Source organism: Vigna umbellata, chromosome 2, assembly GCF_029865625.1.
Source record: "Vigna umbellata cultivar VRB3 chromosome 2, Vumbellata_1.0, whole genome shotgun sequence".
Classification (NCBI taxonomy): domain Eukaryota; kingdom Viridiplantae; phylum Streptophyta; class Magnoliopsida; order Fabales; family Fabaceae; genus Vigna; species Vigna umbellata.
The window spans coordinates 32,163,993-32,235,678 of record NC_142166.1 but is presented as its reverse complement, the minus strand read 5'-3'; the positions used below and the strand labels follow the sequence as shown (position 1 = coordinate 32,235,678).

General features: G+C 38.7%; 4 protein-coding genes across 4 annotated transcripts in view; 3 read left to right on the top strand and 1 right to left on the bottom strand.

Annotated features, from left to right (window-relative positions):
* Window positions 1-1,238: 1,238 nt before the first annotated feature.
* LOC124819608 (respiratory burst oxidase homolog protein C-like) lies at window positions 1,239-6,839 on the top strand. Its single transcript, XM_047291159.2, has 12 exons — window positions 1,239-2,010; window positions 2,374-2,536; window positions 2,837-2,885; window positions 3,016-3,129; window positions 3,249-3,671; window positions 3,786-4,169; window positions 4,328-4,423; window positions 4,555-4,670; window positions 4,779-4,881; window positions 5,078-5,151; window positions 5,863-6,386; window positions 6,469-6,839. Exons 1-12 carry the CDS (start codon window positions 1,398-1,400, stop codon window positions 6,576-6,578), a joined length of 2,769 nt encoding a protein of 922 aa, XP_047147115.1. The 5' UTR covers window positions 1,239-1,397; the 3' UTR covers window positions 6,579-6,839.
* An 18,597-nt stretch (window positions 6,840-25,436) lies between these two features.
* LOC148203816 (uncharacterized) lies at window positions 25,437-42,865 on the top strand. The gene is made up of 4 exons (XM_088107768.1): window positions 25,437-25,630; window positions 40,207-40,987; window positions 41,069-41,557; window positions 41,750-42,865. The coding sequence occupies exons 1-4, from the start codon at window positions 25,437-25,439 to the stop codon at window positions 42,863-42,865; spliced, it is 2,580 nt and encodes an 859-aa protein (XP_087963894.1).
* An 876-nt stretch (window positions 42,866-43,741) lies between these two features.
* On the top strand, window positions 43,742-50,184 carry LOC148203815 (uncharacterized). The gene is made up of 4 exons (XM_088107767.1): window positions 43,742-44,357; window positions 47,348-48,306; window positions 48,388-48,876; window positions 49,069-50,184. Exons 1-4 carry the CDS (start codon window positions 43,742-43,744, stop codon window positions 50,182-50,184), a joined length of 3,180 nt encoding a protein of 1,059 aa, XP_087963893.1.
* A 16,023-nt stretch (window positions 50,185-66,207) lies between these two features.
* Window positions 66,208-71,686, bottom strand: part of LOC148203814 (uncharacterized) — a 12,496-nt gene continuing 7,017 nt past the window's right edge. Inside the window, exons 2-4 of the mRNA XM_088107766.1 lie at window positions 71,171-71,686; window positions 70,064-71,137; window positions 66,208-69,660 (exon numbers count right to left, since the gene is read on the bottom strand). The exon at window positions 71,171-71,686 is cut by the window's right edge and continues 1,349 nt beyond it. Coding sequence (XP_087963892.1) covers window positions 66,292-69,660; window positions 70,064-71,137; window positions 71,171-71,686 — 4,959 coding nt within the window. The 3' untranslated portion in view covers window positions 66,208-66,291. The remainder of the gene's footprint in view (window positions 69,661-70,063; window positions 71,138-71,170) is intronic.

Below are 71,686 nucleotides of genomic sequence, written 5' to 3'. Positions count from 1 at the left end.
TTCATTCAATTATGCATATGTTTTTCGAATAATTTTAAATATTTCCTTTCCTATGTTGTCCAAATTTTACTATATTTGAAAAATATATAAACACACAGCATACTTCTTAATGTTCTTCTATCCATTAAAAAAAACTTAGTTGAAATACAATACGGTACTACCAAATAAATGTGCTCTTATACATACATTATTAAAATAAAATTAAATAAGAATAGATATAAAGTATTTGTTACACAACAACTTGGTCGGTGAATCTGTCAGGTCTAATATTATTTCAATGTTAATTGCAATTTTTTTTAAAATAGATCATGTTTTCTCAAAGTGCAGAAGGTTCCATTCTACAGTAATTTAACAAAGTAAACTGATAATTTGTTTAATCATTTATAATGTATTTCAATAATTTAACGTTAAATTCAGTATATTAATTACTTGTTTAAGTCAATAGTTACTAATTGAAACTCAAGTTCTTTCAAATAACATTGATATCATCAACTTATTTGATATATTGTTCGATTTAGAGTTAGAATTCCTATTACAATTTTATTTTTAAAAGATTGAAAATCTCAAAAAATAATTAAATTATCAAATCTTGACTCTAAAATAATATAAAATTATAGAAAGTATTATATTTTAAAATAATTAGAGTAGAATTGGATAGTAGAAGAACAATAAGAATGACTAAAACTAATGGGCAAACAAATATTAAAAGTACCACCTTTTAACCTTGAATAAACTGCATAAAGTTGTAGAATATACTTTCATGGTTTCACTAAAATAAGCAACGAAAGTTAGAGGTAAAGACGAAATATCCAAAAAAAATTTAGTTTCTTTGGATGGGTCTATAATATATTATACAAAATTCAAAAAGTCTTTGGTTGGGTGTGAATTTTAATACGTGGGGAGGCGCAACTTGTTTAATCCTTAATTTCCTGCGACATGTCATTGTTAGTACTTTTGGAATTTTCCTTCATTGTCTTCATTCATACATCATTTCCAACAAACCAATTCAGCAAAATCTCATGTCACTTTTCACATTAACGAAGAGATTCTCGTTAATGCTTACCTTCACAAGCATGGTAATTTCCCAGCAAAATATCTTGCAAATTCACTATTTTCTTTGGGTTGGTTAAAAAGAAACGTTTTTTTTTTCTCTTTTTCCCGACAATGGTGTCTTTTAGTATTACTGTAATTAGACTAAAAATGACACGTATTAAAACACATGATTCATCTAGTTCGCTTCTGCTTTATCAAGAAAATGCAAAATATTGGAGAAACCTTATCACATGTGTGTGAAGTGTGAAGATGTGAAGAGGGAGAAGGATCTTGGGTATCTCAGACACTTGATCTAACTTGCATAAGAATCTGCATCTGGGAACCTCAGACAGAGGAAGAAGAAAATGGGAACAGGCGAGGTTGGAGGAGCTTCTGCAGATTCAAATCAGCGTGACTCTGACATAGAACTCATCAGTGGCGATAGGGTACCTCACGGTGGACCACTGAACAAAAGGGTAGGCAGAAGAAGTTCCAAGTTGAACAACGCTTCAGCCTCTAGTTCCGGCTCAGACGTTGGCCACAGCATATCCCAGGAACAAGATGAAGGAGACTACGTTGAGGTCACTATGGATATCAAAGGAGACTCTGTGGCTCTTCACAGTGTTATACCCGTTGCAGGGAACAGCGATCAGGGGGAAGATGAGAAACTGGTCTTGCTTGGTAAAGGCATGGAGAAGAAGAGGTCCTTTGGGGCTTCTGTTGTGAGAAGTGCTTCCATTCGCATACAACAAGTGTCTCAGGAGCTGAAGCGTTTGGCTTCCTCGTCCAATCAAGCTGCACCTGCGAGAGTGCACTATGACAGAACCAAATCTGCAGCTTCTCACGCTCTCAAGGGACTCAAGTTTATCAGCAAGACTGATGCGGGTGCAGGTTGGGTTGAGGTTGAAAAGCAATTTGATGCTCTCACTGCTTACACTAACGGGTACCTGCATCGCTCTCTCTTTGCCAAGTGCATAGGTATATATTTGAGTTTCAGAACATCAAACTGTGTTTTTTTGAGAAATTATTTCACGGGCCAGAACTTTCATGCTCAATACTGTGTTGGGTATCCAAGTATAATTTCAAGTCCCACGTTAAATAAAAATGAGAAAGTAGAGCTGTTTATAAAAATGAAAGACTCAGTTAATCCAGGTTTTGAGTAAAGAGTGGTGTATGATATATAGTTAGTTCAGATGTTATTGGTGGTGTTTGCCTCCTCCAGGATAGAGCCATCAGACTGTTCCATGTAACTCATATTTTAGTTAACTCTTTCTCGTAGATTGAGAAACTCAGTTCATGTCACAGAGAATAGCAGTGATCATGGACATTTGGTGATTGTAGGGATGAACAAGGAATCAGAGGCCTTTGCAGGGGAGCTATTTGATTCGCTCTCTAGGAGGAGGGGAATTCAGATTGATTCTATTAATAAGCTCCAGCTTAAGGATTTTTGGGACGAGATTTCTGACCAGAGTTTCGATTCTAGGCTCAGAACATTCTTTGACATGTAAGGCGATGTTTTGTTTTTGGTTTCATTCAAAAAAGTATAGTTGAAAAAGCCTTTAGTTTTGTTCAGTTGGGTCTGATTGTAAACTGAGCGGTTACATTAAATTTTCCCTTTCAGTTTGAAATGAAAGAAAAGAGACGGTTGTTTTTGGAAACTGAAAATGGATTTCATAAAAAAGTTTATATAGACATCGATCCAAGCATACACTTGTTCTTTGCTTTTTCTGATGTATATAAATCGTAAATGAAAGACTATGTGTTGAATGCCGAAGTGTGTTACCAAGCTTAATTTGTAATGCAGGGTTGATAAAGATGCGGATGGAAGAATCACCGAGGAAGAAATTAAAGAGGTATCGTTAGTTTTAGTCTCATCAACTATCAGAATCTTTAAAGTAGTTTTGTGGGAAACTTTTTCTGATTGGCATTTTGTTTCTATCGGAATAAGATTTTCCTTGATCTTGTGATGTATTCTGTTTTCAGATTATCTGCCTTAGTGCCACTACCAACAAACTCGCAAACATACAGAGGCAGGCAGAGGAATATGCAGCTTTGATCATGGAGGAACTTGACCCTGATGACACAGGATTCATCATGGTAATTACATATGCGTATTTCATAACCTCACAATAGGAATCAAAATATATTCACTGCTATATATGCTCATTATAGCCGCATTTATTTTGTCATATGATGATTTGTTACTGGGAAAACAGGTAAACGACCTAGAGATGCTCTTGTTGCATGGACCGACCCATTCTACAAGAGGAGATAGCAAGTACCTGAGTCAAATGTTAAGCTTAAAGCTTAAGCCCACACATGAAGAAAATCCTATTAGGAGGTGGTATACAAAAATCATGTACTTCCTGCAGGACAATTGGCAGAGAACTTGGGTATTGGTATTGTGGCTTGGAGTGATGTTAGGTTTATTTGCCTACAAATTTGTGCAGTATAGGAGAAAAGATGCATATGAGGTGATGGGGCATTGCGTATGCATGGCCAAAGGTGCTGCTGAGACACTTAAACTGAACATGGCTATTATCTTGTTACCGGTTTGCCGGAACACCATCACTTGGCTCAGGAACAAGACCAAACTTGGCATTATGGTTCCTTTTGATGACAACCTCAACTTCCACAAGGTAATGTTTACTTCTGATTGTTCATTTGAGAATTGAGAGTGACTAAAAGAGAACATATAATATAAACTATGTCCAAATGTTTGTTGGGACTTCAAAGCTCTTTTTCTTTTGCAGGTGATAGCTGTGGCAGTAGCTATTGGCGTTGGTATACACGGTATCTATCATCTTGCTTGTGACTTTCCTCGGCTTATTGATGCAAGTAGTGAAAAGTACGAGCTGATGGAACCATTTTTTGGAGATCAACCATCGAGTTATTGGTTTTTTGTCAAATCGTGGGAAGGAGTAACAGGGATTATAATGGTTGTTCTAATGGCAATAGCCTTCAGTTTAGCTACCCCTTGGTTCAGAAGAGGCAGGGTCAAGCTTCCCAAGCCACTCAATAATCTCACTGGCTTCAACGCCTTTTGGTACTCACATCATCTTTTTGTCATTGTCTATGCCCTGCTCATTGTGCACGGAATCAAACTTTACTTGACCAAAGAATGGTACAAGAAAACGGTTAGCACCTTTCTTCATTAGAGCAATGATCTTTTTACATTCTAACCGTGAAATTGAAAGTAGTTGTTACAAAAAATAATAAACTTCCTACACATAACAGTGTACAGATTCTTACTAAATCCAATTAACATCTTGGGAATACGTTATGTGTTTTGTAGACCTGGATGTATTTGGCTATTCCCATTGTTATATACTCGTTGGAAAGATTGACTAGAGCACTTAGATCAACCATAAAGCCTGTGAGAATATTAAAGGTGAGAAAGGAAGGATAAATCATTCATTACATGTTTGATGGTTACATAGTTTTGGCTAATCTATAAAGTTTGGTTCTTAAAAAGATTCACAAAATGTATGTCTCACCACATTTTCACTCCCCAATTTAAAGGTGGCTGTTTATCCTGGAAATGTGTTGGCTCTTCATATGTCAAAGCCCCAGGGATTCAGATACAAGAGTGGACAATACATGTTTCTTAATTGTGCTGCTGTGTCTCCATTTGAATGGTATGAATTTGAAGAAACATGAGCAACTATTGTCTGCTATATCTAATTTTGTATTCTAAATACCTTCACTAAGTTGTTCATGGTTAAACATTGTTTGTGGTTTCTCAGGCATCCATTTTCTATAACCTCTGCCCCTGGTGATGATTACCTTAGCGTCCATATCAGAACACTTGGTGATTGGACCCGCAGTCTCAAAGTCAAGTTCTCAGAGGTGAATTCAGGTTAATTTTTGTTGGATAGTGTTATTTGGACACAGCAAAACTGACCGTTCCTAACACTGTTACATAAAATTCTTTGTCTTTCATTGTTTCTATCGTTTATTCATTTGCAAGTTTCAAGTGTTGTTACATTTTCTTTGAAATCTGTTTTTGTGATGAGCTAGGATTGCACTTTTTTGTTTCTTTCAGTGTTGCCAGCCGCCTGACAACGGCAAGAGTGGACTTCTAAGAGCTGATAACTTGCAAGGAGATGGAAGTCCCAGGTAATTAAGCCGACACATTTCGGAGAAAAAAAAAAACTATTATGTCATATTAAACATAAATCAAACATGTCTAGAAAATAATATTAGTTTTTTTTGTATACTTCGCATGAATTAAACAAAAGAAAAAAAAAATTTACCCTGTCATGATTCTTCTTTATTTCTTGGTCAAACCAAAACAACTAATTTACCGTAAAAGAAAACTGTAAAATTTTTGTTCAAATCGCAGTAGGCGACGCAGTGGATATATAGCACGATACGCTGTTGTTCCAATTGCGTTTGAAACATTCTTGACGATACGAAGTAGTTGCTTTCGTTATTTTGTTTGGATGTCAATAAACAATTCTTGTGGCCGACAACATTGCCCTCTCCACCTTCTCACGCGCTTAGATATTTATTGTTATCCAAGTGCCTAAAGCAAATAGTTGTTAGATATAATAGTTTTGATTTTGGACTTTTCTTGGGAAAATTACTATTATTATTTAAGAAAAAAAAAAGATGACAAGGACGATTTGTGAGATTTGTTGTTCTTCCTTGTTTAAGCATGGTAAGCATATTTTTATAAGTATGAATTGATGAATGATAAAAGTGTTGATATTGTTAGGAGATGGAAATTGTGATTTTCACCTTATGAGATGGCATGGTGCAAAGGATATATTTGGGAGTTATCTTGAATTGTATAGTGACAAAGAAGTGGTTTTGGTTTTTATGTAGTGGTCTCCCTAAAGTTATGATTGATGGTCCATATGGGGCACCAGCACAAGACTACAAGCAGTATGAGGTGGTTTTGTTGGTGGGACTGGGAATAGGAGCGACCCCAATGATCAGTATTGTGAAGGACATAGTGAACAACATGAAGGCCATGGAAGAGGAAGAGGGGAGCAACATAGAGGAGGGAAGCCCACAGAAAAGAAATGGTGTGAGCAAGTTTAACACTAGGAGGGCTTACTTCTATTGGGTGACAAGGGAGCAGGGTTCTTTTGACTGGTTTAAAGGGGTGATGAATGAGGTTGCTGAAGAGGATCACAAGGGTGTGATTGAACTTCACAACTATTGCACCAGTGTGTATGAAGAGGGTGATGCTCGCTCTGCTCTCATTGCCATGTTGCAATCTCTAAATCATGCTAAGAATGGAGTGGACATTGTCTCTGGCACGCGTGTCAAATCACACTTTGCCAAACCCAATTGGCGCAGTGTCTACAAACGCATTGCACTTACTCATCCAGCGGCTCGTGTTGGTCAGTTTCTTCCTCACATTGCTTTTCTTATCATTTTATTATTATTATGTTTCTTACAAAAAGGTTCTTGTTTATGATTCAGGGGTCTTTTACTGTGGCCCACCAGCTTTAACTAAAGAGCTTGGTCAGTTAGCTGCGGATTTCTCTCGTAACACAACCACCAGATATGATTTCCATAAAGAAAATTTCTAATAATAGTGGTCATTATTCCAGATAAAAGTTTCGAATAACCGGGAATCATTACACTTTGTATAAATCGTAATTAATTACGAATCATAGTACAATGGTCAAATATGCGCGTAAGCACCACTAGCATTGCACTATTACATAAATGAAGCTTATGAGAATTATTCTTGCTTCATCATTAACTCTCTAAGGAGTAGAGGCCTAATTTTAAATGTTCAGACGCTTTTATGAGGCTTTTCAGAATATATTTTTCACGTTGACCTTTTATATGATCGAATTGGTCCATCGTGTTTCCAAGAATTAATCGATCGCTAAGTTATTAAATAGTTTCTACTAGTTCTAACAAAAATTCAAATTCACCTACTTCTACTTCATGTATTATTGTATTTCTTGTTTATATTAACGTTAAGTTTAAATAAATAATTAAGAAAAAGGGAAATTTCAACTTTCTGATACATAAAAATTACAAGTTTCACTTCTGAACTGAAAGACTGATGTAATCCTGTCCGACGTAGTCCTTGTTTAGTATTTTTACCTTTTATAGGTTAGCTTGTAAGGAGCATGTGTTACTATAAATACCCGTCTCCACCACTGTATCATTCACTTTTGAGATTAATGAGAATTGAATTTTCTGAAATCAGAAATTATTCTCTCTTGAAAGTCATAGGCTAGAGAGTCCAAAGCCTCCCTCTAGCCACCTTCCAAGCACACTCTCTCACTCTAATTTTCCATTTCCACGGTGCTTACATTTTCTCTGATCTTCCACTAAATATTACTTTGCTGCCACATCTTCAGCTTCTCGTGCGCGCCTCAGCCACGTCTCCATAGCGCACGCGTCAGCTTCTCGCATCTCGTTTCTCCATTTCACAGAAACCACAACTTCATTCACGTCTTCAACCTCAGATTTCACCTTGCATCTTTCTCAAGTCCGTCCACTCAAGAGTTCCTCTGTCACCATTCCACATTCCACTTCTATTATACATTGTTTCTGTCTTTGCAACCCTAGATCCAAGTTTTCCACCAAAGCTCATCTTCTCCGCTAGGGTTTCGTCTCACTTCCTCCTTCATTTTCATTATTCCTTCATTTTTCACCGAACAAACCTTATTTCATCCGTTCATCCTTCTTTTCCACCGTTCAATCTCCATTTATCACCGTTTAATCGGTCCAAATCGAGTCTATCCCCACTCCTAGGGTTTCATTCGTGCCTCTCGGGTTTCCACAGATTAAATCCTAGATCCTCGGGTCCCATGTGTTCAACCTCAGTTTTCCCTTTGATCTCTAACTTCTATTCCATTCCGCTGCGTCTTTACTTGTCGGAGAAGCATCGAGGAGTCTGAATCGTGCTCACACAGCTTCTATCGTCATCTTCTCGGGCGCTCGTCCATCAGTTGGCACCAGAGCTTAGGTTTCGTTCACGCTTCACGCGTCAAAGGTAAGTATCTCTGTTTCGATTCTTGTTCAGTTTGATTCGCGTCTCTGTCTTTGTTCTAGTTTTGTGTTTTGATTCTGTCTTGATCCTGAGTTTGTTCTTCCATTCTGCTGCTTGATTCATGTTCTGGTTTAACGCTGTGCGTTTAATTTCTTTCATTTTCGTGTGTTTAACTTTTGTTCGTGCATCTTCATTCAGTGAAATTTGTTTTCATGTGTTTAGGTTTCCAAATTCTGATAAAGTTTCTTGATCTGCGCTTGTTATGCTTTGAGTATTATTTTTCATCATTTTATTCGGTCCAATTGTCTTGTTTGAGTCATTTTTGTTTAAGCATCTTTTCCTGTATTGTTCTGTCATGTGAATTTACTTCTACTGTTTTCAAATCTGGTTTAAACTAGTTTATCACTGCATCTGTGTAAACTGAATGTGTGAGCACTATCTACACATTATATTGAGCTATGACAAATTCAATGAGAGCTCAAGTGCATGAGTGGTGACACCAATTTCAATGTCAGATTCTTGAGCAGTAGTTTAAATTTTGTTGTGTTCATTTGCAAGCAAGTGGTGATTTGAATCTGTGATTTAATGTCTAAGAAGAGCTAGTCCTTGATGCATACCACATAAGCAATGAAATGCTTCTGCAAAAAGCTTGGTAGCATCATTGGAAGACTCTCGTTGCACCAATTCTGCAATTGACCGATTTGCACAATTCCTTGCTTGAGTCCTTTTCTGATTTTAAATCTGTTTGGCATTTAGATCATGGCTGAACATCTTCCATCCATTTCATAGTGTTTTGTTCAACTTTATTTGCTGTTTTTTAGTCCTGTGACTTGTTCACATGTTGTTTCAACATTTCAGTCAAATTTTGGTTGGTTGAGTTGCTTATTTCGAGTGAGTTGGTAGCTGAACAATTGCAATTTTTGAAAGACTTTGTTTCTGCATCTTTAAATTGTTTAAACCAGTTTTAATTCATGCTCTAAAATTGTTGATGCAAAAGTATTATGAGTTCTAGCTGCCATACATATTTACACTCTTGAGACCACCAAGTTTTGACCATTTTCCTTCACAAGTTGCTGCATAATTTTTGTGTGCTAAATTCTGATTTCTGGAATCTTGTATCTGGACTGTAGCAACAGGTTTGACCATAAAAAAAAATTGAGAACAATCAATAAAGATAGTCATTGAACAATTTTAAAAACCAATTAGGTCAGTGCAGTCTAGTGTGTGTAATTTTTTTGAAATACCAAAATCAGAAATTGTTGTTTGAAACTGGATTTCTCTTAAACATTTCAGCAGCTTCTTGTTTGGTTTTATTTGCTTTTAAAATCTTTTCTAGAGCTATTGTTAGGTTCAGTTTGAGAGCTCACTTTCTTCAAAGCTTTGTTTATTGCTTCTCTTGGTTGATAACTCTGGTGTTGTCTATCACATGTGCAATCTATTCTGCTGATCTTAATTTGAAGCTTTTAATTGCTTTATTCATCTGATCTAGAGTTGTCTTGAGTCAGTTTCTCTGTTGTGTTGTCAGTTTCATTATCTGGTGCTTCCATTGCTTGTGGCTGTCCTGTTTTGTTCTGGTTTCTGAAATTTGAAAGAAGGTTTGTGTGCTTGGTAGCATCTTAGGTGGTGGTGGTCTGAAAGACTTTCCAGCTTTGTACTGCCAAGGGAGAATCTCCCTTCCAAACCTTTCCATTTTGAGTGCTTTAAGCTTTCAAAGAGAAGCCTGAGTGTAGTGAGTTTAGTGTGGCTAACTTGGCCTAATTCCTTGGCACTTTGAAATAGATAATTCATTGTTAATCTAACTGTTTGTGATTGTTCATTGTGCAGGGAAAAGGAGTTTGAGTGATCAAACTAGAGCAATTGTGATTGTTTTCATTTTAATATGCTCTTGCATTCATTTTAGATTATAAGTTTTTTTTACTGAAATCATTGGTATATTAATTGTTTGAATGTGAATGCTGATTTTGATTTGATAAGACCTATGGGAACTTGGTAGATGCATCAGGAATTGCAAATGCTGCTCTGAATTAGTTTTGAGCTTCTTCATTTATGCATCAACACTGTTTTAACTGCCAATTTCTGCATTGCATCATGTTAATCTTTCTCCATTGATTTGATTAGCTTGGGGTGGTTTTTAATCAGTTGGACTAAGGATTGAAATCCATATATTTGAATCTGATGAAGATTGAGTACATTGGCCTATGAGTGCATATCAGAATTTCAATGTGATGATTTGAGAGCTTAAACAACTGAGATTTATTTGTGCAGACTTCCATTCTGTTTAAATTCATTGTTTAATCTTAGCTGAATTTTCTGCATTACATCATATCATTTTTTGTCCATAGGCTTGATCAGGTTTTGATTAATTTGGAATGATTGTTTAATCAGTTTGGTTTCAGCCTTGAATTACACCCATTTGCATCTGGTTAATGTCCATTCCTATTTGTATTTGCTGGATTTGGGTTTGATTTTGTATGCAGAAATGAACTAGTGCAGGGTGTCCAATAGAAGTTGAGATTTGTTTAGAATGAGCATGAGTATAGCTTGAGCAACCAATAACAGCCATCTAAACTGAAGGGAGTTTCTTTTATCTCAAACTGCTTTTGATATCCTTAAATTGTTTTGTATGGCCTGCAATCGTTGGGATTAGAATTGTTTAATCTGCTGATTTAGTTGGAATTGATTGTGCATTATAAGTTGAGACCATTAATTGAGCAGCAGCAGAATCTTAGTGGAAAGCTTGGAAAGCTTGTGCAGCCAAGAGAAAGGGAAGTTATTACTACCCTATATCCTCTTTTGCAATCTGTTTTAACCAAGTGAATACTCATAGCAGTTTTGTGATTTGTGATTGTAGGATTATACTGGCCAGGAGATTCAAAAGCATTGATTCCAGAAGCTGTCAAGAAGCAACAAAATGGAGCAAAAGTGTAGTTGGAGCAGGCTAGCAGCTGTCTTCTGAACTAAAGGGAAGACTTTAAATTGTTGTGTATCTCTTCTTGTAATTTGTTTGCATCAGGTTCCCTAATCCACATGTTGTTATATAATATTTTGCAGGAGTGGTGAATCACATCCAAAGAGAGTGGAATCCAGAAGCTAGAAAAGGGGGTCAAAGCTCGAAATAGCAAGTGGATTGTAGCTGAACCAGGACCAGACCGTAACAGCGTGCATGTTTTGTTCCATTTGATGTGTAATAGGCTGATAGGCTATAGTTTTCTTTTAGTTTCAATTTTGTTTGTAATAGGCTCGTGTTAGCCACTGTTAGCATTAGCTTTTGTTTTGTAAAAGGACCTTTTTATAAAGTCCAAGTTCTTTGGAAGAGTCCTTGGTGCTCTTTCAAACTCTTGGCAACTTTACTTGCTTTAATTTTAGCATAGCTAGACAGGTGAGTGTGTCTTGTTAGCCAAAGCAACAAGCCTTACCATAGGAGTAGACTTTAAATATTGATTTGCTTTGTGTTTCACGTTTAGGGGTGATTTAGGCTAAAAGGGATTAAACTCTAAGCTTTATCACATTAGAGTCCGAGAGTCTAGTCTTTTAATTTGTGCTTATTTGTTTGTGATTGTTTGTGATTGTTTGTGAGTTGTGTTCTTTGATTTTAAAGGTGATTTTTGTTTAAAGGGTAACTAGTAGTAACCTAAGACATTTCTGGCAAGGTAAGACTTGGTACTTAAGCAGTCTTCATGACTCACCTCTCTTACCTGGGACTTGTCTAAGTGTGAATCTTGTATACCTTTCACACAAAGAAAACTTTTAAAAACAAAGATGTCTTCTAATAGTTCATTTAGGTCTTCTAGGTTAGATAATGTTGATGAAATGTTTAAACAAGCTAGGAATCTTCCATCCTTTGGTAAAGACATAGGTGCATTAACATACCTAGCTTGGGAAAAAGAAATTGATAAAATAAATCCTTGGTTTTATGGAGAGAGTGAATATTATGTCCTTAGCATATATCTCTCTAAGTTAAAAGAGCATGCAAGTGAGTGGTAGGATGAGAGACAATATCATGTTAGGAAAGGTAGAAAGTCCTCCATAAATAATTGGCATGATTTAAAAGCTTGCATGAGAAGAAAGTTTGTGCCTTCAAGCATTAAAAGAAACCTACAACTAATTAGGGATTATTGATGATGGAAAATTATTTCTTGAGCGTTTAAATGATCATGGGTTTCTTAGTAGAGAATTAGAATTTGGGGCAAAACTTAAAGAGCTCAAGAATAAGAAAAGAGAAAGAGAGATTGAGAGAAAGGAAGAGGAAGAAAGGAAAGAAGAAGATAAGAGAGAGAGAAAAGAAAACGAGAAAAGAGAAGAGAGAAGAAGAGAGGAATTAAGAAGAGAAGAAGAGAGAAGAAGAGAGGAATTAAGAAGAGAAGAAGAGAGAAGAAGAGAAAAGAAAAGAAGAAGAAAGAAAAGAAAAAGAGAGAAAAGAAGAAAAGCGAGAAAGGCAAGAAAGAGAGAAGAAAGAAAAGGAGAAATTGTTGCTGATGACAAATTCTATTCTTTCCAAGACTATGGAACCTAAAAGGGAAGGTTTTCAAATCTTTACTTCTTTTCCAATCATGGTTAATTCTTCAAATATTGACTTCTCTTTCAAACCAATTGTCATTATATATTCTATGAAAACATTTTCAAAATATGACAATTCAAATCTTGAGTTATTGTTATTTTTAAGAAAACAATTAACTCAAGATAAAATTGAATTTGGACTTCTAAAATTTTCAAAGATTACAAATCAAAGTATTAGAAGTTCTTATTCTCTTGTTTTTAAAGAAAATTCTTTTCTTGGATTAATATTAACCAAAGATATATTTGATGTGTATTGCAGATTCGTGTTTGATCCAGGAGGAAGAAAAGTAGATCTAAAGTAATAAGGCCACTTCATGGCTTTGCTCCCAAAACTGTGTGGAGCTTCTTCATAAGGCGATGCCAGATTTGAGGACAAATCTTTTTTTTTAAGAGGGAGGGTATGATGTAATCCTGTCCGACGTAGTCCTTGTTTAGTATTTTTACCTTTTATAGGTTAGCTTGTAAGGAGCATGGGTTACTATAAATACCCGTCTCCACCACTGTATCATTCACTTTTGAGATTAATGAGAATTGAATTTTCTGAAATCAAAAATTATTCTCTCTTGAAAGTCATAGGCTAGAGAGTCCAAAGCCTCCCTCTAGCCACCTTCCAAGCACACTCTCTCACTCCCATTTTCCATTTCCATGGTGCTTACATTTTCTCTGATCTTCCACTAAACATTACTCTGCTGCCACATCTTCAGCTTCTCGTGCGCGCCTCAGCCACGTCTCCATAGAGCACGCGTCAGCTTCTCGCATCTCGTTTCTCCATTTCACAGAAACCACAACTTCATTCTCGTCTTCAACCTCAGATTTCACCTTGCATCTTTCTCGAGTCCGTCCACTCGAGAGTTCCTCCGTCACCATTCCACATTCCACTTCTATTATACATTGTTTCTGTCTTTGCAACCCTAGATCCAGGTTTTCCACCAAAGCTCATCTTCTCCGCTAGGGTTTCGTCTCACTTCCTCCTTCATTTTCATTATTCCTTCATTTTTCACCGAACAAACCTTATTTCGTCCGTTCATCCTTCTTTTCCACCATTCAATCTCCATTTATCACCGTTTAATCGGTCCAAATCGAGTCTATCCCCACTCCTAGGGTTTCATTCGTGCCTCTCGGGTTTCCACAGATTAAATCCTAGATCCTTGGGTTCCATGTGTTCAACCTCAGTTTTCCCTTTGATCTCTAACTTCTATTCCATTCCGCTGCGTCTTTACTCGTCGGAGAAGCCTGGAGGAGTCTGAATCGTGCTCACACAGCTTCTATCGTCATCTTCTCGGGCGCTCGTCCATCAAAGACACCTATCATACTCCGTATAAATATAAAACTAACCCATACACATCAAATGTCTATACTTAAATGTATAATTTAAATTACTAAAACTAAAGTATAACTTAAAGTTAATTATAGTTTTTTAGTGTATATCAAACACACTTATATTAAAACATAAAAACAATACACAATGGTCTAATAATCATAATATTACAATGGTCTAGATAAGAAATTGCCTGATGAAATATGTCCAAAACAAGCCAGCGACTTTTTTTTAAAAGGTAAAAACTTCATACGAGTTATGTGGTCTTTTATATCAGGTCCAAACTAATTTAAAGTGTTTAAATGGAAAAAATATAGCAATAAGAACAACAAAATCATCAAAACCAACATAGTATGAGTGTAACCGTAAATTGAAACGAAAGGGAAAGAAGTGCTTTGACTAACTGACTGAAAAAATGGAGTGAAGAATTTATTCAAGTAACAGGTATGATCCATGTCGCATTAAGAAGTGAAGTGCAACTAACTGGGTGAAAAGTAGACAAATAAAATTTCAGAAAAGAAAGTAGCCGAACAGGGACGTGTTGGTCATGCTCAGCATATTGGACAATAATAAGGAAGAGAAATTCCAGCAACCTAGGCACAGAGTTTACTATAAATGAAAGTAAAGCTATGTGATAATCAGGATTAAGATTTATTAGAAAGAAGCATTTGAACTTTGAAATTATATCCAGGCCATTTTACATTTTATGTTAGAAAGAAACAACTAACCAAGTAACATGACATTATAGTAGAATGCTAAATATAATAGAATGCCAGAAAAGCAAGCCGTCTGATCAGCAAGAGCCAATGTGACAGAAAAAGACAACACCACGCAAGCAGCATTTTCTCACTTCATAAATAATTCAACTTCACACAGAAATAAGACTTCAAAACCCTAGTTCTTACAAGAAAATAGGACGAAACAATAAAAGCACAAACAAGAGCAAATCCAGAGCTAGAAACAACACCAACAGAGCCATCCAAAACATCCAACAGTACCAATCAAATTAACACAATTAGAGGAAGAGTTACCGTTCCGACGAACAGCAACTTCTCGAATTCGCTGGGAAAATCCGACGAACAACAATTTCCCCACCAATCCAAACACAATCCCCACCAATCTAGGAGAAATTAGTGAAATTAATAGAAGAAAAACATAACAAATTAGGAAAAAACAAAGAGTAGAATGTGAACTATGAATCATAAAACCTACTTGGTCACACTTTGGAGATTTCGACGAAGAGGCAGTGGAGGCAGTCTCAGAAGCAGCGGAGGGAGGAGTGTCGGAGGAGTCGAGAAAACCACAAGCACGGAGGAGTGTTCTCGGAGTGTTCTTGGAGGACTGCCGAAAAATGCAAGGGTTTAGAGAAGCGGAAGAGAAGAACGAGAGTGAGAGGGAACGTTATGAAATTAGAGATGCGAGAGAGAAATGTGAAAAATTAGAGAGGAAGAAATATTATAACTGATTTCTAAAACTCCGTTATAATACATTAAGAACAAGAGATATTATAACTCATTTTTAAAACTCTGTTATAATACATCTTTGAATTTATTTACAAGTTTGCCACCGCAATTCATATTATAACTAATATATAAAACTACGTTATAATATGTCTTAAACTTATTTATAGGTTTGCCACCGCGTTTTATATTATAACTGATTTACAAAAGTACGTTATAATATGTCTTATTTTTATTACAACTTTGCCACCGGTCAACCTATTATGATGGATAATTTTAGTACGTCATAATATAGTTAGTCATAAAAAGATATTTTTCCACTAGTGAAGAAGCCAAACCAGGAACGAGCTTGAATTGCGCCACTATCAGCTTCAAACAGCCATCACAGATTGACTTCAAACCACCATTGAACCCAGACACCATGAACCTGCAAAACCATAAAGCAACCCTAAATTGAAAACTCTAATCTATGAAGCCACCACTGAAACTTAACGCTCCAGGAAACAATCATTCATCACTTCTCTCACTTTTATTTTCATAGTGTATTTCACTCTATTCATAGAGGACTAAACTTTTGGAGTTATTCTATTGTAATTTCATTATGGATTCTGATGTTAGATTGAAATAATGTTTTTGATTTTTTTAATATTGATTTGGGTTATTTTTTCTATGTCTTTTATCTCTTAATCACGTCAAAAGTAATGACTTTTATATCATAAGGTGTTTTAATCTACATGCATATTAATCATATGAGTCTAAGGGTTTCTAATTTTGATTTAGGATGTACTTTGATTGAAGTCAGGAACTTTCATATGATTAAATGAGTTTTTGCTACCAATTGCGAATATATTTTGATTAATGGTAAAAACTTCAACAATAATTAGTCAAGAATGTATTTTGATTAATTATTTTTTTACTGGTTAAGAGATAACATAATAGAAATGATTAAACATAATAAGATTTAATTAAGAATATACTTTGGTTAAATTTATTATGAATAATCTAGAAAAGTCTTTCTTTTAATTGAGAATCTACTTTGGTTAAATGTAAGATTGCCCTTAAATTAATTAAGAATGCACTTTAATTAATTTGAAATTCTAAAACAATAATCAATTGAACAATAATCTATATGGATAACAATTTTTTTTTTGGAAAAAATGTGGAATTAGCCTATTTCGTTATAATGATTTCATAGTCTTTTATTTGTTACTTCATCTTCAATATCAATTTCATTAGGATAGATCTTTACTTTTATCTTTTAACATTCCATTATGTTTTACTAACCTTTCATAGCCTTTCATAAGAGTTGAGTATTGAAAAGCAATTTCGTATTCATTGGAAAATGACTTAAGGTTACTTTAACCCTATCTAGTTTGTTAATTACTAACTTGGTCATACTAAAGTTTCCTTATAAAGTAGTATTAATTTGATAGTGTCAACGATAGTGTATCAAAAGGTCAAGACCCAATGTTGACCCAAAGTGGATGTTCATTAGCTAGTGTTGACCAAGATGTCAATGTTTTAACCTAGCTTGGTGGGCAAGGGTGTGTAGGACGTCCCACGTGAGAGTGGCCATGTGTTATACTCACTACAGAGGTTTTCTCATAATTAGTGGCTACATATCACTCTAGGAATGAAGAGGATACTCCATAGGTAGTGGTCACATGTCCTCTTCCTATTGGAGAGTATTTTTGCTTTTGTCTCCAAGTTAGGTCAATGTATTGTTTATAAGGTTTTTGTTAAGATATCGACAAGTGTACCGAATCGTATCAAGTAATATAAAATGGTAAGACCAAGTATCATTTCCCAAGAGACTCACGACACTAGACAGTCATGTAACTACTTAACTAATTAAGACTTTGAAGAACAATTTAGGGTTTTTGAATGCAAAAACAAGAAAGTAAATATAAATGCACTTTTGATCAAGTGAAGAAAAACACAAAGGTGAATGAATGATATTGAAATTATTAGATGAGTATGTTGTTGGGGTTTAGATTTCACCTTGTTTACTCACATGCATATACAAATTCGTCTTCTTCATTCAATTGTTAACGTCACTTTCTATAGTGCTTAAAACCCGATCCCTCGGCGAAGAAAGCCTATCCTTAATTACTAGACCACTATCCCTTGCATCCCTAATAATTACTTCTGCATTACGATTAGAAGCTTAAGAAGACAAATCCTCCTATCTCCATCCCTAGCCAATATTGCTCTTGGGAGAAATTCTCCAGATCGTGGTTTCTAGGTATTTCCCAATAACAAAGAAGACCATTAAATCATGCCATGAACGATCAAAACATAACAAACATAGAACAAAGGAGAAAATCCCTAACAATTGATGAAAGGAGCATATATAATTAAAATCAATTCAAATACATGAGAGTTCACAAGGTTACATCATCCCCCAACAACAAATTGAATTTAGTTCCCCCTTATCATGGGGAAACTAGAAGAACAATGGAATGAGAATGAAAGATAAACCCTAAAAACTGAAGAGGAGAGCTTCCGCATCCACTTCTGCCTCCAGAGAGTTGGAGAAAATATGAATTTGTGTCATGCCTGTCAAAAGCTAATCTCTCTAGGTCGAGCAAATCCTTCTGCCTCTAGAGAGTTGGAGAAAATCTAAATTTGTGTCATGTCTGTCAAAAGATAATCTCTCTAGGTCGAGCAAATCCTTAAATAGGGCTGAATTGGATCATGGGCCAACGTTGACACCGCTCAACGCCCCTACTTAGGGCACCCAAGCGAGCTTGCGAAGGAGTGGTGCTCAGCACCCCTTGGAGGGCGCCCTAGCATGAAACGTTACAGGAAGATTGGCGCTCAGCGCCCTAAAAAGGGCGCCCAGGCATGACTACGAGACCCCTACGCTGAGGGCCCCAGAAAAGGGTGCCCAAGCATCTTGCGACCTTTAGCAGCCTTCTCTTCTAGTGCTCTTTCTGTCCTTTGGTGAGTTCTAACTTCTTGCCAACTTAGCTCCTCTTACAATTCAGCTTAATTCCTGCAAAATCAAGGGAATTTAGTGATAAAATCTTCAAGTATAACCTCAACTCTCTTATTTACCAAAACAAGCTAAAACCATGAGAACAAACAAGTTTCTAAGTCAGAAAGGGTTCATTTGTTATCAAAATTTACTCTCAAATAACGGTGAAATCCACCGTTATCACAACCCCAAACTTGAAACTTTGCTTGTCCCCAAGCAAAACAAAATGTAACTCAGCCTAAACAACACTTTAGTGGTTCATCATATCACAAAACACTTTCTTCCAAGATAAGTAATCACTCATATCTGTTTATCATACAAATCTCAGTCAAGATATATTGATGCATTGGCCAATCAAGTTTAACTATGGTGCTCATAACATCACAACATATAACAGATGAAAACTCATGAATGATCAACAGCCAAGCAAGAATGTTATCCTATAATGCATGGAACTATTCCTCTCCAAAGATAGTGTTTCACTCAAACACTCAAAAAGTGTTTCACTCAAACACTCAAAAGTGTATAGTGAGGAGACATCTCTGGTTAATGGGTTTGGAGTTGACTTTTTGTAATTTACGAATGATATATAAGCTTTAGGGTTTCCTAGGGTTAGGCATCTCTGGCTGGAACGAAGAAAACACTCTCTCTTCCACCCCTTTGAAGGAGGATCTTGGATGCTGAGGCTTCCTCTTCACCTTTTTAGGGTTTATTCTTTCATTCTTTCATTGTAATTCATCTAGGTTCACCATGAATATGGTGAACTAAACTCTGTATGTTTGTTGGGGAATCAATGTAATCTTGTGAAACTCTTATATATGGAATCTGTTTTTACATCTTTTAATTAAGACTTATGCTTTCTTTCATCATTAGTTAGGGTTTTTCCTCTTTGCTTAATGCTTGCATTGTTTAACTCATTCGATGCATGATTATTGGTTTTGTCGATACGGGCACGTACGGGGAAGTCTAGATCCGGGGAATTTCTCCCAATTTTATATTGGTTGTCGTTAAGCTCCTGCACTTATGAACTGATCATTAGGAATGCTAGGAATTGTATGAACTCGTGATTAGGGAGAAGCTTTCTGGAAAGGTACATTAGAGAGTGGCATTAACAATGATGATTTGATTGTTGAATTCCTAAAATATATGAGAGTGGATAAGATGAAATTGACCCCCAACAACATATCCATACATAAATTTCATTGAAAGTGTTTTTCTTTTGCTTTTTGCCATTGATCAAAATTCATGCATACATATTTATTTTCTGTCTTGCATTTTTAAACCCCAATTAATTCGTTTGTAAGTCTTAGTTAATTAAGAAACCACATAACTAAACTAGGCCGTGAGTCCTTTGGGAAGAACGATACTTGGTCTAACTAAGTTTATTACTTGAACGATTCGGTCATACTTGCCGATTGAAAACAAGTTTGTGACATCATAATTTGGTGTTCATAAATTTGTCCATCAGACAACAAAATTCCTTGAGTTAAGAGAGTGCACAATTCATTCATTCACATTAACAATTAATCTTTCTTTTACTTTTTATGTGAGAAACCAAAATTTCAATTTATTCCCAACTTCACTTTCATTGAGCTCAACCTTTTCTTTCTTCTTTTTCATTTTGCTTTTGGTCAATGGTCTTTCATGAATTTCACAAAGTTCTTTCCAGTTTCTCACAACCCCAAACTTGAACCATTCTCCATTACCACATACACATACTTTACTCAACTCAAGGTAAAGATTTCAAAAAGGGTTTTCAACTTTCAAATTTAGGTTCAAGGTTCAAAGGTTAGAAAAAAACATTGCTCTTTGTTGGGTTCACCTATTGACATTGGCTCTAAGGGAAAAGAAAACATGGCCTTGATCATTTGCAACAAGCAAACAAGTGGTTCAATCATAGAAACTCGGGCAAAATTAATCATGCTTCAAAGCAATAGCATTCAATCAATCAAACTCTGGAGCCCAATCTCTCACAGGTTAACTCAATTTCCACATTTTAATAATCCCCAGAAATTGTCTACTTTTGAATCACTTGCGAAGAAGGGGAGATTTGGAGGGATTGAAGTTAAAAATTTTGATGTGTCGCTCTATATTCATATAATTCCACCCTCAATTTTGCTAAGTTAATATAATCGATTCTAAGTAATAAAGAATCGATTCAAAGCGTTATAAATTAAGAAATGCAAATGAGTTTTTAATGATTATTTATGGTCATATTAATAACAACGTGGCTGGATATTGATCACACGTTTGTTAAAATACTAAAAAGCGAAGAAATAATGCATGAGAAGGGTCAAATTTATTTTTCAAATAATGTTAATCATAGTATTTTTTGATATCATAATCATTTATACTAATAACTAGTTATTTATTAAATTATTCAAAATAATTTATTTCAATGTGGCCAATAAAAGTTTTTCTAAGAGTTCGTTTGATCTTTGATCATCGTCGACTTTTTAAATTCGAGTTTTTTATAAACGCTTATGTGGTGGTCGTGATCGGTCTGTTTCAAATATACAGACCCTTCTCTTTTATGTCCTGGCCTGTCCATCTCGACTTTTTTGAATTTTTACTGGAGGTTCATAAGACCAAGATGGAAACACCACAATATAGGTATAAATCTTTAAGGCAACCTAAGAAATCCTAAAAGAAATATTTGCCACAAAGATGTTAATCTTTGATAAGAATCAGAGTTGTAAACTAAGAACCAAAAGAATCCTCTCTCAACATTGCAAATGCATATTTATGACGAAGAGAAGGTCTACATATGTATTTGGTGTCCCTATATATAGGTATAAATGTTTAAGGCACCTAAGAAACCCTAAAAGAAATATTTGCCACAAAGATGTTAATCTTTGATAAGAAAAATACAATTTATTTTATTTCCTATACTAATTATTATTCAGGAGATAGTCCTCAATCCTACCTTTGGCTCGAGTTAGCCCATCCCTACCTTTGGCTTAGGCCGACCCATTTCGACCTTCAACTTATGTTAGTTTGTCTGGACCTTAAGTCTTAATCTCCAAACATTCATTTTGGGTCAATCAGTCTCCACCGTCAAACTTAACCTGCCTTAATCTTCGACCCAACCCATTTTGACTTAAATTTTGGTCTAGATCTGTCTGACTATTCTCCATACATGTTGTCTCTTCTCTATCTTTGACTTGGTGTGATGCATCTCTGTCGTTAACTTGTCTAAATATTTTTTTTCTAACTGAGCTATCTCAATTTTTGTCCACGATATTCTATCTTAACCTAACCTTTAGTTTATCAGTCAACTTAATTTTTTCTCAAACTTAAAGTATTATAATTTAAAAATCAATCAAAGTCTAGTAGTATAATCATACCTTTCTTTAGCCTAAAACATTCATTTCAAATTACTTTTAATAATATAAAAATATTTATTATGATTTTAATTATTGTGATCTATAACTAAAACTCAATTCTCATAAAATATTATTATTATTATTTTCCATATGAAATAAAATTAATATTTTAAAGAAACAAAATTTTATCAACTGGGTTCCGGTACTAAAAGACCACATGATCGTTGTAGGAGATAAATATGCACACAAATTGCCATATGGAGTATTTATCAGCCAGGTGCTGATACTCCAAGGAGTAGATGTATCTCAAGAAGTCAAACTTGTGTGCAACAAGTCACAAGAAATTGGTATACTAAGTCTGTTTTCTAATAGGCTGGAAAGGACTGTGAATGGATGGTTCCTCAGAGATGAGCTAACTATTGGAAGTACACCTACTCCTACTGCAGAGCATCTGCCTCAACAAACTGATTTTGAGAAATATCTTGTTGATCAATTTAGGAAGAAGTCTGAAAGGGATGAGAGAGTTGAAGATACTCTTTTCGGATAGGAGAAGAAGGGAAACAAGAATGGCATTGGCTTTGAAATTGAAGATTCTTATGATGAGTCAACTGATGAAGATTGAATGGAATCTTCTTCGTAAGAATAGGGACTACTTTTTATGTGGATTTTTTTTTATAATTTGTAATCATGGCTATTAAGTCACCTCTGGTTTTATGTACTGCTTCGGTTTTATTTCGAAATGAAATGAAGATTTATTTTAGTAAACGATATGTCACTTGTGAATGTTGATTGCATTGTGTGTGGACTAACCCTCAATCTAGTTGATAAGAGAAGATTATGCAGTTCTGATATTGATCAAAAACTGATCACTGGTTTAAAAGTACAAATTTCAGTACACTACTAACTTGAATCGACTAAGGAAGATGTAAAATGAAAAAATTCATGTTTGATTTTAAAGGAAAAAGAATCATGAGAGCGCCAGAAAAAAACGTCGAAGCCCCATTGAATATGCCGTTCTATTAGGCACACAATTAATGCTGCCAAGTACTTCAATTCCCTTCACGTCCCAGCCCGGCAGCCTACGACGTTCTATGGGAGGGCAGAAAAGAAAAAAGATCCGAAAGTACGGTACTTTTTGGCGGAAGAACAAAACGTCGAATTCCAACAGAACTAGACGTTCTATTAATGCTCTCGTGTTTAAAAGAAAAAACTAAAAACAATTAAAAAGGTAGAAACTTTTGGCTTCCAATACTACGTCTAAGCCCTTCAAATTCGACATAACCTTTGCAATTTATAAGAAAAAATTAATAAAAAAGACGCGTTGTTTTAAGAGAAAACGTCAACTGGTTTGGGACCTAGATGTTGTTTTTAAACATAACGTCAAATTTTTGTTATAGTCGACATGAAAATTGTTTATTGAATGAAAAAAAAAACACAGTCTCACTGTTTGTTCGCGGTTCCATTTTTGCTTGAACTTTCTTCTTGGTGGATGACTGCGATAAAGAAAGAAGGTTATTTTTAAGTTGTTTCTATCTTTGTAATGTCATTTGGTTCTCATTTCTAAGGTTGACCGATTATTTTTCGTTTATCTTTAGGCTATTTTTCGTACGGGGTCAGCGAACTTAATCATCTTCTCTAGTGACACCATTTGAAGTATGTTTTGTTTTTCTTAAAATACTCTTACGTATGATGTATTTGCTCGTGTTTGTGTTGTGTTTGTCGATTCTAGAAGTATGATATCTATATGTATAACGATACTTTGATAGTTTTTTTTCCTTCAACTTATGATATTTGTGTTCGTCCGTTGTCAGCGAACTTCGTCATCTTCTCTAGTGACACCATTTGAAGTTTGGTTTTTTTTTCCTTCAATATCTCTTACGTATGATATATGTGTTTGTGTTTGTCGATTCTTGATGTATGATATATGTATAACGATAGATATTTGTGTTTTTGTACGTATACTATGATAGTTTATTTTTTTCCTTCAACGTATGATAGGTATTTATTTTTGTTCTGTACGTAAGTTAGTTTTTTTTTTTCGTGGATTCTTTGCTTTTAGTGTAGTAGTATGGATCGAAGCTAGATTCATCAGCAGTCGTATTAGTGAAGAGTATGAGCGAGGGGTGTTACCAATGAGGAGCATTAGTAAATTTGAAGATAAATGATTTTGATGATGCTGAAAGACGATAGATTGTTATAGTTGTTTTAAAAGCACTTTATAGATTATAAATGTATTAGGAAAAGCCTTAAACATGTAATACTTAGAAAAATTCGTATTTCTAGAACTGCTACGCATTTAATCGATTATTAGAAGCTATAATCGATTATCCTGAGCCCTTCTGAAAAACCTCATTGCTCTGGAATAATCGATTATTACTCCAAATAATCGATTATCACTAGTTCTGATGAGAACTGCCAAAGTCTCTGGAATAATCGATTATTCCTCAGGATAATCGATCATCACTTTTGAAAAACCATGTAACGGACTCAAATAATCGATTATCACTAACAATAATCGATTATCTGTGGCAGTTATAATTCATCTTTGCGAATTCAAAATAGTTGGCTATATAAGAAGACAACTCTGAGCTTTTGAGAATAAAGTGTGATCTGAGGAAGTTCCATAAGCTAGTTCATTGCACTGCCTAGTCTCGTGAAAAGGAGAAGCTCGCACTTTGTGGGTCAAAGGTCGGAGCGATTCTCTTCGAGATGGCAACACTACTGTTCTTCCAGTTCGTTGGTCGAAGGAAGAACTGTTCTGCACTGTTCCGGTTCGTTAGTCGAAGGAAAGTGTAGATTGCTTGCTTCCAGTTCATTGGTCGAAGGAAGGTTTTATCTTTCTGTTTTTATTCACTTTTATTGTAATTGTTGAAACTGATTTTAGTGAAATCGTTAATCACTTTTTATAGTGATTAACAACTGGACGTAGATTCTTTTGAATCGAACTAGGATAAAAATCCAGTGTGTCAATTTATTTTTACTCCCTATACTCTTTTCTTTTTTATGCACATCAATTGTTTGATAAATTTTCTCTAAGAAAATTGTTTTTCTAAAACGGACCATCAAAACTTGATTTGTGACCGTAACACGCTTTCCAAATATTTTATTCCGCTGCGCGACTCTATAACGGTACCGATTGTTCCGATAATTGGTATCAGAGCTTGCTTTGATATTTTTTCAAACTTTTATGAAAATGGCCGGTCATCAAAATCAAGTATATGCTGAGGGTGCATCCATCAACAGACCACCTCTTTTTACTGGTGATAATTATGCCTTCTGGAAAGTCAGAATGAAAATTTTTATGGGGTCTGTTGACAGAGGCATTTAGGAAGTTGTGCTAAATGGTCCCTATATTCCTAAAAGAACGGTTGATGGTGTAGAAGTAGAAAAACCATACTTTAACTAGACTCTTGAGGAAAATAGAAGAGCCCAATTTGATATTAAGGCTCGTAATATTATTTCATCTGTTGTAGTACTTGATGAATTTTATAGAATTTCAGTGTGTAAGACAGCACAGGAAATGTGGGAGGTCCTCAAAGTCACACATGAGGGTACAGACAACGTGAAACGGGAAAGGAAGAATACACTCATCCAGGAGTATGAAATGTTCAGAATGCAACCTAGAGAAACAATTTTTGATGTCCAGAAGCGTTTCACTCACATTATGAACCACCTAACAGGTTTAGGTAAGACTTTTGACACTGATGAATTGAATGTGAAAATATTGAAATCATTAGACAGGTCTTGGCAACCAAAGGTGACTGCCATCTCGGAGTCTCAAAATCTCACTCAGATGTCAACAACGATTCTCTTTGGAAAGCTTCGTGAGCATGAGCTTGAGCTGAGAAGATTAACTGCAGAAGAGGATCAAGGCAAAAGAAAGACGCTTTCCTTCAAGTCTGAAATTTCAAAAGGAAAAAGTTCTAAGAGAATTGAGAACGATGATTCCGATGACGATGAGGAAAACACGAGTCTTATGATTAAGAAGTTTGCTAAATTTATGAAAGCAAAGGGAAAAGACAAATACCGTGGAGAAAGGAAAGAAAATCAAGGATTTCCATCAAGCATTAAATGTTATGGATGTGGAGAAAGAGGTCATGTGAAGACTGATTGTCCTAAAAATAGGAAAAGTGAAGAAAAGAAAGAAAGAAAGTTTCCAAAGAAGAAGAAAGCTTACATAGCTTGGGAAGAGAATGCTTCTAGTTCTTCAGGCTCATGCGATTCAGATGAAGAAGCAAATTTGTGCTTAATGGCATACTTAGAAGATGTAGGAAGCCAAGTAAGTGATTCTAGCTTAGAGTCAAGTGATGAGTTTGATTTACAAAAGGCATTTCTTGATTTGTTAAATGAATACGAAAAACTTGATCTTGCTCATAAAAAGCTAAAGAAAGAGCATAATGAATTGAAATTGAGGTATGAAAAAGTACTAGATGACGAAGTTGTTCTGAGAAACAAAGTTAGTAATCTGGAAACTAAATTATCTGAATCTGATGTTGTTGTACAACCTGTTGAATGTCTATCGTGTAAGAGTCATATGTTTGATATTAACATTCTTGAGAATTTACTTGCAAAGGCAACCAAGTCTAATTCACATGTCAAAACAAACTTTACAAGAAGCAATGTTGGAAATAGAAACATGCATGAACACAAAAAGTCTAGAGTAAAAAGAACTCATAGAGTTTGGGTAGAAAAAGGGAATTTTGTGAAAAATAAAGTGTGTGAGGCTTGTTGTTTTTACCGCATAAAATATGGTCACACCTTAAACAAGTGCAACATTAAACATTTTGGTGTTCCAAATGGTAAATATGTATGGGTTAAAATTGTGAAAGGATGTGTGTCTGCATAAACTAACCCCAAGGACCCATAATAAGATTGGGGACCTAAATTCTTGCTCAATTTTGTTTTGTAGGAACCTACTAAGTCAAATAAGTCATTGTGGTATCTTGACAGTGGTTGTTCAAGACACATGACCGGTGACAGGAAAAAGTTTATATCTTTTGAGAAGAAGAAGCAAGGATTTGTGACCTATGGGGATAACAACAAAGGTAGAATCATTGGAACTAGAGACATTGGAGGAGGAAACACATTGATAATAAAGGACGTGTTATGTGTTGAAGGTCTCAAACACAATCTCCTAAGCATAAGCCAACTATGCGACAAGGATCTTAAGGTAACCTTTGAAAGTGATAAATGCACTGTATATTTTAAAAATTCTACTGAGATTGCTTTGCAAGGTGTTAGGCATAATAACATTTACTTGATTGATATTGAAAGTGCATCTAGTCATAATATAACATGTTTAGTTGCTAAAGAAGAAAATCCTTGGCTATGGCATAAAAGAGCTGCACATTCATATGCAACATTTGAATAAATTGATTTCAAAAGATCTTGTGATTGGTTTGCCTAATTTAAAATTTGAGAAAGACAAAATCTGCTCTGCATGTCAAAAGGGAAAGCAAACCAAATCCTCATTTTCGTCTAAAACCATAATTTCAACATCAAAACCTTTAGAACTTTTGCATATGGTCTTGTTTGGTCCATCTAGAATTAAAAGTTTTGGTGAAAACTACTATGCTCTTGTGATTGTTGATGATTACTATAGATTTTCTTGGACATTTTTCTTAACCTTGAAAAGTGAAGCTTTTAAAGCATTCAAATCGTTTGCAAAACGTGTTCAAAATGAAAAGGAATTGAAAATCAAAACTTTGAGAAGTGATCACGGTGGTGAATTTGAAAATGAATCTTTTGAAAAATTTTGTGAAGAACATGGAATTGCTCATAATTTTTCTGCTCCAAGAACTCCCCAACAAAATAGTGTTGTTGAAAGGAAAAATCGGTCATTAGAAGAACTAGCTAGTACTCTTTTAAATGAATCAAATGTGCCAAAAATACTTTTGGGCTGATGCAGTTAATACTGCTTGTTACGTGTTGAACAGAATGATAATTAGGCATACTCTTAAGCTAACTCCCTATGAATTGTTTAACGGTAGAAAACCAAATGTATCTCACTTGAAAATCTTTGGATGCAAATGTTTTGTTTTGAATAATGGTAAAGATAATATAGGTAAGTTTGATGCTAAATCTTATGAGGCAATCTTCTTAGGATAATCTTTAACTAGCAAAGCATATAGGGTGTTTAATAGAAGAACCTTGAAAATTGAAGAATCAATGCATGTTGTCTTTGATGAAATTGTGGACCTTGAGGTGAACAATCTTGAGTCAAATAAACCAATTGCAGGTTGATGAGTCAATATTTTATCGATTTCACTTAGTTGATTGTACCGAATTTAATCAGGGAATTGTGCTTAATTGTCCAGTATTTTCCCATTTTTGCTAATTGTGCTTAATTTGACCAGAAATTCTTATTTTAATTAATTTGAATTATCTGAGACTTATTATTTGCATTATTGATTGTAGGGAAATTGTTGGATAATATTTGGGACATTTTGGATGTTAAAAGAAAATGCCACATCAAATATACTTTAAAGTAAAATGAGTGAGGAGGTGTGGATTTAAATTATAGGAGTGCACATGGAGATGGGCTTGATTGGAGAAGCTAAGAAGTGGTGCTGGAAGAAAAAGAAGTATCACGGTGCAATAGAGAGCAACGTCCAGCAACTTGGCTTTTGAGTGGAGGTGCATTCTTGTGGTGATTAATTAATTGAAGGAAATCAAAAAGTGCTAGGGGACAAAACTTCATGGAATGAAGAAGTGGGCTGAGCACAATGTTTTCTTTCTTTTAAAATATTGGTGCATGGCAATGTGGGGAAAACAAGAGGACAGCAGCAAGGTGACGTCCAGGAACTCTGAAGAAGACAGCGCACGTCCAGCAGAAGAACGAGTGACGCGTCCAGCAGCGGCCCACACTTGAGACACGGGTTGTATCCAGCAAAAATTGGAGGTGCACGAAGAAGCCAAGGAAGAAGCAGCACGCGCAAGGGCTGGACAGAGGGTATTCACTTCTTCATTTTAAGGGCACGCAGAAGGGCTGAATAAAGGGAGGATGGCTCCAGCTGCCACTCTTCTCTGGTTTCCGCCACTGGTTACTGTTTTATTTTCTCTTGGCTTTTGAACACTGTTTTTGGGAAAGGGAGCAACAGCAGCACGTGGAGGCACGGAGGACGCTGCTGAGCTGTGAGCACGGGGATTGAGCAGCTGTTACGACTGGAAGGAAAGGGCACTTTCATTCTCGGTTTTCATTTTATTTAGAGAATAGGATGCGGTGATGGAGCTTTTCTTTCTTTTAGAAAATAGTGTGGTTGACTTTTACTTTCTTTCTTGAAAAAAAAAAAGGGAAACATTGATTTATTTTGCTTTGGATGCTTTCTATTTTGTTTATTCCAGCTTGGAGTAGCTTACTTGCTCAATTATTTTATTTGCTTGCTTAGTCTATTTTATTTGCCGCCAAGTTTCATTCCTAGAGTTACGTCCAACATTTTGGTGATTCATTTCTTTTCATTTGTTTTGGAGGATGCATGTGCTATTGAAAAGAGTGCTCATTCATGGTTGAGAAGACAACACTGTCACGTCAAAGACTTTCTTTTCCTTTTAGAAACCAAATGGAGATACCCTTTTTTTTTCTTCTAAAAAGCATTATTTAATCCAGCATGTAGGACCCTTTCTTGCTTGATTTTGTAGTGGTTTTGGAGTAGAAGGGAGCACTTTCTCGGATGAGAATAGCATGGTGTGAATTCTTTAATTAAAGAATGTAGTGTGGTCACGTGAATTGTAGCATTTGAAGATCACCTTGAATTTTTTTTATTTAGTGCTTGGAGAATAAATGGGTGCATGGATTTTACGGTTGCTGGAAGTGCTAGGAAGTAGCTTTGCTTTTATTTAGTTCTTTCTTTCTTTAGAAAATAGTTGTAGTGTCACGGCCAAAGACACGACCAAAGACACGGCCAAAGAGGAAGGGAAGCATTTCACTTATTTTAATTTTCTTTGAATGGAACACATGGAAGTGTCACGGTCAAGAGGACTTTTAGAAGCATTTGCAATTTCAATTTCTTTTGGTAGATGAATGAGTCACGGTAGAAAAGTTTTATTTTCTTTTATTTCTTTTGCATTAAAATATTTTATATTATATGATGAAATGATTTTCTTCTTTTTGGTGGTGAATGTGTAGGATAGATGACAATATTGTGCATTTAATGTTTTAGCTCAAGTGTTGCATTTTTACATCTTAAATTGTGTTTGGATATTTATCTATTGTAGTTCCATTTTAATGCTTTCATTTATATTCGGTTGTGTTAAATTTTCATTTTTTTAGTTCAATTGCATTCACAAACCTTTCACAAAACCCCCTACTACGTGTTGATCTGAGACTGAACCCAAATTGGTCCTTGAGAGACGACCTAGGAGTCACTTCCTAGTAATATACTGCATTAATTTTGCAAACAAATTTTGTGTGAGGTGCGACCCTCTCAACACAGGTGATGAGAATTATTTGAGGGAAGCTCTTGAAGACATGTATCTAAATGAAAACTATCCTCCAGAAACTCAAAATGAACATCAAGTAGTTGATCGTAAAAGCTATCAACAACCAAGAGGACTTTCTCTGGACAACATCATCAGAGATATATTAAAAGGGGTAACTACTAGACATAATCTTAATAATTTCTGCTTAATAGTAGCTTTTGTGTCTGATAATAGTTGAAAAACTGTTATTTTCATGCTTAAAATTGATACTAAAAGCAACCTTTAATACTTAGAAACTAGCTTGAAATCATACTTTTGGTTATATTTTTAGAAATAAGAGAGCTAGACAGGTTTATGCTTGATTTCAGTGTTTTATGCAAGTTTTAAGGTGAATTTGGTGAAGGAAGTGAAGAAGGATAGAGATGGAATCAGAAAAGACATAAAAAAATGCAAAAGGAGAAGCCGTAATTACCGCTCAACGGCAGTTTACCGCTGAGCGGCACTCAGAAACCCACGTTGGCTCCGCTAAGGGGTGAAAAGGCGCTAAGGGGTGAAAAGGCCGCTGAGGGGAAGAAAACAACTCACGCACTTACCGCTGAGCGGTAGTTTACCGCTGAGTGGCACTATTTTGGGCTTGGGCCTAATTTTCTGTAATTTTAGAATAGTATATAAGCTTTAGGACGTCCTAGGTGTTACCAATAAGGAGTATTGGTAAATCTTGAAGAAAATTGTTTTGATGATGCTGCAAGAAGTTTTAGTTGAAGAAGATATTAGAATTATTTAAAAGCAATTTGTATAAATTAAATATAGTAGGAAAGTCTTGTAACTTTGTAAAACTTGAATTTTTTTTACTGCCATAATCGATTATGGAATGTCAATAATCGATTATCACAAGTCATCCAGGAATAATCGATTATCACCTCATATAATCGATTATCACATTCTTGAAAACCTGTAACAGACTTGAATAATCGATTATCACTTACAATAATCGATTATTCGTGGCAGTTGAGACTTAACGTTAGATATTCAGAACAACTAGCTATATATTGGGTTTCTATGAAGATCACTAGTAACGTTGTTGAATAGAAGCTCTTGCAGAATACTGTTTGTCAGAGGAAGTTCTCAGAAGCTATAGTTCAAGTTCCCTTGCTTGGTCTCGTGAACAGGAGAGGCTCGCGTGTCGTGTGTCGATAGTCGGAGCAAGCTCTCTTCGAGTTAGCAAGGTGCTCTGCTTGGTCTCGTGAATAGGAGAAGCTCGTGTTTCGTTTGTCGATAGTCGGAGCGGTTCTCTTCGAGTTGGCAGAGTGTTCTTCTTCCGGTTCGTTCGTCGAAGGAAGGTTTATTTATCTGCTTTATTCACTATTTGTTGTAATCTGTGAAACATCTTTTTAGTGGAATTGTTAATCACTTTTTATAGTGATTAACGACTGGATGTAGATTTTGTTGAATCGAAGTAGTATAAGAATTACTCATGTGATTTTCTATTCCCTACACTCATATTATTTTACGTATATCAACTGTTTGATTAATTTTCTGAAAGAAAATTATTTTTACTAAAAGGACCAAATTATTTTTAATTGTGATCGAACACGCTTTCCGCTCTCTGAGTTTTAATTCCGCTGCGCTATACTCTTCAAAAAATACCCCCTCCGATACCAACAATTGGTATCAGAGCTTGCTTTGATAGTTTTTCAACATTTGCGAAAATGGCCGGTCACAACCAACATCTTGTATATGCCGAGGGTGCTTTTATTAACAGACCACCACTTTTTACTGGTGATAACTATGCATTCTGGAAAGTCAGAATGGAAATTTTTATGGGGTCTGTTGATAGAGGTATCTGGGAAGCTGTACAAAATGGCCCTTATATTCCTATGAATACTGTTAATGGTGTAGAGACTAAAAAACCTTATTTTAATTGGACTGCTGAAGAAAATAGACGAGCTTAGTTTGATATTAAAGCTCGCAATATAATTTCATCTGCTGTTGTACTTGATGAATTTTATAGAATTTCAGTGTGTAAGACAGCACAAGAAATGTGGGAAGTCCTCAGAGTCACTCATGAAGGAACAGAGGACGTGAAGCGCGCTAGGAAGAACACTCTCATTCAGGAATATGAGATGTTTAGAATGCAACCTGGAGAAACGATCTCTGATGTTCAAAAACGATTCACTCATATTGTGAATCATTTAACAGGGTTGGGTAAGACTTTTGATACTGATGAACTTAATGTGAAAATTCTGAAATCTCTGGACAGGACTTGGCAACCAAAGGTGACTGCCATCTCGGAATCTCAAAATCTTACTCAAATGTCAATGCCAATCTTGTTTGGAAAGCTCCGTGAGCATGAACTTGAGCTGAGGAGATTGACTGCTGAAGAGGATCAATGCAAAAGGAAAACTCTAGCTTTCAAGTCTGAAATATCTAAAGGAAAAAGCTCTAAGAGGATCGAAGAAGATGATTCTGATGATGAAGAAAACATGAGCTTGATGATAAAGAAATTTGCAAAGTTCATGAAAGCAAAGGGAAAGGACAAGTTTCACAAAGATAGGAAAGAAAGTCCAGAATCTCCATCAAACATAAAGTGCTTCGGTTGTGGAGAAAGAGGGCACGTAAAATCTGAGTGTCCAAAAAGCAAGAAAAGTGAAGACAAGAAGGAAAGAAAATTTCAAAGGAAAAAGAAAGCATACATAGCTTGGGAAGACAATGCATCTAGCTCAACAAGCTCAAGTGATTCAGATGAAGAAGCCAATATTTGTCTAATGGTTGAGTCAGAAGATACTGGAAGCCAAGTAAGTGATTCTAGCTTTGAATCTAGTGAATTAGACATGCAAAAGGCCTTCTGTGAATTGTTGATTGAATCTGAAAAACTTGATGCTGCACATAAAAAACTTAAGAAAGAGCACAATGAATTAAAATTGAATTATGAAAATTTGCTTGATGATGAAGTTGTCTTAAGAAATAAAGTTAGTTCTTTAGAAACAAAATTATCTGATGCAAATGCTACTGTTGAACCTGTTGAATGCTTGTCTTGTAAGAATCATATGTTTGATATTGATATACTTGAAAACTTACTTGCAAAGGAAACCAAGAATAATTCACATGCTAAGATAAACCTTAAGAAAAGCAATGTTGAAAATAGAAATATGCATCAAATAAATAAGTCCAAAGTAAGAAGAACTCGTAGAGTTTGGGTTGAAAAAGGGACTTTTGTTAAAAACAAAGTAAGCAATGCTTTTTGTTTTTACTGTATGAAGCATGGACACACATCAAACAAATGCAACATTAAACATTTTGGTGTTCCAAATGGTAAATATGCATGGGTTAAAGTTGTAAAATGATTTATACTTGCATGAACTAACCTCAAGGACCCATAATTAGATTGGGGACCTAAAACTCTTGCTAATTTGTTTTGTAGGAATCTACTAAGTCAAAGAAGTCATTGTGGTATCTTGACAGTGGTTGCTCAAGACACATGACTGGTGACAAGAAAAGATTCATCTCTTTTGAGAAGAAGAAGCAAGGATTTGTAACGTATGGGGATAACAATAAAGGCAGAATAATGGGTACTGGAAACATTGGAGGAGGAAACACTTTGACAATAAAAGACGTCTTATACGTTGAAGGCCTCAAACATAATCTTCTAAGCATAAGCCAACTATGCGACAAAGGTTTCAAGGTAACTTTTGAGAGTGACAAATGTACTGTTTATTTTAAAAATTCTGCTGAAATTGCTTTGCAAGGTGTTAGGCATAATAACATATATTTGATTGATATTGAGAGTGAATCTAGTCATAGTATAACATGCTTAGTTGCTAAAGAAGAAAATCCATGGCTATGGCACAAAAGAGCTGCACATATTCACATGCAACACTTAAATAAATTAATCTCTAAGGATCTTGTGATTGGTTTGCCTAAACTAAAATTTGAGAAAGATAAACTTTGTTCTTCATGTCAAAAGGGTAAACAAACCAAATCTTCATTTGCATCTAAAAGCATGATTTCAACATCAAAACCTTTAGAACTTTTGCATATGGACTTGTTTGGTCCATCTAGAATTAAAAGTTTTGGTGGAAACTACTATGCTCTTGTAATTGTTGATGATTACTCTAGATTTACTTGGACCTTCTTTTTAACTCTGAAAAGTGAAGCTTTCAAAACATTTAAAACTTTTGCTAAACGTATTCAAAATGAAAAAGATTTGAAAATCAAAACTTTGAGAAGTGATCATGGTGGTGAATTTGAAAATGAATCGTTTGGAAAATTTTGTGAAGAATTTGGCATTGCACATAATTTTTCTGCACCTAGAACTCCCCAACAGAATGGTGTGGTTGAAAGGAAAAATAGATCATTAGAAGAATTAGCTAGAACACTTATGAATGAATCTAATGTGCCAAAATACTTTTGGGCTGATGCAGTAAGTACTGCTTGTTATGTGTTAAATAGGATGCTTATTAGGCCAATTCTAAAATTAACTCCATATGAACTGTTGAATGGTAGAAAACCAAATATATCTCATTTGAAAATTTTTGGATGCAAATGCTTTGTCTTGAATAATGGAAAAGATAATCTAGGAAAATTTGATGCAAAATCTGATGAAGCAATTTTCCTAGGATATTCTTTGACCAGTAAAGCATATAGAGTATTTAATAGAAGAACTTTGACAATTGAAGAATCAATGCATGTTGTCTTTGATGAGATTGTGGACCTTGAGGAAAACCCTCTTGAGTCAAACAAACCTATTGTAGGTGATGAGGATTATTTGAAGGAAGCTCTTAAAGAGATGTATCTAAATGAGAACTATCCTCCATAACTTCAAGAAACACCTCAAGCTGTTGATTCGAAAAGCTATCAACAACCAAGAGGACTTTCCTTGGACAACATCATTGGAGACATTTCAAAAGGAGTAACTACTAGACATAATCTTAATAATTTTTGTCTAACTGTAGCTTTTGTGTCTCAGATAGAACCCAAGAATATAAAGGAAGCTCTTCAAGATGATAAGTGGTGCGTTGCTATGCAAGAAGAGCTAAACCAATTTGAAAGGAATGAAGTCTGGGAACTTATTCCAAAGCAAGATGATTATCAAGTCATAGGAACCAAATGGGTATTCAGGAACAAGCTTGATGAGGATGGAAACATCACAAAGAACAAAGCAAGGCTAGTTGCAAAGGGCTACTGTCAAGAGGAAGGTATAGACTATGATGAAACATATGCACCAGTGGCCAGGTTAGAAGCAATTAGATTGTTGCTTGCATATGCATCTTTGATGAAATTTAAACTGTATCAAATGGATGTGAAAAGTGTGTTTTTAAATGGTTTCATAAAAGAAGAGGTATATGTTAGTCAACCTCCTGGTTTTGAGGATTTCAAATTTCCTGATCATATTTATAAGTTGAAAAAGGCCTTGTATGGTCTTAAACAGGCACCTAGGTCTTGGTATGAAAGACTTAGTACCTTCTTACTTGATAATAATTTTTCTAGAGGTAAGGTTGATTCAACCTTATTTATAAAGAAAGTAGGAAAATACATCTTGATTGTACAAGTTTATGTAGATGATATTATCTTTGGGTCAACTGATGACTCCTTATGTGAAGAATTTGCAAAAATAATGCAAGGTGAGTTTGAGATGTCTATGATGGGTGAGTTGAATTTCTTTTTAGGACTACAGATAAAACAGATGAATGGAGGTACTCTTATTTCCCAAACAAAATATTGTAGAGAAATTCTTAAGAAATTTGGTATGAATACGTGTAAAGAAGCTAATACACCTATGGGTACTTCATGCTATTTAGATAAGGATGAATTTGGAAAAGGAGTAAATGAAACTATGTTTAGAGGCATGATAGGATCTTTATTGTACTTAACTGCTAGTAGACCAGATATTATGCAAAGTGTATGTGTGTGTTCTAGGTACCAAGCAAATCTTAAAGAATCTCATTTGACTGTTGTCAAGAGAATCTTAAAATACCTTAAGGGAACCACTTCTTTTGGACTTTGGTATCCATCAGATGCTTCACTTAGTTTAATAGGTTATTCTGATGCAGACTATGGTGGTTGTAAAATTGATAGGAAAAGTACTAGTGGTACTTGTCATTTTCTAGGCTGTTCTTTGGTATCCTGGAATTCAAAGAAACAAGCATGTGTAGCCTTGTCTACCACTGAAGCTGAATATATTGCTGCTGGAAATTGTTGTGCCCAAATTTTGTGGATGAAACAGCAACTGGAAGACTTTGATATCTTCCTTGATAATATTCCTTTAAAATGTGATAATACTAGTGCTATAAATTTAACTAAGAATCCCATAATGCACTCAAGAACTAAGCACATTGAGATTAGACATCATTTCTTGAGAGACCATATTCAAAAGGGGGATTGTCAAATTGAATATGTTGATACCTTACATAAATTAGCTGATATTTTCACCAAGGCGCTACCTAAGGATAGATTTTTTGAGCTTAGAAGAGAGTTAGGAGTATTAGACATGTCTTAGGATCAACGCTTATGAAAATTTTCACATTTTCGTAAAATTGACGCTTCATAATCGATTATCACAAGGCAATAATCGATTATTCAAACTTAAATCTCAAATCTGGGAAATTTTGAACGAATAATCGATTATCATAAGGCATAATCGATTATCATCAGGCATAATCGATTATCATCATGCACAATCGATTATCATGCTAACAGTTTCAAAAATAAAGTCCTGAGTTTTAGATATAGGTTCTATGTTAGCATGTTTTGTTGTTTGCTTGCTATTTCATCTATGTTATAATTCTGTCTTTTATGTTTCTTCTTGTAATGTAATCTTTCTTTTCAATAAATAAAATGATCTCTTGATTATATGCATACTTTGTTTAATTGAGGGGGAGATCGTTTTTAGGGGGAGTTTTTTTTTACATCAAATCTTTTTGCTTATGATCAAAAAGGGGGAGAAGAATAATATAAGGGGATAAGTATACATTAATACAGGTATTGCTAACTCTGTTGTTGTCTGTTAGATTGTATGTTTTGCAGGTGTCACGCCCCATTAATTTTTCTGCTGACTCACCTCTCTACTTTCATAAATGCACCTTGCCACGCTTACACCTCCATTGACACGCCCACCCTTCATTTAAAACGCACTCACGTTCACGATGCATGCATGCTGACAAGTGTCATGTTGGAACGTTCTAAAAACGTTAATGGAATCCAAGTGGCAGCAGGCGGTTGGACGATCGTCCTGCGTGGGGAAAGAAATGATTTTCTGGAAAACTCTTTCCTTTCTCTGTGCATTTCATCTTCTTCCTCAAATTTCTGATCTCCTAAATTCTCCATTCTCTCTCTAAAACCTTTCTTTCTTCTCTCTTTGGTAACTCACCATCCCTTGCTCCGTTCACGTTTCAGCACCGTGAGAAGCATCTCTGTACCGTGAGCTTCCCATCAAACCGATCGGTTTTGGATTCGGAAACGGGTAAGTTTCACGTCCTCAACTACTCTTGACTTTCCACATGCAAGCTTCATTTTGAATCTGCATGCACCGTCTCTGAACCAATATTTGTTTCCTGTAATTTTAGTTGGAAGAGTTTTGGGGTTTTGAACGTTAAGGGTAGAAGAGTATACTGGAATCTTGTGTTCTTTTTGAAGAACGAAAGCACGCTGCTTAATCCGGGTAAGGGAAGCTTGTTAGAATTTAATTCACAGGATCTCTGTACTGCATGCGCGTTACGTAATGTTTGAAAGTGTGATTTATGATATTTGACTTTTGAGTTTAGGAATATGATTCTGAGATGATATATGAAAATGTTGCATGTATGTACTGGGAATTATATGCTGAGTGTATGAATGGTCTGTGACGTTGTATGTGAATGATTTTGATAGTTGAATGATAGTATATGATGTTGATTAAAAGCATGAGAAGCATGGAAAAATACTAGGTTAAGATTGATTTAATGCAGGAAAGTTTATACTGGAAAATGAGTTACTGTAAAAGAAGATTTATGTGAAAAGTGCATGAAATTGAACGTTCGTATCGATACGGTCATTGACCGTTCGGTATTATCAGTAAATTCTTGTGTTAGTCGGACCCTTTCATTTGGAAAGGACTCCCTTTGAGAACGAACGCCCTCTTATATAGTTTTACGTTGTGCTTTCGGTCATACGTAAACATCACGAGTGTTGTGTGAGAATTGAGAAGTCTGAGAATATCCCTTTGAACTTTTAGTCAAATTATTAAAACATAAACTTTAATTATCTCATCTTATATAAATCCCAATTTCTATGATTTTGAATTCAGCTAAGAGCCTTAACCTAAAAACGTACGTCCTAAGTGGCGTTCGGTCTTAGACCGAACGTTCGTTCAAAAAGGCAAATGATTAGTAGCGCTCGTTCTTATGTCGAGCGTTCTTCCTTGGTAGCGTTCGACCTTATGTCGAGCGTTCGTTCGTGATAGCACTCGTTCTTTTGTCGAGCGTTCGTATTTGATAGCGTTCGACCCTTGTCGAGCGTACATCCTTAATAACGTTCGGCCTCTGTCGAGCGTTAGTCTTTAATAGCTGTCGGCCCTTGTCGAGCGTTGGTCTTTAAATAGCGTTCGTCCTGATCTTTAAATAGCGTTCGTTCTGATCTCAAATAGCGTTCGTCCAAACAGTGATTTAACGTTCGTCTTTTATGGAAGTGTAATTAAGAATGAAAATGTGATGTTGAGGGAAGTATAAATTGTGCGAACCATATATGAATTGATATTATGATTTTGGAATTAGAACGAGCGTTCCAGGGTGGAACGACTCTTGACTGGATATTGATATTGGTAGTATGAACGTGGTAAGCTTAGATGGTGATCCATCCTGATATTCCGTGAGTGCTCGTTCTCAAGTAGAGATGAGTAGGTCATGCGTGGGAATGGCAGGAGGTCTAGACCATAACTGTAACTTGGCAAAAAGACTAACCTCAGGTGGATACTGATGAGCATTCCAGTTAACCCACCTGAGTGCATGGACGCCTTAGCTACACAGGTTTCATACAGTCCGGACGGTCGGTCTAGTATCATGATTTTTGGGTTGAGTTAATATATGATTTGAATGCATGTGGTATGAATAAATTGATAAGTTTGTTATGTATGAACTGTATGTTTGACTTGAATTAAATTCAATAAGCTTACCCTTGCAATTCCTTTGTGTTGTCTCGTCTATGTATATTCCGTCTTGTCGAATGCAATGATCATCCGTGTGGATGTGAGCAGATGGGGAGGCGTTACTTGAAGAAACGCTGGTAGAAGAAAATTTGGAGGACGCCAACCTCGTAGAAGTGGAAGTAAAGGCCGAACAGTAGAGGCGTTCGGTTGTTAGTTAGGTTAGCGAGCGGCTGTGAGCGAGCGCTCTTTTATCGTTTGTTGTAGTTTGACGTTCGGTATTTATTTTGTAAACCGTTCATCCTTATTTTTGTAAACGCTCGTTAATTTTTTTTTTATATAACAGGCCGTTCGGCCATTTGTTTAATCTGTTCCTTTATGTTTAAAACTGTTTTGGATTATTAATACGTGTAATTATTCTAAGTATATAGTTGATGACTGTATAATTTTGGGATGTTACATTATTGGTATCAGAGCAGTTTTGTTCTAATAAAGGACACTGTAGGGTTATGAGTGCACTGTGTTTTGCTGTGTGCTTATTGCATGTTTAATGAGTTATCACTATTTTAACTCTTAGACATTACTAACGTTCGTTTGTTTTCTCTGTATCCAGAGAACAAATGGCACCTAGATTGCCTCCTCCTCCTCAACCGAATGAGTCCGAGACGTCCAGCAATGCTAGATTGTTGGAAACTGTGGTGGAAAGATTGCATCAACAGAACACCACGTTACTGGAGCAAAACGCCACCCTGATGCAGCAAAACCAAGCTGCTATGCAAGGTTTGGAGGCCTCGCGTGTCAACTCTGAAAACACGCAAAGGCAGTTGATGGAGATCTTGGCTGCAACTAGAGGTGCGCCTGGAGCATCTTCTTCTAACGCTGCCCCGCCTACTGCCGAATGGAGCTTGGAGAGTTTCCTCCAACACCATCCTGCTAAATTCAATGGGAAGGGTCTCCCAGACGAAGCGGATCAGTGGTTGAGGGATATAGAGAAGATCTTTAATGCTAAACGATGCCTTGATGAGAACAGGTTGGCGTACGCTGAGTATTTACTGACTGGAGAAGCGAGCCATTGGTGGTCGAGCGCTAGGGTTATTCTTACGGACGCGCAGCAACCGATCACCTGGGAAGTATTTAGAAACAAATTTTATGAGGAATACTTCCCTGACAGCGTGCGGTTTGCAAAGGAGGTGGAATTCCTACAATTGGTTCAAGGAAATATGTCCGTCTCGGAGTACACCAACAAATTCAAACATCTCGTCAGGTTCAATACTATGGCCACAAGTGAAGTGTGGCAGTGTAGAAAATTCGAGAATGGATTAAGGAGTGATCTCAAGGTGTTGATTTCCAGTCTATGTATCCGGACGTTCCCAGCCATGGTTGAAAGGGCTAAAGTACTTGAGAAAAATATGGCTGAGGTGGAACAACATAAGAAACAACAGGCGTCGAGAGGACCAGTTATGTCGAGACCTAATGTAAATCGGAACCGGACCCCATACGCTCGTCCAGCCCAGTCGAGTGGTTCACAAACTATGGTAGTTGCTGGACAAGCAAATCAACAAGGGCCGGTCAGATGTTTTCAGTGCGGAGGACCTCACTTTAGATCATCATGCCCTCAATTGGTTGGAGGGAAATATTGCACTCGTTGTAGAAGAAACGGTCACCTGGAGAACGAGTGTAATATGGGCGGACGTGCAGTGATGAGGCCGCCGAACGCTGGAAGGACTCAGCAAGGAAGAGGTGGACGAGCCCAAGCTGTAGGGCGAGTATATGCGATAACTGGGGCAGAAGCAGCGAGCTCAGGTACGCTCGTTACTGGTACCTGCTTAGTTCATGGAATTCCTTGCTGTGTGTTGTATGATTCTGGGGCAACACACTCCTTCATCTCGAAGGCGTGCGTTGATAAGTTGGGGTTAACCGAGAGTGAGATGCAGTTCGACTTAGTGGTGTCAACCCCAGCTGCTGGAGAGGTTAGGACGTCTACCATGTGCGTTAGATGTTCTGTTGAAGTAGAGGGGCGTAGATACAAGGTAAACTTGATATGTTTGCCTCTCAAGGACTTAGAAGTGATTCTGGGAATGGATTGGCTGAATACCAATCGCATCCTCATAGATTGTGGGGCTAAGGAGTTGATTTTTCCTGAGGAATGTGAAGAAGAGTTAGGAGTGACGCTCAGTCAAGTTAAAGAAGATATCATGGAGGGCGCCAGTTGCTTCTTGATCATGACGCATGAAGACCGAGAGTTGGCGGATAAGAGTTGTGAACGTTCGTTCAATAAGTACACTGAAGGACGAACGGTTGTGGGTGAATTCTCGGATGTTTTCCCGGATGAAGTGCCTGGTTTGCCTCCCGTTCGTGAAGTTGAATTTACCATAGATTTGGTAACTACTGCGGCCCCTATATCCGTTCAACCGTATAGAATGGCACCCGCTGAATTGGTGGAGCTTAAAAAGCAAATAGAAGAGTTGATGGACAAGAGGTTCATCCGTCCAAGCGTGTCACCTTGGGGAGCGCCCGTGTTATTGGTGAAGAAGAAGGATGGCAGCTCTCGGCTTTGTATTGATTACCGTCAGTTAAATAAGCTGACCATCAAGAATAAATACCCACTGCCTCGCATTGACGATCTACTGGACCAGTTGCATGGAGCGAGCGTTTTCTCTAAGATAGATTTGAGGTCAGGCTATCACCAGATTCGGGTCAAGGAAGGAGACATCCAGAAGACAGCCTTCCGTTCGCGTTATGGACATTATGAGTACGTGGTCATGCCGTTCGGTGTGACGAACGCTCCAGCAGTCTTCATGGACTATATGAACCGCATCTTCAGGCCGTATTTGGACAAGTTCGTGGTGGTGTTTATTGATGATATTCTCATCTACTCCAAGAGTTGTGAAGAGCATGAGGAACACTTAAGGGTGGTACTTGGAGTGTTGAGAGAAAAGGAGCTGTACGCCAAATTATCTAAATGTGAATTTTGGATGAAGGAAGTACAGTTCTTGGGTCATGTTGTGTCTGCAGGTGGAATTTCAGTTGATCCGACCAAGGTACGAGCGGTCTTGGAATGGGAGAGTCCACGCTCGGTTACAGAAGTTAGAAGTTTTGTAGGGCTCGCGGGCTACTATAGGCGTTTTATAGAAGGATTTTCTAAGATAGTAGCACCGTTAACCCAGCTGACAAGGAAGGATCACCCATTCGCTTGGACCGATAGGTGTGAATCCAGCTTTCAAGAGTTGAAGCAGAAGCTGACGAGCGCTCCAGTAATGGTAATTCCGGACACCGCCAAACCTTTCGAAGTTTACTGTGACGCATCTCACCAAGGTTTGGGGTGCGTTCTTATGCAAGAGAAACGAGCAGTGGCGTATGCCTCACGGCAATTGAAAATACATGAGAAGAATTACCCAACGCACGACCTAGAGCTAGCAGCGGTCGTCTTTGCTCTAAAGATTTGGAGACACTACTTGTATGGATCCGTCTTCCAAGTCTTTAGTGATCATAAGAGCCTCAAGTACCTCTTTGATCAAAAAGAATTGAATATGAGACAGCGGAGGTGGCTTGAGTTCCTAAAGGATTATGAGTTCGAGTTGCTTTATCATCCTGGTAAAGCGAACGTTGTGGCGGATGCTCTAAGTAGAAAGGCGGTTCATGTCTCGGTAATGATGGTGAAAGAGCTAAGTTTGGTGGAGAGTTTCTGAGACCTAAGGTTACAGTTCGAGCTGGGAACGAACGTTATCAAATGCTGTAACCTTAGTATTTCGAGCAGCGTGTTTGATCGTATCTGGATGAAACAACGAGAGGACGAAGAATTGGTGAAAATTTTTAGTGCGCTAGGTACGGATCAAGCCAAACATTTTAACGCTGGAACGGACGGCATGTTACGTTACATGGGACGTACGTGCATTCCGAATGATGGCGAGCTGAAGAGAATTATCTTAGAAGAAGGCCATCACAGCCGTCTTAGCATGCATCCAGGCATGACTAAGATGTATCACGATCTCAAACAGTCGTTCTGGTGGCCAGGGATGAAGAATGACGTTGCACGTTTTGTGGCATCATGCCTAACATGTCAACGTGCTAAAGCTGAATATCAAAGACCGGGTGGTTTACTACAACCTTTGGAGATTCCCGAATGGAAGTGGGACAGCATTTCAATGGACTTCGTGACTCACTTGCCTCGCACGGTCAAGAATCACGATTCCATTTGGGTAGTAGTGGATCGTCTAACCAAAAGTGCTCACTTCCTAGCGGTCAACTTGAAGATGTCCATGACCAACTTGGCCAAGCTCTACATCAAAGAGATCGTTCGTCTGCATGGAGTGCCGTCCAGCATCATCTCTGACCGAGACACAAGGTTCACCTCTCGGTTTTGGCAGTCGTTGCAAAGCGAGCTGGGCAGCAAACTCCAAATGAGTTCTGCTTATCATCCTCAGACGGACGGTCAATCCGAGAGGACAATCCAGACGCTCGAGGATTTATTAAGGACGTGCGTACTCGATCACATGGGCGTTTGGGATGAGGTACTACCGTTAATAGAGTTCACCTACAACAACAGCTTCCAGTCGAGCATTGGAATGGCTCCTTTTGAAGCCCTATACGGACGCAAATGTCGCACGCCACTTTGTTGGTTTCAAGAAGGAGAACACATATTGACTGGACCAGAGCTCGTTCAACAGACAACGGATAAGGTGAAATTGATACAAGAAAGATTGAGAACGTCCAGAAGCAGGCAGAAGTCATACGCCGATAGGAGAAGACGACCACTGGAGTTCAAAGCTGGCGATCATGTTTTTCTCAGGATGAATCCAACTACTGGAGTGGGCAGAGCGTTGCGTTCAAAGAAATTATCTCCTAAATTCGTGGGACCTTATCAGATTTTGAAAAGGATTGGACCTGTTGCATACGAGCTAGCCCTACCTCCACAATTGTCCAACCTTCATCCGGTATTTCACGTGTCTCAACTCCGGAAGTACGTATCTGATCCCTCGCACATATTGGAGCTGGAGAACGTTCGTCTTCGACAAGACCGAGCGATAGAAATGAAGCCGATACGCATTGAAGACGAACGCTCTAAATTATACAAAGGGAAGGACGTTCGACTGGTGAAAGTGTTGTGGGACGACAAGACTGGCGATTCTACGTGGGAAGTTGAAGATGCCATGAAGGACTTATACCCTCATTTATTCCCTGGTAAGTCTTCAATTTTCGAGGACGAAAATTTTTGTAGTTAGGGGGATTGTCACGCCCCATTAATTTTTCTGCTGACTCACCTCTCTACTTTCATAAATGCACCTTGCCACGCTTACACCTCCATTGACACGCCCACCCTTCATTTAAAACGCACTCACGTTCACGATGCATGCATGCTGACAAGTGTCATGTTGGAACGTTCTAAAAACGTTAATGGAATCCAAGTGGCAGCAGGCGGTTGGACGATCGTCCTGCGTGGGGAAAGAAATGATTTTCTGGAAAACTCTTTCCTTTCTCTGTGCATTTCATCTTCTTCCTCAAATTTCTGATCTCCTAAATTCTCCATTCTCTCTCTAAAACCTTTCTTTCTTCTCTCTTTGGTAACTCACCATCCCTTGCTCCGTTCACGTTTCAGCACCGTGAGAAGCATCTCTGTACCGTGAGCTTCCCATCAAACCGATCGGTTTTGGATTCGGAAACGGGTAAGTTTCACGTCCTCAACTACTCTTGACTTTCCACATGCAAGCTTCATTTTGAATCTGCATGCACCGTCTCTGAACCAATATTTGTTTCCTGTAATTTTAGTTGGAAGAGTTTTGGGGTTTTGAACGTTAAGGGTAGAAGAGTATACTGGAATCTTGTGTTCTTTTTGAAGAACGAAAGCACGCTGCTTAATCCGGGTAAGGGAAGCTTGTTAGAATTTAATTCACAGGATCTCTGTACTGCATGCGCGTTACGTAATGTTTGAAAGTGTGATTTATGATATTTGACTTTTGAGTTTAGGAATATGATTCTGAGATGATATATGAAAATGTTGCATGTATGTACTGGGAATTATATGCTGAGTGTATGAATGGTCTGTGACGTTGTATGTGAATGATTTTGATAGTTGAATGATAGTATATGATGTTGATTAAAAGCATGAGAAGCATGGAAAAATACTAGGTTAAGATTGATTTAATGCAGGAAAGTTTATACTGGAAAATGAGTTACTGTAAAAGAAGATTTATGTGAAAAGTGCATGAAATTGAACGTTCGTATCGATACGGTCATTGACCGTTCGGTATTATCAGTAAATTCTTGTGTTAGTCGGACCCTTTCATTTGGAAAGGACTCCCTTTGAGAACGAACGCCCTCTTATATAGTTTTACGTTGTGCTTTCGGTCATACGTAAACATCACGAGTGTTGTGTGAGAATTGAGAAGTCTGAGAATATCCCTTTGAACTTTTAGTCAAATTATTAAAACATAAACTTTAATTATCTCATCTTATATAAATCCCAATTTCTATGATTTTGAATTCAGCTAAGAGCCTTAACCTAAAAACGTACGTCCTAAGTGGCGTTCGGTCTTAGACCGAACGTTCGTTCAAAAAGGCAAATGATTAGTAGCGCTCGTTCTTATGTCGAGCGTTCTTCCTTGGTAGCGTTCGACCTTATGTCGAGCGTTCGTTCGTGATAGCACTCGTTCTTTTGTCGAGCGTTCGTATTTGATAGCGTTCGACCCTTGTCGAGCGTACATCCTTAATAACGTTCGGCCTCTGTCGAGCGTTAGTCTTTAATAGCTGTCGGCCCTTGTCGAGCGTTGGTCTTTAAATAGCGTTCGTCCTGATCTTTAAATAGCGTTCGTTCTGATCTCAAATAGCGTTCGTCCAAACAGTGATTTAACGTTCGTCTTTTATGGAAGTGTAATTAAGAATGAAAATGTGATGTTGAGGGAAGTATAAATTGTGCGAACCATATATGAATTGATATTATGATTTTGGAATTAGAACGAGCGTTCCAGGGTGGAACGACTCTTGACTGGATATTGATATTGGTAGTATGAACGTGGTAAGCTTAGATGGTGATCCATCCTGATATTCCGTGAGTGCTCGTTCTCAAGTAGAGATGAGTAGGTCATGCGTGGGAATGGCAGGAGGTCTAGACCATAACTGTAACTTGGCAAAAAGACTAACCTCAGGTGGATACTGATGAGCATTCCAGTTAACCCACCTGAGTGCATGGACGCCTTAGCTACACAGGTTTCATACAGTCCGGACGGTCGGTCTAGTATCATGATTTTTGGGTTGAGTTAATATATGATTTGAATGCATGTGGTATGAATAAATTGATAAGTTTGTTATGTATGAACTGTATGTTTGACTTGAATTAAATTCAATAAGCTTACCCTTGCAATTCCTTTGTGTTGTCTCGTCTATGTATATTCCGTCTTGTCGAATGCAATGATCATCCGTGTGGATGTGAGCAGATGGGGAGGCGTTACTTGAAGAAACGCTGGTAGAAGAAAATTTGGAGGACGCCAACCTCGTAGAAGTGGAAGTAAAGGCCGAACAGTAGAGGCGTTCGGTTGTTAGTTAGGTTAGCGAGCGGCTGTGAGCGAGCGCTCTTTTATCGTTTGTTGTAGTTTGACGTTCGGTATTTATTTTGTAAACCGTTCATCCTTATTTTTGTAAACGCTCGTTAATTTTTTTTTTATATAACAGGCCGTTCGGCCATTTGTTTAATCTGTTCCTTTATGTTTAAAACTGTTTTGGATTATTAATACGTGTAATTATTCTAAGTATATAGTTGATGACTGTATAATTTTGGGATGTTACATTATTGGTATCAGAGCAGTTTTGTTCTAATAAAGGACACTGTAGGGTTATGAGTGCACTGTGTTTTGCTGTGTGCTTATTGCATGTTTAATGAGTTATCACTATTTTAACTCTTAGACATTACTAACGTTCGTTTGTTTTCTCTGTATCCAGAGAACAAATGGCACCTAGATTGCCTCCTCCTCCTCAACCGAATGAGTCCGAGACGTCCAGCAATGCTAGATTGTTGGAAACTGTGGTGGAAAGATTGCATCAACAGAACACCACGTTACTGGAGCAAAACGCCACCCTGATGCAGCAAAACCAAGCTGCTATGCAAGGTTTGGAGGCCTCGCGTGTCAACTCTGAAAACACGCAAAGGCAGTTGATGGAGATCTTGGCTGCAACTAGAGGTGCGCCTGGAGCATCTTCTTCTAACGCTGCCCCGCCTACTGCCGAATGGAGCTTGGAGAGTTTCCTCCAACACCATCCTGCTAAATTCAATGGGAAGGGTCTCCCAGACGAAGCGGATCAGTGGTTGAGGGATATAGAGAAGATCTTTAATGCTAAACGATGCCTTGATGAGAACAGGTTGGCGTACGCTGAGTATTTACTGACTGGAGAAGCGAGCCATTGGTGGTCGAGCGCTAGGGTTATTCTTACGGACGCGCAGCAACCGATCACCTGGGAAGTATTTAGAAACAAATTTTATGAGGAATACTTCCCTGACAGCGTGCGGTTTGCAAAGGAGGTGGAATTCCTACAATTGGTTCAAGGAAATATGTCCGTCTCGGAGTACACCAACAAATTCAAACATCTCGTCAGGTTCAATACTATGGCCACAAGTGAAGTGTGGCAGTGTAGAAAATTCGAGAATGGATTAAGGAGTGATCTCAAGGTGTTGATTTCCAGTCTATGTATCCGGACGTTCCCAGCCATGGTTGAAAGGGCTAAAGTACTTGAGAAAAATATGGCTGAGGTGGAACAACATAAGAAACAACAGGCGTCGAGAGGACCAGTTATGTCGAGACCTAATGTAAATCGGAACCGGACCCCATACGCTCGTCCAGCCCAGTCGAGTGGTTCACAAACTATGGTAGTTGCTGGACAAGCAAATCAACAAGGGCCGGTCAGATGTTTTCAGTGCGGAGGACCTCACTTTAGATCATCATGCCCTCAATTGGTTGGAGGGAAATATTGCACTCGTTGTAGAAGAAACGGTCACCTGGAGAACGAGTGTAATATGGGCGGACGTGCAGTGATGAGGCCGCCGAACGCTGGAAGGACTCAGCAAGGAAGAGGTGGACGAGCCCAAGCTGTAGGGCGAGTATATGCGATAACTGGGGCAGAAGCAGCGAGCTCAGGTACGCTCGTTACTGGTACCTGCTTAGTTCATGGAATTCCTTGCTGTGTGTTGTATGATTCTGGGGCAACACACTCCTTCATCTCGAAGGCGTGCGTTGATAAGTTGGGGTTAACCGAGAGTGAGATGCAGTTCGACTTAGTGGTGTCAACCCCAGCTGCTGGAGAGGTTAGGACGTCTACCATGTGCGTTAGATGTTCTGTTGAAGTAGAGGGGCGTAGATACAAGGTAAACTTGATATGTTTGCCTCTCAAGGACTTAGAAGTGATTCTGGGAATGGATTGGCTGAATACCAATCGCATCCTCATAGATTGTGGGGCTAAGGAGTTGATTTTTCCTGAGGAATGTGAAGAAGAGTTAGGAGTGACGCTCAGTCAAGTTAAAGAAGATATCATGGAGGGCGCCAGTTGCTTCTTGATCATGACGCATGAAGACCGAGAGTTGGCGGATAAGAGTTGTGAACGTTCGTTCAATAAGTACACTGAAGGACGAACGGTTGTGGGTGAATTCTCGGATGTTTTCCCGGATGAAGTGCCTGGTTTGCCTCCCGTTCGTGAAGTTGAATTTACCATAGATTTGGTAACTACTGCGGCCCCTATATCCGTTCAACCGTATAGAATGGCACCCGCTGAATTGGTGGAGCTTAAAAAGCAAATAGAAGAGTTGATGGACAAGAGGTTCATCCGTCCAAGCGTGTCACCTTGGGGAGCGCCCGTGTTATTGGTGAAGAAGAAGGATGGCAGCTCTCGGCTTTGTATTGATTACCGTCAGTTAAATAAGCTGACCATCAAGAATAAATACCCACTGCCTCGCATTGACGATCTACTGGACCAGTTGCATGGAGCGAGCGTTTTCTCTAAGATAGATTTGAGGTCAGGCTATCACCAGATTCGGGTCAAGGAAGGAGACATCCAGAAGACAGCCTTCCGTTCGCGTTATGGACATTATGAGTACGTGGTCATGCCGTTCGGTGTGACGAACGCTCCAGCAGTCTTCATGGACTATATGAACCGCATCTTCAGGCCGTATTTGGACAAGTTCGTGGTGGTGTTTATTGATGATATTCTCATCTACTCCAAGAGTTGTGAAGAGCATGAGGAACACTTAAGGGTGGTACTTGGAGTGTTGAGAGAAAAGGAGCTGTACGCCAAATTATCTAAATGTGAATTTTGGATGAAGGAAGTACAGTTCTTGGGTCATGTTGTGTCTGCAGGTGGAATTTCAGTTGATCCGACCAAGGTACGAGCGGTCTTGGAATGGGAGAGTCCACGCTCGGTTACAGAAGTTAGAAGTTTTGTAGGGCTCGCGGGCTACTATAGGCGTTTTATAGAAGGATTTTCTAAGATAGTAGCACCGTTAACCCAGCTGACAAGGAAGGATCACCCATTCGCTTGGACCGATAGGTGTGAATCCAGCTTTCAAGAGTTGAAGCAGAAGCTGACGAGCGCTCCAGTAATGGTAATTCCGGACACCGCCAAACCTTTCGAAGTTTACTGTGACGCATCTCACCAAGGTTTGGGGTGCGTTCTTATGCAAGAGAAACGAGCAGTGGCGTATGCCTCACGGCAATTGAAAATACATGAGAAGAATTACCCAACGCACGACCTAGAGCTAGCAGCGGTCGTCTTTGCTCTAAAGATTTGGAGACACTACTTGTATGGATCCGTCTTCCAAGTCTTTAGTGATCATAAGAGCCTCAAGTACCTCTTTGATCAAAAAGAATTGAATATGAGACAGCGGAGGTGGCTTGAGTTCCTAAAGGATTATGAGTTCGAGTTGCTTTATCATCCTGGTAAAGCGAACGTTGTGGCGGATGCTCTAAGTAGAAAGGCGGTTCATGTCTCGGTAATGATGGTGAAAGAGCTAAGTTTGGTGGAGAGTTTCTGAGACCTAAGGTTACAGTTCGAGCTGGGAACGAACGTTATCAAATGCTGTAACCTTAGTATTTCGAGCAGCGTGTTTGATCGTATCTGGATGAAACAACGAGAGGACGAAGAATTGGTGAAAATTTTTAGTGCGCTAGGTACGGATCAAGCCAAACATTTTAACGCTGGAACGGACGGCATGTTACGTTACATGGGACGTACGTGCATTCCGAATGATGGCGAGCTGAAGAGAATTATCTTAGAAGAAGGCCATCACAGCCGTCTTAGCATGCATCCAGGCATGACTAAGATGTATCACGATCTCAAACAGTCGTTCTGGTGGCCAGGGATGAAGAATGACGTTGCACGTTTTGTGGCATCATGCCTAACATGTCAACGTGCTAAAGCTGAATATCAAAGACCGGGTGGTTTACTACAACCTTTGGAGATTCCCGAATGGAAGTGGGACAGCATTTCAATGGACTTCGTGACTCACTTGCCTCGCACGGTCAAGAATCACGATTCCATTTGGGTAGTAGTGGATCGTCTAACCAAAAGTGCTCACTTCCTAGCGGTCAACTTGAAGATGTCCATGACCAACTTGGCCAAGCTCTACATCAAAGAGATCGTTCGTCTGCATGGAGTGCCGTCCAGCATCATCTCTGACCGAGACACAAGGTTCACCTCTCGGTTTTGGCAGTCGTTGCAAAGCGAGCTGGGCAGCAAACTCCAAATGAGTTCTGCTTATCATCCTCAGACGGACGGTCAATCCGAGAGGACAATCCAGACGCTCGAGGATTTATTAAGGACGTGCGTACTCGATCACATGGGCGTTTGGGATGAGGTACTACCGTTAATAGAGTTCACCTACAACAACAGCTTCCAGTCGAGCATTGGAATGGCTCCTTTTGAAGCCCTATACGGACGCAAATGTCGCACGCCACTTTGTTGGTTTCAAGAAGGAGAACACATATTGACTGGACCAGAGCTCGTTCAACAGACAACGGATAAGGTGAAATTGATACAAGAAAGATTGAGAACGTCCAGAAGCAGGCAGAAGTCATACGCCGATAGGAGAAGACGACCACTGGAGTTCAAAGCTGGCGATCATGTTTTTCTCAGGATGAATCCAACTACTGGAGTGGGCAGAGCGTTGCGTTCAAAGAAATTATCTCCTAAATTCGTGGGACCTTATCAGATTTTGAAAAGGATTGGACCTGTTGCATACGAGCTAGCCCTACCTCCACAATTGTCCAACCTTCATCCGGTATTTCACGTGTCTCAACTCCGGAAGTACGTATCTGATCCCTCGCACATATTGGAGCTGGAGAACGTTCGTCTTCGACAAGACCGAGCGATAGAAATGAAGCCGATACGCATTGAAGACGAACGCTCTAAATTATACAAAGGGAAGGACGTTCGACTGGTGAAAGTGTTGTGGGACGACAAGACTGGCGATTCTACGTGGGAAGTTGAAGATGCCATGAAGGACTTATACCCTCATTTATTCCCTGGTAAGTCTTCAATTTTCGAGGACGAAAATTTTTGTAGTTAGGGGGATTGTCACGCCCCATTAATTTTTCTGCTGACTCACCTCTCTACTTTCATAAATGCACCTTGCCACGCTTACACCTCCATTGACACGCCCACCCTTCATTTAAAACGCACTCACGTTCACGATGCATGCATGCTGACAAGTGTCATGTTGGAACGTTCTAAAAACGTTAATGGAATCCAAGTGGCAGCAGGCGGTTGGACGATCGTCCTGCGTGGGGAAAGAAATGATTTTCTGGAAAACTCTTTCCTTTCTCTGTGCATTTCATCTTCTTCCTCAAATTTCTGATCTCCTAAATTCTCCATTCTCTCTCTAAAACCTTTCTTTCTTCTCTCTTTGGTAACTCACCATCCCTTGCTCCGTTCACGTTTCAGCACCGTGAGAAGCATCTCTGTACCGTGAGCTTCCCATCAAACCGATCGGTTTTGGATTCGGAAACGGGTAAGTTTCACGTCCTCAACTACTCTTGACTTTCCACATGCAAGCTTCATTTTGAATCTGCATGCACCGTCTCTGAACCAATATTTGTTTCCTGTAATTTTAGTTGGAAGAGTTTTGGGGTTTTGAACGTTAAGGGTAGAAGAGTATACTGGAATCTTGTGTTCTTTTTGAAGAACGAAAGCACGCTGCTTAATCCGGGTAAGGGAAGCTTGTTAGAATTTAATTCACAGGATCTCTGTACTGCATGCGCGTTACGTAATGTTTGAAAGTGTGATTTATGATATTTGACTTTTGAGTTTAGGAATATGATTCTGAGATGATATATGAAAATGTTGCATGTATGTACTGGGAATTATATGCTGAGTGTATGAATGGTCTGTGACGTTGTATGTGAATGATTTTGATAGTTGAATGATAGTATATGATGTTGATTAAAAGCATGAGAAGCATGGAAAAATACTAGGTTAAGATTGATTTAATGCAGGAAAGTTTATACTGGAAAATGAGTTACTGTAAAAGAAGATTTATGTGAAAAGTGCATGAAATTGAACGTTCGTATCGATACGGTCATTGACCGTTCGGTATTATCAGTAAATTCTTGTGTTAGTCGGACCCTTTCATTTGGAAAGGACTCCCTTTGAGAACGAACGCCCTCTTATATAGTTTTACGTTGTGCTTTCGGTCATACGTAAACATCACGAGTGTTGTGTGAGAATTGAGAAGTCTGAGAATATCCCTTTGAACTTTTAGTCAAATTATTAAAACATAAACTTTAATTATCTCATCTTATATAAATCCCAATTTCTATGATTTTGAATTCAGCTAAGAGCCTTAACCTAAAAACGTACGTCCTAAGTGGCGTTCGGTCTTAGACCGAACGTTCGTTCAAAAAGGCAAATGATTAGTAGCGCTCGTTCTTATGTCGAGCGTTCTTCCTTGGTAGCGTTCGACCTTATGTCGAGCGTTCGTTCGTGATAGCACTCGTTCTTTTGTCGAGCGTTCGTATTTGATAGCGTTCGACCCTTGTCGAGCGTACATCCTTAATAACGTTCGGCCTCTGTCGAGCGTTAGTCTTTAATAGCTGTCGGCCCTTGTCGAGCGTTGGTCTTTAAATAGCGTTCGTCCTGATCTTTAAATAGCGTTCGTTCTGATCTCAAATAGCGTTCGTCCAAACAGTGATTTAACGTTCGTCTTTTATGGAAGTGTAATTAAGAATGAAAATGTGATGTTGAGGGAAGTATAAATTGTGCGAACCATATATGAATTGATATTATGATTTTGGAATTAGAACGAGCGTTCCAGGGTGGAACGACTCTTGACTGGATATTGATATTGGTAGTATGAACGTGGTAAGCTTAGATGGTGATCCATCCTGATATTCCGTGAGTGCTCGTTCTCAAGTAGAGATGAGTAGGTCATGCGTGGGAATGGCAGGAGGTCTAGACCATAACTGTAACTTGGCAAAAAGACTAACCTCAGGTGGATACTGATGAGCATTCCAGTTAACCCACCTGAGTGCATGGACGCCTTAGCTACACAGGTTTCATACAGTCCGGACGGTCGGTCTAGTATCATGATTTTTGGGTTGAGTTAATATATGATTTGAATGCATGTGGTATGAATAAATTGATAAGTTTGTTATGTATGAACTGTATGTTTGACTTGAATTAAATTCAATAAGCTTACCCTTGCAATTCCTTTGTGTTGTCTCGTCTATGTATATTCCGTCTTGTCGAATGCAATGATCATCCGTGTGGATGTGAGCAGATGGGGAGGCGTTACTTGAAGAAACGCTGGTAGAAGAAAATTTGGAGGACGCCAACCTCGTAGAAGTGGAAGTAAAGGCCGAACAGTAGAGGCGTTCGGTTGTTAGTTAGGTTAGCGAGCGGCTGTGAGCGAGCGCTCTTTTATCGTTTGTTGTAGTTTGACGTTCGGTATTTATTTTGTAAACCGTTCATCCTTATTTTTGTAAACGCTCGTTAATTTTTTTTTTATATAACAGGCCGTTCGGCCATTTGTTTAATCTGTTCCTTTATGTTTAAAACTGTTTTGGATTATTAATACGTGTAATTATTCTAAGTATATAGTTGATGACTGTATAATTTTGGGATGTTACAGCAGGTAAGCCAAAATTGCTTTTAAAATTAAATTTTTGATCATCATCAAAAAGGGGGAGATTGTTACCAATAAGGAGTATTGGTAAATCTTGAAGAAAATTGTTTTGATGATGCTGCAAGAAGTTTTAGTTGAAGAAGATATTAGAATTATTTAAAAGCAATTTGTATAAATTAAATATAGTAGGAAAGTCTTGTAACTTTGTAAAACTTGCATTTTTTTACTACCATAATCGATTATGGAATGTCAATAATCGATTATCACAAGTCATCCAGGAATAATCGATTATCACCTCATATAATCGATTATCACATTCTTGAAAACCTGTAACGGACTTGAATAATCGATTATCACTTACAATAATCGATTATTCGTGGCAGTTGAGACTTAACCTTAGATATTCAGAACAGCTAGCTATATATTGGGTTTCTATGAAGATCACTAGTAACGTTGTTGAACAGAAGCTCTTGCAGAATACTGTTTGTCAGAGGAAGTTCTCAGAAGCTATAGTTCAAGTTCCCTTGCTTGGTCTCGTGAACAGGAGAGGCTCGCGTGTCGTGTGTCGATAGTCGGAGCAAGGTCTCTTCGAGTTAGCAAGGTGCTCTGCTTGGTCTCGTGAATAGGAGAAGCTCGTGTTTCGTTTGTCGATAGTCGGAGCGGTTCTCTTCGAGTTGGCAGAGTGTTCTTCTTCCGGTTCGTTCGTCGAAGGAAGGTTTATTTATCTGCTTTATTCACTATTTGTTGTAATCTGTGAAACATCTTTTTAGTGGAATTGTTAATCACTTTTTATAGTGATTAACGACTGGATGTAGATTCTGTTGAATCGAACCAGTATAAAAATTACTCGTGTGATTTTCTATTCCCTACACTCATATTATTTTACGTATATCAAGTGTTTGATTAATTTTCTGAAAGAAAATTATTTTTACTAAAAGGACCAAATTATTTTTAATTGTGATCGAACACGCTTTTCGCTCTCTGAGTTTGAATTCCGCTGTGCTATACTCTTCGAAAAATACCTGATGGCAACCCCTTTAGGGACTTCCCATCCAAAGAAGTATCAACTTTACTCTAAGACCAAGAAAGGGAAGTTGAATAAAGGACTTAATATTTTTCTTTCTAAAGTCTTAGCATGTTCTTCTGTAACTAAATATCTTTATCTTGTTTTGTAGGTAGGAATCCATGAGCATCCATACTAGGAAGGTTAAACCAGCAAAAGAGAGAAAATGAGGCAAGTAGAAGTACATGTTGTAGCCAAACTGTGAAGCCTTCACATTGGAGCACATTTTCAACACTTTCCATGTGCAAAATAATCAACCATGCACATGTGGAGCACATTCCAGCCGTGGCCCATATTTTCCACGTGAAACACATTCAAACCATGCATCTCCTTCATCTAAAGCACATTTCCCACGTGAAACATCTTCAGCTGGTAGTCTATGCACGTTTGAATAGCTTCTTTAGCACATTTCAGAGGCTTCTCTTACTCTATAAAAGAGAGCTTCTCATTCTTGTAAAAGGAACTTGAATTGATATAGTGAAATGCTGTTGAATTGGTTCCAGCCACTTCTTCTTTCAAGTTCATTGACTTGTGCCTTCTTAGCACACTTATCTCTAGCTTCCTTCCCCCTTGGAAGGCTGTCTGAGCTAGAAACGCTGCAAACACACCTCCAAAACCGCACCAAACTTTCCATCGAACACCTGGTGTGCACCTCCGTTTGCCATTCATCCAACCGGTCCGCTGCGTCATTCTGTCTAAGAAGCTGCTCCGTTCTTGAAGCTTGGAGTTGCTTCCATCATTTGGCATCAAGAGCCAGGTTCTCCACGCAAGTCTCCAAGAGATAAGTCACTTTTTCAGTCATATCTCACTTCTGTCATGTGCTGTTCCAGAGTTGTCACTGTTTGAATTTTTTTTTCTCACTTCTTATGTTTGATTTCGTGTTGGCTGTGGATGTTTGATTCCATTCAATGTTTCTTAGTTTTTAATCATCATTTTAAACGGTGAAAATCCTTTGTTTGAGTTCATTCCAGCTTTCAAAGTCATTTTCTAGTTTTGTCCAATGTCATGTGCCTATGTGCAGTTTTAACTTCTGTCAGCATGCGTTTGAATCTGTTCTGCTGTAAATTTTTCGTTTAATTTGAGTTCCTGATACAAGAAGGCCTAGCACCATTGGACCTATCACAAGAGGGATGATCAAGAAGCTACAAGATGAGTACTCTCCCAAAGGCCAAACCCTCTTTGCTATCTTTGGATGGAAGATTGGAGACCTAGAAGATGCTTTTAAGATGCCAAAGCATGGAGAAGGGTAAAAGTGGACTTTGGCACATGGGGGGTGTGCGCATAGTAGTCTAAAGGGTAGTATTAGCTTATTTCAATTCCTTATGCGCATATGTAATAAGCCACGTGAATAATATGGCTTCTAAAAGAACCATCACATTTTGCACATGTGGGTAAGGTGGCACTTGATCCGTATTTTGTGGATCTCCTTACTTCACATACATTGCATTGCATGGAGCTGAGAGTTAGCTATATAAGCTACTAGGATAAGCATGTATATCACTTTTGGAAATATATAGAAGATGAATTCTGCACTTTGCAAATTTCTCTCATCCGAAAGTCCTCTTTGCTTGCTTGCTTTTTCCATTGCTATCTTCTTCCATTGTGGAAGCCGCCTGAGATAGCCTACCATTCCCTCAAGCCAACTTCCATTTCACTTCATCTAATCACTTCAATCCGCTGCACACATTCCACTTAATCCAACCAACACAGAGAGCATTCTCTGCTACAAATTCTCCAGCACTGTTCCACTGATTCTTCAATTGCAGCAGAGTTGATTGCTTCATCCAGACTCACGGATCTGCTCCTATGCATCCTCCTTGATGCATCAAGTGGTATCATGAGCCTTGGTTCAAGTTAGAACCGTGAGATAAGTCCAGATTTCTTCCATTTCTTTGCTGTCAAAAATTTCCTGGTTGTTCTTGATGTGTTTCTGAAAATTCTGCACTATTTTTCAGCAATTATTGTTGTGTTTAGGATCTATTCTTAATTTCATTGGCTACTAGCTGTCTTTGCTTGAGTTTTCCTTCATTTTATTCGGCTGTTTTTGCTTGTTTGAGTCTATTTTAGCATTTAAGCATCATTTCTGGTGTTGTCTTAGTCATGTTTGGTTCATTTGCTGTTCTGTCATCAAATCGGGTTTTTAACCCAGTTTTTACGGTTCTAAAAGTGTTGGATGTGGCTACACCAATTAAGAGCAATGAACGATCAAGAGATGAGCTCAGGTGTTTAAATTTTTGCCAACCAAACTCAGATCTGCATGGTTTCTGTTCTGTTTTCCAGAAAGTGTACTGCTGTAACAAAAATTCTGCTGTTCATATAGCCTTGTGCACTGTTCTATTGAACAGCAGTTGAATGATCCATTGTCTGAACCATTTGGAAGATGAAATGAGTTGATTCCAAATAGTTTGTCATGTTCCAAGCATTTGGCCGAGATGCATGTGTCTTCTTGAGAAAATTCTGCTTAATTGTGTGAGGTTAGTATTAGATCATTGCTAACCATCATCAACACTGAATTTCTGCATTTGTGCAACTTTCAAATACCATTTCTAACTCCTCTTTGCTGTTTTCAAATCAGAATTGCTTTTGAATCAAAATTTGACCATGCTAGTTGTTAAATTTAGCTGAAATATGGTACTGCAGTAGTGATTTTCTGTTTTATATAGTTTTGATGTATCCAATTAGTTCCAACAAGTCATAAATCATCATCAAAACATGTTTGAATCATTGGAAAATAACTAGCTGCAGTACTGTTCATTTGGTCTATTTTTCTGCATTGAAAAAAATTGACTCTACTGCAAAACTGTGCTGGCTTTTCTGTCAAATTCTGCACTGCATTACTTTGCTTCATTCATCATTTTTAGATGCAGTAAAAGCCATGGTCCATTTAAAATATTAAGATAACAATTCAAAAGAGATATTACAAATGTTAAAAGGCACTTAGGACCATTGCATCATCAGTTTCGAAAGTTTGAAGTGTATAAAAATCTGGTGCAGAAATCTGGTGCAGAAATCTGGTGCAAAAATCTGGTGCAACTCATTCAGGCATTTCATCAAACAGTTTTGTCAATTTTCAATGCATAGTCAATTCGTGTGTGATTCTGATCTAAAGTCTTTTCTTGTGTTTTAAATCTGATCTAGAACCATTCTTAGGATCTATTTGAGGTGCCACCGTGTTTGAAACTCCTTTCATTGCTTGATTTTCGATTTTTCTACATTCTGCACACCAACTGTTTGAAAAATTTCCTGGTGTTGCTGTCTTTTGGTTGTGAAAGTTACAGCATTTGAGGTGATATTTTCAGTGATTAATTGGCTTGTTGGGTAGGTGGTTTATACCTCAGGAGGTGTATCACAATTGGAAGCATCAAAGAAGGTTCAATGAAGAGGAGCAAAGACAAGAAGATGGTACTTGGGATGGAAAAACCGTGACAATTCTGCACTTCCAAAATGTGCTGCAGCAAGTGCTGAAACAGCAGCCAGCAGAATTGTTGCTGCGGAGTTGTGTTCTTGAGTGATCACTTGCAGCTGAGAGGATTGGTGTGAATTAAGCATAGTTCACTCTTTGTTTTTGAGAAGCCAAAGCTGCACACATCTTTCCCTTAGCCAATTCGCATTTTTTTCTTACAAATTACCAAATTTCTTTGTAATTTCCATTGGTTTTCTTTGGTTGTAAGTTCCAAATCCAAGCAAGTGAGGTGCTAGAGTTCACAAGTGCTCTTACCTCATTTGTAACTAGACTCAAAAGAAGTCTTACAACCTAAAATTGAGTAGTCGGTGAGTGTGTCTTAGATCCAAAGTCTAAGCCTCACCTAGGAGACCTCACTTTAATTGCTTTTCCAATTCTCGCCTAGATAGTATATATCTTGTGCGAATAGGAAGCTCTCTTAGGGGTCCGAATTTAGAGTTAGGTTGTGTCTTTTCTTGGCTTTGTGTTTTCTTTATTGTCTTTAAGACTTAAGTGGATTTAAGAGTAATTTTGATCTAAGGACTCTAGTAAGTAACTAGAAGCATATTTGGCAAGGATAAGGCTTGGTACTTAAGCATTCCTAGTGAATCACCTCCCTTACCTGGAATATTGCTTTCAAGTGAAAAGCTCTAGTCTTTACTTCAAGAATAACATTTAAGTCCTGTCGCAACCGGAATCGCGACGGGACGACGATCCAAAAAAAGAAACGCTCGGAGTTTGGAAAAGAGATTTTGGAGTCGCCACCATAGTTTATTATGGAAAACTACGGAAAAACCATAAAACGATAAAGCACGGTCCACGAAAACCAAAGATTGGGTTCGGGAGTCGGTTACGCGTGGGGAAGGTGTTAGCACCCCGCAACGCCTGCCCTAAGGCAGTACCTTTAACTAAATGCACGAATATGATGTGGTTTTCTAAATGTTTAACTATCCCCTAAAATAAAACTCTAAAGAAACAAAATATATTTTTTAGTTTTTTGAGCCCGACAAGGATTGACCTTGCTCCTACGTATTCTCATTCAAAATGAGAAATCAGGGTTACGTAGTTCTTTTAGAAAACTGCTTAAAAATTTGTTTGAAAATTGTTTAGAAAATTTTGTTTGGAAAATGATTGTGGATAAATTTGGATTTTTGGGAAAGTGAACCTGACAAGGGCTAGCCTTGCTCCTACGTATCTCCACTTTCGATGGAGAATCAAGGGTTACGTAGTTCTGGGTAGCAAGACTATTTGTTGTTTAAAATTGTTGATGTTTTCGAGTTTTTTGAAGATTTTATACCTTTTTTGTATTTTGTTTAAGAAAGAGAAAAGGTTGTTAGCACAAGGACGATGCGTGCGATCACACATGTGCATAAACCTTTAAAACATATTTTTTGGTTAATTTTACTTAAGGAAAAGAAAAGGTTTTTAGCACAAGGACGATGCGTGCGATCACACATGTGCCTAAACCTTTAAAACATATTTTTTTGTAATTTCAATTAAGAAAGAGAAAAGGTTTTCAGCACAAGGACGATGCGTGCGATCACACATGTGCCTAAACCCTTAAAACATATTTTTGTAATTTTATTTAAGAAAGAGAAAAGGTTTTCAGCACAAGGACGATGCGTGCGATCACACATGTGCCTAAACCCTTAAAACATATTTTTGTAATTTTATTTAAGAAAGAGAAAAGGTTTTCAGCACAAGGACGATGCGTGCGATCACACATGTGCCTAAACCTTTAAACGTATTTTGATAAATTACTTTATTTAAATTGTAAATACTGCATTATTAAATATATATTTTAGGATAAGTAAATATGTAGAATGAGTAGATAGAAGAAAATAAAATAATAAATAAAATAAAAATAAAAGAAATAAATAAAACAAATGAGATAAGATAGACAAAATAAATGAAATAGAATAAAATGAAATAAGAAAAACAAACGAATAAAAATAACGAGCGTTGGGTGGATCATAAACGGACGTTGGGAACGAAGTGAAATAACGAGCGTTCGTTTCGGGGATTAACGAACGTTTGTTGAGAATGAGGAGGAGGAACGAGCATTGGGGACGAGCGTTCGGTTTGGATTTGAATGACGAGCGCTCGTTGGGACGAGCGTTCGTTGGGGACGAACGTTCGTTGGGAAAGGATTGAATGACGAGCGCTCGTTAAGGACGGGCGTTCGGTTTGGAGTTGAATGACGAGCGCTCGCTGGGACGAGCGTTCGTTGTTGGCGTTGAATGACGAGCGCTCGCTGGGACGAGCGTTCGTTGGGGACGTTGAATGACGAGCGCTCGCTGGGACGAGCGTTCGTTGTTGGCGTTGAATGACGAGCGCTCGCTGGGACGAGCATTCGTTGGGGACGTTGAATGACGAGCGCTCGCTGGGACGAGCGTTCGTTGTTGGTGTTGAATGACGAGCGCTCGCTGGGACGAGCGTTCGTTGGGGACGAACGTTCGTTGGGAAAGGGCTGAATGACGAGCGCTCGAGCGTTCGGTCAGGAGTTGAATGACGAGCGCTCGTTGGACCGAGCGTTCGTTGTTGTCGTTGAATGACGAGCGTTCGCGAGCGTTCGTTTTTGGCGAGCGTTCGGTTGGGAGTTGGTCACCAAAAGGTCCGTCCAAGAAGTGGACGGACAGACGTTCGTTGAGGAGGTAGGGGACGAACGTTCTAAAAAGGCTTAACGTGCGTTATTTATGGGCTTGGCCCACCCGGGTGATTTCTAACCTAGAATCTCCTAGGGGTTTGGCACCTTCCCTTCCATTCCTCACCCACTCAGATTCAAACACCCTCCCGTAAGCTCACTCCCACGACTCACACACTCTCCAGAGACCCAAGGTCTCTTACTCTCTTCGCGGGCTCGCCGCCGCCTACATCAGCGCCGGCCACCATCGCCTCAACCAGCACACGCCTTGGCCTCGCCGGCGACAACTCGCGCCACCAGCCCAACTGACGACCGCGGCGCCACTGCTTTCACTCCCTCGCTTCTCCCACACTAGCCTAGGGTTGAGGCTTTTCCACGCTGGGCACCTCCTGCCGCCGCCTCTGCCAGAGCTGGCCACCGTCGCCTCTAACCGGAGCGCGCTTCCTCACCGGCGCTACCTCCGTCACTTTCCTCCCTCTCCGTTCGAGGATTCTCTCGACTGCTAACCGTCCCTGCAACACCACCTTTCCCTCTCTTCTTCCCCTAATCTTCATCGTTTCTCCTTTTTATCTACTGATTGATTTGGCATTTGGTTTATTCATTCTTTGTTTTCCTATCTTGGTGCTCCTGCTTACGCTATTATTTACGTGTTTTCCTGGATGCAAGTGAATGGATACTGGATTTTTTGTGTGTTGATTAGATTATGAGAAAATGATGAATGAAGCTGAGAACTGGATTCGTACTGGAAAGCGAATAGGATGTGAGAATTGGGAGTGGAAGGAAAAGGTGATTGGAAGGGTGTTGGTAGTAGCCGTGAGTGCCAAAACATGGCCGTGGGTGAATCTGGATGGTGAAAGGGGTATCCGACGAGTGAATGGAGGCAAATAGACTTATTATCTGAATGTGGTTGCTGCAATTGATTCTCTGGTTTTCTGGTTTTCAGGTGATGGGATACAGCAAAGCCATGTCTATGGTGTTGGAGTGGTGTTAGTGATGGAGTTCTACGTGATGGGGAAATGGTGGGTTCGAAGCTGGCCAAAGAATCTACGTTGGTGATGGATGAATGGAAAACAAGAAAACAAGGGTAACAGAACCAGACCAGACGTAACAGGCAAAGTAACCTCTCAATATAATTTCATGTTTAATTCAAACACCATCAGACAAACCAAACCAAGCATCATCAAATCAAATGCAAGCCAATAACAATACTATGATCCCAAGATTGTAACATTTACGCTAGTGACCAGCGAAGCTTGAAGCTTGAAGGATGAGGACTTACCTTTTACGTTTTCCCCTTGTAGGTTTGGATGGAACAAAAGAAAAGGAAACCACTTATGTGATAATGGCAGGAAGACAACAATGGGATTATGAAGGAGAAGATGCGTCGTGTAGTAGCTACAGTTGATGCTCGTGCTCCTTCTTCCCTCTGTTTTGCCACTCTTTTATTTCTTTCTTTCTAGCTTCTATATTCCTCTTCCTTGTCTCTGTTCCAGTGATCCGTTCCTCACCAAGACCCTCCTCTCCTTGCTGTGAAAAGCTCCCCTGGTCTCTCTGCTCTCTCTGAGTGTTTTTTGTGCCAATTCTCTGTGTCCGAATCCCGTACTGATTTCGTACGTAAAAACCAAAACGCTTCTGCCACCCCCGCCACTCTGCAGAAAACGGTTTCTTGCTTTTCTGTTCCCCACGTTCCAGCCAACCTCCCTTTCTTTTTCAAATCTTTTTCTTATATTTTTCCTTTACTTAATACTAAAATGAAAATAGAATAAAAATAAAAGCAATAACTAAATAGTAAAATTTTAAAATAAAAATAACGTAAGAAAAATATATATACATATATATGGAGAAAAATAAGATAACATATAAAAATAGATAAAACAAAAATGACGATAATAATAAATAAAAACAAAAAAAAACAAACAATAATAAATAATAATAACAAACAAATAAACAAGTAACAATAAATAAATACAAGACAAAAACGAGAACAAAAATAAAGATACAAAGAAATAAATAATAGATTATAGTAAAGCCAAAAACGATCCGGACGAAATTTGGTATTGACAGTTGCCCCTCTTTACTTAGATTTTACTAGATAATATGACAAAGTGATGTTTTCATATTATATTGTAAAAGATAAGTAAAGATAAAAAATACTAATTTCGTCCGGATTTCTAAGGAAGCAAAATGAAGTAAAATGAACACGAAACATAGGTTAAACAAATCGATGAAGAATGTGAAATTGCAACATAAACGACCATTGCCGAGCAGAGGGCCCAAAATCACAGAAAAACTAGAGGCGCCAGACAAGACTGGGCTTAAAACGTCAAACCAAAACCGTGCTTGAGGGGAACGAGGTGTACAAACCTCGTGGAGGGTGTACAAGCCCTGAATGAATGATGTGAGGTGTACTAACCTCGTGGAGGGTGTACAAACCCTGAACGAATGATATGAGGTGTACTAACCTCGTGGAGGGTGTACAAACCCTAAACGAATGATATGAGGTGTACTAACCTCGTGGAGGGTGTACAAACCCTGAACAAATGATGTGAGGTGTGCTAACCTCGTGGAGGGTGTACAAACCCTGAACGAATGATGTGAGGTGTACTAACCTCTTGGAGGGTGTACAAACCCTATGGATGAATGCTATGAGGTGTACTAACCTCGTGAAGGGTGTACAAACCCTGTGGATGAATGATGTGAGGTGTACTAACCCCTTGGAGGGTGTACAAACCCTGTGGAATGAATGATACGAGGTGTACTAACCTCGTGAAGGGTGTACAAACCCTGTGGATGAATGATATGAGGTGTACTAACCTCGTGGAGGGTGTACAAACCCTGAACAAATGATGTGAGGTGTACTATCGTAGAAACAACTCTGGGATTCAGATTTTTTTTTGAAGAAACATTGGTAAATACTGAGCAAAACATTAGAGAGATTTAGATATAAAGGTCTGCTAACCTTTTTCACCACTTCATTTTCCCTTTACGGATTTTTGAACAATTTTCTTTGCTTTCTATGAAATGATGTTATGTTATGATGGTGCATGAATGCATATGAGCCAGTGGTTTCGTTCCCTTCTTTTGCTCTCGCTTTCTCTATCTTGCACCTTTTTCTTCTTCTTTTTTTTTCTTTTTTTTTTTTTTTTTTTTTTTGTGAAAATTCTATGCTTGGAATCCGTTGTCAATGTTGACGTCAAACGCGATGTACGTTCGAAATGCATTCAATCAAAATAATGTCAAGAAGCAGTGGGTTCTTTGATGAAAGGAAGAGAACGTAACTAGGGGTTCAAATTCCCTCTAGCACTAGCTTGAACCTGAAAAGGTGCGGGAGATGAGTATGAAAGGTGGATGGTTGAATGATTACCTGTGGGTAACGTTAGCATTTGAATTTTTCTTACTTTGGGAGGCGTTGTTTAGTATCTACACATGCATGGCCCGCTAGGGTTGCCCCAACTTTGTTGCGTATAGTAAACTTGATTTGGAGAGGTGGAAAGGTTCGGGTAGGAAGGATTGCCCCAATTTGGCGATTCTTGATTGACGGGGAGACTTCACATTTTTTGTCTTTTCTTTTTTTTTCGATGTTTTTATTTTCTTTCCTTCTTTTTTTCTTTTCTTTTGAGTGATTGTGTCATTCACCACATCATTTCGTTTCAGGGTTAAAATCGTGAGAAAGATTAGGACAAACAGTCTTCAGTCAGCGTGGACTTTTATTGGCTTGTACCGTGGCCAAAGGTCAAAGGGTTTTGAAAGAAATGGATAATGAAGGCTCAAATAAGTGTTTGGCGGTTAAATTGTTTCAACAAGAATCATTTGCAAGGTGTCGAGTCAACTATCCCTAAAGATTTGAAACTTCGGGCATCCTTTTTTCATTACTGTTTTTTTTCTTTCTTTTCTTCCCCTTTTGGGTCGCTTGCTTCGTTGTCTCTGTTGTGTACTTCTTTGAGACTTTATATATTTTTTTATTTCTTTTTCCTTCTTCTCTCTTTTTTTTTCAGAAATCCCCTCCTTGATTTCGGATGCCCTTGATGTACCTTTTAGGTTGACATCGATGTGCTAATGATTCTTGTCGGGGGTGATGAAAACAAATATAATTTATGGCTCAAAAGGGGTGCAATTGGATAAACTTCTTTTAACGTTTGGATAAAGAAAAAATGGCCACACGTCACTCTGAATCTTTGCTTACCTTACTTTCTCGCGACCTTAGCCCTGGAATAAAACTCGGTAGTGGTTGACACATCGACTTCATTGTTTTTTTTTCTTTTTTTTTTTATTATTTTTTTTATTTTTTTTTATCTCCCAATCAACAGATCGTTGGGGATGAACACTGCCCCAGTATTGTATTCATGACAACCCTTTGTTTTAATGGGAAATGAAAAGGTTGAGGGTTCAAGTAGTATGAATGCAGATGCTCTAGCTGGAAAAGAACGATGGTTACCCCCGAAACCTTGCATCAGGAGAAGACCCAACTTTGGTATTTTCAAAATTTATTTTGCTTTTGCTTTTCGAAAACACTACGCCCTTGACAACCTCATTGACAACGAATTCAACATGTGTCTTTTCTTTTGCTTTTTTTTTTTTTATTTTTTCTTCATTTTTATTTTTATTATTATTTACCTTTTTTAATTTTTACGACACCCACCAGGACCGAGCTAAGCCGACTGAATACCCGTGATGCTTTTATTGACATTCGTTCGATTATTTTTCGTTTTCAATCCTCTTTATTTACCTAAATAGCTCAGCGCGACATGCAATAATTTCAGAAAGTATGAACAAAAATTAATATGCGGTATTTATTGAATGAAATAACACAGATTACAACAATTTAAAAGGCAATGTTAATATTCGCTAACGGCAACCCTTATCACGGAATCATCATACATAGAACTTTTTGACCGCATCAGAATTAACCGGTAACGGTAATTCCTCCCCATCCATCCTTGTGAGAATTAGTGCCCCACCAGAGAATGCTTTCTTCACCACAAACGGCCCTTCATAGTTTGGGGTCCACTTGCCTCGATGATCTTTTTGGATGGGCAAAATCCTCTTCAACACCAGTTCGCCTTCATGAAACTCTCTTGGGTGCACCCTTTTGTCAAACGCCTTTTTCATTCTCCTTTGATACAGCTGTCCATGACACACTGCTGTTAACCTTTTCTCTTCGATAAGGTTGAGTTGGTCGAATCGGGTTTGAACCCACTCAGCTTCCTCTAACTTAGTTTCCATTAACACGCGTAAGGAGGGAATTTCGACCTCAAATGGAAGTACCGCTTCCATCCCATACACTAGCGAGAACGGCGTGGCCCCAGTTGATGTTCGTACTGATGTGCGGTATCCGTGCAGAGCGAAAGGAAGCATTTCGTGCCAGTCCTTGTAGGTGACCACCATCTTCTGCACAATCTTCTTGATGTTCTTGTTAGCAGCCTCTACTGCCCCATTCATCTTTGGACGATAAGGAGAGGAATTATGGTGGTGAATTTTGAATTCCTCACATAACTCCGCCATCATCTGATTGTTCAGGTTGGTAGCGTTATCAGTGATGATCTTGTTAGGTAGCCCATACCTACAGATCAACTCCTTCCTTATGAATCTAACCACAACCTTTCTAGTCACGTTGGCATACGAAGCAGCCTCAACCCACTTGGTGAAATAGTCGATTGCGACTAGTATGAAGCGATGTCCATTTGACGCTTTTGGTTCTATAGCTCCGATGACATCTATTCCCCACATCGAAAATGGCCATGGTGCAGACAACACGTTCAGAGTAGTGGGTGGCACATTGATATTATCTGCATATATCTGACATTTCTCACACTTTCTCACGTGTATGCAACAATCGTTTTCCATGGTCAACCAGAAGTAACCAGCTCTTAAGATCTTCCTGGCCATCGAATGTCCATTCATGTGTGTACCAAATGTACCTTCGTGCACTTCTTTCAATATCAACTCGGCTTCCTTTGCATCCACACATCTGAGGAGAACCATGTCATGGTTTCTCTTGTATAAAACATCCCCACTTAAGATGAAACTGCCGGCCAACCTTCTTAGTGCTCTTTTATCGTTTTCAGACGCATCCTCAGGGTATTCTCGGGTTTTAAGATAACGCTTGATATCAAAGTACCAAGGCTTACCGTCTAACTCCTCCTCGATGAAGTGGCAATATGCGGGCTCTGCATGGCTTTTCATTTTGATTTTTGGTAATTCTGCATCTTGATCAACCTCAAACATTGACGACAAGGTGGCCAGTGAGTCTGCTAATTGATTATCTTCTCGAGGTATATGGTTAAATGTGATGGAATCGAAATACTCCATTAATCCCCTGATGTAAGCTTGGTAGGGAATTAATTTTGTATCCCTAGTTTCCCATTCTCCTTTCAGTTGATGGATGACCAAAGCCGAATCTCCATACACCTCCAGAATTTTTGCCTTAGACTCAATTGCTGCTCGAATACCCATGGCACAGGCTTCATATTCAGCGATGTTATTTGTGCAGCTAAAACACAACCTTGCCGTCATTGGTATATACTGACGCTCTGGGGAGATAAGCACTGCCCCTATTCCATGTCCCATCACATTCGAGGCTCCGTCGAATAACACCGTCCATGCTTTTTCGTTTCGGTCTTCTTTGTTCTCTTCGAATAGAGCCATGATATCCTCATCAGGAAATTCAGGTTGCATTGGTTGATAATCACAAAGGGGTTGATGAGCCAGGTATTCTGCTAGTGCGCTACCCTTGACAGATTTTTGAGTGACATATACGATGTCGTACTCTGATAATAGCATCTGCCATCGAGCTATCCTTCCAGTAAGAGCAGGCTTTTCAAAAATATACTTGATAGGATCCATCTTGGATATCAACCATGTGGAATGACTCAACATGTATTGCCTTAAACGATGAGCGGCCCACGCCAATGCGCAGCAAGTCCGCTCTAACGATGAATATCGTTGTTCACAGTCTGTGAACTTCTTGCTCAAGTAATATATAGCGTGCTCTCTTTTGCCATCCTCATCATGCTGACCCAACACACAACCCATTGACTTGTCCAATACAGTCAAATACAAAATGAGTGGCCTTCCGGGTTCTGGTGGACGTAATACAGGAGGGTTTTGTAAGTATTGTTTGACTCTCTCAAAAGCGGCCTGACAATCCTCATTCCACACCACAGCCTGATTCTTTCGTAACAACTTGAACAGTGGTTCACAAGTAGCAGTTAAGTGGGAGATGAATCTAGCAATGTAATTCAATCTACCCAAAAACCCTCGAACTTCTTTTTCCGTTTTAGGCGCAGGCATTTCCATTATCGCTCGCACTTTGTCTGGATCCACCTCTATCCCCCTCTGGCTGACAATAAAGCCCAACAATTTCCCGGATTTCACTCCAAATGTACATTTGGCGGGATTCAGCCTAAGCTTATACTTCCTCAATCTCTCGAATAACTTTCTCAAGTTGAGGACGTGTTCTTCTTCTGATTCGGACTTCGCGATCATGTCGTCCACATAAACTTCAATCTCCTTGTGCATCATATCATGGAAAAGTGCCACCATCGCCCTTTGATATGTTGCCCCAGCATTCTTGAGTCCAAAAGACATCACTTTATAACAAAATGTGCCCCACAATGTAATAAAAGTAGTCTTTTCCATATCTTCTGGCGCCATCTTGATCTGGTTATACCCCGAAAAACCATCCATGAACGAAAACAGTGAATACTTGGCTGTATTATCAACCAGGGTGTCGATGTGTGGTAATGGGAAATTGTCCTTTGGGCTTGCGCGATTCAAATCTCGATAATCGACACACATCCGAACTTTACCATCCTTCTTAGGCACCGGTACAATGTTTGCTACCCATTCTGGGTATCTCGCCACAGCTAGAAACCCTGCATCGAATTGCTTCTGTACCTCCTCCTTGATCTTCAAGGACATTTCCGGTTTCATCCTTCTTAGCTTTTGCTTTACCGGTGGGCATTCCGGCTTGAGTGGGAGCTTGTGTTGTACAATATCTGTATCGAGGCCTGGCATGTCATTGTAAGACCAAGCAAACACATCCCTGAACTCCCTCAATAAGACACGCAATTTTTCTTTCACTTCTGCTTTCATGGCTGTACCGATCTTCACCTCCTTTACCTCATCCCCATTCCCTAAATTGAGTACTTCAACATCTTCCTGGTGAGGTTTCATCTCCTTACACTCTTGTTCCACTAGTCTCAACAGTTCAGGAGGGGGTTCCGGGTCATCATCACAATCATCTTCCGTATTATTGACAGGGCGCCCAAAATCAGGAATATCAACATAATTACTTTCAAAACATTCATTGTCATATCTGCATTATTTGAGTTTATGAAAAGGAAATAAATAAACGAAAAACGACGAGGAATGCAAAATGATGATAAAACACAAACAAACACACTTTGATTATCGCGCTGAGCATAATAAACTAAAAGCGTCAACCCGTAAGTCATGAATCCTAAAGCCCCGGGTAAAGCTATAGGATTAGTTAAAGTTATTACATCTTATTCAAATTAAGCATCACGGGCAAATCCAGCATCTCCCAATTGTCGAGTCGTGCATCCGGGGAGCAGGCCCACACGCAACTGGAGCCTTCCGATCCATCTTCATCTCCCACAGCTGCTATGTGACCAGTGTTAACCCAACCAGCACTGCGAAAGCTCTCCTTGAGGTCACAGATACGAATTCTTCCCACTTTGGGCTCCCGTCTTTCCATCCGAGCCAGACTACGCTCCCTCCTTTCTTCTATCAGCCTTCTCCTATCCTCCTTGGTGGGCTTGTATCCCAGGCCATACCTATTCTTGTTCTCGACGACCTCCAGAGGGAATGCTCGCCCCTGTCCATACCTACCCAAACCTTTCCCATGCATATAACCTTCTTTTAACATGACTTTGGCCATCATGATAGAAGCACGCGACAGATGTGGGCTGACCGCGAATGGCTCCACGTAGGTGTTTCCCACGATCTCCAGAGATTGGAAAGTTGCCTCGAGAGCTTCCTCGGCTACTTCAATATAACGGGAGGATGATGGTCCGCTCACAAGGAGGTCCTCCTCTCCTGATACTATCACCAGCTTATCTCCCATAACATATTTCAGCTTTTGGTGTAGTGTGGAAGGCACAACTCCTGCAGAATGGATCCACGGGCGACCCAACAAACAGCTATAAGCCGGGAGGATATCCATAACTTGAAAGGTCACTTGAAAGACACAAGGACCGACTTGAACGGGCAATTCAATCTCTCCCATCACTACCCTTTTACTGCCGTCAAATGCTCTCACAATCATAGAGCTCGGCTTCATATGCATTCCATCACAGGGGAGCTTCTCCAATGTCGATTTTGGCATGACGTTCAGAGAGGAGCCATTGTCCACCAAGACACGCGCTATAACGTGATCCAGGCATTTCACAGAGACATGAAGAGCCTTGTTATGCCCTCTCCCCTCAGTGGGTATCTCCTCATCAGTGAAGGTGAGGTAATTATTAGCAACGATGTTGCCAACAATGCCCTCGAACTTGTTCAGAGAAATACCTTGTTCTACATGAGCCTCACTGAGTATCTTCATCAACAACTTTCGGTGCGAGGCAGAGTGCATGAGTAATTCTAGCAAGGAGATCCGGGCAGGCATGCGATTCAACTGTTCCACCACTTTGTACTCACTCTGTTGTATGAACTTTAGGAATTCACCAACTTCTTCTTCAGATATTTCCCTCTTCTCCTCTGTGTCGGGGGTCTCCTCGGCCTCCACGTTCTTCCCCTTCAAGAACTCCTTTGCTTTTGCAGCCATTGATGCTTCCCTATCATTGGTTCTTTCTCTCGCCAATTCTGGTGGTGTAAAGATTCGACCACTTCTGGTCATCCCACCAATGCCTGATATGTTTTCCACAGTCGGATTTGCATATTCTTCCTCGTCTAATGCAGTTGCCCCATATCTCCATGGGACGGCTTTCTCGTTCTTATAAGGGAAAGGAGTTGGCACTCGGATGACCACAGACGGATTTCCTTCAGTTACCAGTGCAGGGGTGGTCCTAGTAAAATGGATCACCAAAGGTTCGGGTAGAGTCACATCAGATTCTCCACCAATTTGTGCAAATACTTCCTCCTCTCTGACCTTGCGGCACACTTGCATCAGATTTCTATCAAGTAAGTCTTGTAGAAAAATCTCAAATTCCATACATTCCTCAATAGAGTGCCCGGCCTCCGGATGGAGTGCGCACGTTATACCCAGATCATAATCGCCCTTCACTAGGCCCTTCTTCAACAA

What these genes read in the sequence shown, in the direction of transcription:
- LOC124819608 (XM_047291159.2), top strand. Translation starts at nt 1,398, where the DNA reads ATGGGAACAGGCGAGGTTGGAGGAGCTTCTGCAGATTCAAATCAGCGT. An exon ending in AAGAATGGTACAAGAAAACG is followed by an intron (nt 4,170 to 4,327) that starts GTTAGCACCTTT and finishes TGTGTTTTGTAG; the next exon opens with ACCTGGATGTATTTGGCTAT. An exon ending in TCAAAGTCAAGTTCTCAGAG is followed by an intron (nt 4,882 to 5,077) that starts GTGAATTCAGGT and finishes TGTTTCTTTCAG; the next exon opens with TGTTGCCAGCCGCCTGACAA.
- LOC148203816 (XM_088107768.1), top strand. Translation starts at nt 25,437, where the DNA reads ATGTCAACAACGATTCTCTTTGGAAAGCTTCGTGAGCATGAGCTTGAG. An exon ending in ACGAGTCTTATGATTAAGAA is followed by an intron (nt 25,631 to 40,206) that starts GTTTGCTAAATT and finishes TGATGAGAACAG; the next exon opens with GTTGGCGTACGCTGAGTATT. An exon ending in TTGAATTTACCATAGATTTG is followed by an intron (nt 41,558 to 41,749) that starts GTAACTACTGCG and finishes GATTACCGTCAG; the next exon opens with TTAAATAAGCTGACCATCAA.
- LOC148203815 (XM_088107767.1), top strand. Translation starts at nt 43,742, where the DNA reads ATGGCTCCTTTTGAAGCCCTATACGGACGCAAATGTCGCACGCCACTT. An exon ending in ATACCCTCATTTATTCCCTG is followed by an intron (nt 44,358 to 47,347) that starts GTAAGTCTTCAA and finishes CTGCAACTAGAG; the next exon opens with GTGCGCCTGGAGCATCTTCT. An exon ending in CAGCGAGCTCAGGTACGCTC is followed by an intron (nt 48,307 to 48,387) that starts GTTACTGGTACC and finishes TTCATCTCGAAG; the next exon opens with GCGTGCGTTGATAAGTTGGG.